Genomic DNA, 65,233 nt, shown 5'->3' with positions numbered 1-65,233 from the left:
TGATTAAGTGAAGACATGGAGGTAGGGCTGTGCTCCTCTACTTGTAGCAAGTAGATTACTTTGATCAGATGAAATAGCCCTGGAGGAGAGAACTAATGGATTGCAAGCTAGGCTAGAGCCAGGTAGTGGAAGCATTTGGATGTCCCCTTAAGAAGTTTGACTTTATTGTGCAGAATACTTACTCTCAAGGTCATGGGGAGACTTTTGCACAGGCAGTTTAAAAAAAAAATTCTAGCGTTTGGAATAAGTATTGCATGTAACCTGCAGTCAGTTTCATTGTTGCCTGTACGTAAATGTTCAGAGTGGTTGTGTGTGTTTAGGGAGGGACCAAGCGAAGAGTTGCAAAATAGCACTGTAAAAAGTGGTGAGTACCATTGTAATTAAAACAGCCTCGTTTTGGTGCTGGAATATAGATCATTGGAACAGAATGGAGACTACAGAAACTGATTCATAAATGTATGGGACTTTATGTGACAGATTCATAAATGTATGGGACTTTATGTGACAGTGGCATTTTAAATCATAGAAAAAATATGGAATATTTAATAATTGACATAATTTCTACCTCACACTAAAAGGGCGAAAACCCAGATTCACAGATTAAATAGCTAAATGTAAAAGCCAAAACTCTGAAAAAGTATTAGTAGAAAATATAGGAGAAAAATTTACAATCTTGAGAGTAGGGAAGACTTTCTAAAGCAAGGTGTAAAATATAGGCTATAAAAAACACCTTATTCTCCATCCTCAACATTTGACTGCATAAAATTTAAAGACATCTATGATAGAAGATATGTTTTTAAATTGAAGCATGCTAGAAAAAAATATTTGCAGTCGGTTTAGCAGTGAATTCATTCACGACCCAGTTTATGAAGAACTTCTGAAAATCAACAGAGACAGCCCAATAGGAAAGTGAACATGCGAACATTAGATAATTCATGGGAAATGAAATAAGGATAGCCAATAAACATAGGAAAAGATGCACAACCCCACTGAGTCATCTAGGAAATGCAGATTGAAATAGCAGATTTACTTTTTTTTGCTCATGACGTGGTCAGAAATTAAAGATGGTTGTTATTTTTTTGGTGAGGTTGTGGAGAAATAGGTACCTTCGTTATGTTGGTGGGAGGTTTTCCCTAACAACCTTATTTAAAATTCTAATCCCCACCCCCTACTCCCTGCACTCAGTTTTCCCCCTTTTTGCTTTATTTTTCTCCACAGTACTTGCCACCAACTAACTTAACTACATCTTCTGCTTGTTTATTTTTGTAGGGTTGTTATTGGACAAAAAATAGAATATAAGGGACATTTAAAAAGTTTTTATTAGTTGGGATCTTGGGTCCTCTTTCCTTTATCCAACAGTCTGGTTTAAAGCAGGCATTTTCATATCCTCTTGGGGAGATGGAAGTTCCAGAACCTCTGAAAAGCATGATAGAAGTAGGTTCTTGAAAGCTGTCTAGACTGACTGACTCATCTTTGATCACATTTACAGTATAGCAGCACTTTTGGGACCTTTGGTCACAGCCCATTGGTTGGCTTACATCGGAATTGTAGACGTGTGGGAGAATAATGCCCCCATTCTTCTCCATCGTGTCTAATTCTAGAAGAAACAGTAATGGAAACCGTACCTTTTCCATAGTAAAATGTAGCTAGTCAGGAATGATGAGGGGCACCATCATATCAGGTAATATTCACTGCAGTTGTATTTTATGAGGTAAAATTAATATTGTTGCTCTGTTATTAGTTTTGACAGCTGCCACCTAAGGTGTTTTAAAATTACATCTTTGGTCTGTATCTCTCCCCTAAATTAAGTCTCCAACTGCCTACTTGACGTTTCAACTTGGATGTGATAATAGCTGTCTCAAATTTAATATGTCCCCAATGAGTTTACCAATTTTTCTTTCATAACCTGCTGCTTTTGAAGGCTTCCAGTCTTAATGGCCATTCCATTCTTGTATTTACTTAGGACAGGGGTCATCCCTCATACCTAGTATTCAGTACATCAGGAAGCCCAGTTGGTTATACCTTCAAAATATATGTATAATTTGCCCACTTCTTACTGTCTTTGCTACCACCCTGGTCCAAAAGCACCATCATCTCACCTGGATTACTGTGGTAGCTTTGCAAATGGTCTTCCTGCTTCTGCCTTTACCCCCTCACAGTGCTGTCTCAATAGGGCAGCCAGTGTGATCTTTCTATTCCTTTCCTCAAAATTCTTCTGTGACTTTTAGTTTCACTCAGAGTAAAAAGTCTTAGGATCTGTAAGGCCCTACATCATTTGTCTCCCACTCCATTATCTCTCTGTCCTCCTCTTTTCCCACTTTCCTGGTAGCCCACTCCTCTCCAACCACACAGGCCTCCTTGCTGATTCTCATAGATATGGGCTTCGTTCCAACTTTGTACCTACTGTTTCTTTGGTCTGAAACACTCTTTACCCAGTTAACTGCACGATGATTCACTCACTCATTCAAGTCTTTGCTCAAATATACCTTCTTAAGGAAGCTTTCGCTCATTATCCTTTTTGAAATTAAGCCTCTCCAACCCAACATTTTCTATTCTCTTTTCCTATGCTTTCTCTGTAGTAGGAAATATACCATCAAATACACTGTGTATTCTACCAGGTAATGTTGTTTATTGGATGACTCCAGTGTGAAAGATGAAGTGCTTAGGAAAATTGAGATGATTTTTTTTTTCCTTTGGCCACGCCGTGTGGCATGTGGGATCTTAGTACCCCAACCAGGGATTGAACCCATGCCCCCTACATGGAAGCATGCAGTCTTAACCACTGAACTGCCAGGGAAGTCCCAGAAAATTGAGATGAATTTAATTCAGACTGTTGCGATAGGAATATCTCAGTGAACCGAGGAGTTTTATAGAGGCAAGTAAACAAGGGACTCAGGATGGGTGGAAGTGAGTCTTACCTGGGATTTTTTGAGGGCAGCTTGATCCTTTGCAGTTAGCTATCAGTCAGAACACAAAACAGGATGGGGAAATTTCTCAACCTTCCTTGCTTTCCTGGAGCACAGGGCTCAGATGAAGTTCAACCTAGTCAATTACTGATAGAATTTAAGCTCCAGGAAGCCAAGACTCTTACTTGTTTTGTACATTGGTATATTTTCAGTATCTTGCATGTGCTAAGAACTCAATAAATATTGAATGAACAGATGGATAAAGGAGTGAGTTAAAAATGGTACTAACTGTAGACCCATCTGCTGGAGAGTGTGATTATACTAGTGTAGTATAATCCTTCTACTTAAGTAACTTCATAAATGAGATATGAACATCCATGTAATAAATTTACATCCTAATATGACTAATATGTGCTATCTTCTATGTGGAAACCGTATGTTTGTAATGCTTAGTGTCAAATTCTCTTCCAGAGAGTTCTATGAATACTTACATGTTGTGAAGAAATGTTCCATAGGATTTCTTATGAAGTGATAATCAATTTAAATGATTTGTCTCTGTTCTAGAGGCTATTATTATAGGATTTTGGAGTTTATCTTGAAGGCACTGGAGACCAATTTTAAGTGATTGATTAAGTGATCAGATTTATGTGTTCAGATAAACAGAGTAGGGACAGCATTGGGAAGGAGTGACTGGAGGGGAATTTGAAACTGCAGGCAGAGATCTCTTAGAGAGCCGTCACTGTAATAGAAGTGGGAAATGATGAAGTTGGGATAGGAAGTGGATAAGGATTTAGACCTGATTGGATTTTTGGGTCAAGGCAAGTTTTAGTTATCCCAAATGTAGTTATCCTAAATCTAGGATTTTTGACCTGATGTTTGGTGGCTTTTGCTTGCTTGCAGCCAGATTATTTTTGGCTAATGCTATTCTCTGAGATGATAGAAACAGGAAGAGCAGCAGGAAGATGATCTTAGTTTTGTAGATGCTTTATTTGAAAGGCCTTAGAAACCTACTAGTGATCATCCAAAAAGCAATGGGGAAATATATGACTGGAGATTGGGGTAAAGAAGCTACCCCGAGGAATAAAATGAAGCCTGAGTCTAGAAAAGGGCTTCAAGTTTATCATCTTCATAAAGTACCCTTAGCTTTATAACTTTGTATGATTTTTTATGCCTTTGTAACTTTCCCATAAACTCTGCTTATTTCCAAGTTATTATTAGTAAAGCCCTCAAAATGGAACAGGTTTTTGCATTTACCTTTGGTCAAAATAATGGGGAGAGGAACCTCATGGATTCCTCCAGAATTTTGAGTTCCTTGAGGAACAGTTTAGACGTGTGTCACTAACTGCATCATCACCCAGAAATGTTTACCTTTTTTCTTTATTGAGTGCTTAATATGTGTTACCAGTCAAGTAAACAAGCAATTACAGCATAGTATTGTATTTTAAGTAGTAGATTAGGGAATATACTAGTCTTTGGGAATGGGGTCAGGGAATGGTTCACAAAGTGATGCATTAGTTGAGATAGAAGAGTGGGCACAGGAGTTTGGGTAGAAGTAAGGAGGTGAGGAACTGAGATCAGAATATGCAAAGCCCCTGCATTAAGAGAAAGCTAAGCTTTTTAGCAGAATTGAAAAGGTGGAGGGGAGAGGGAGGGGATGGAGGGAGAGAGGATGAGATGCTAGAGACAAAACACTTGATGTTTAAGGCCTGTGGGCATTATCCTGAAGACAGTATGAAAATCTTAACATTTTTAAGGAATGACAAAATATTACCATTTTAGGAAGATAACTGGCTATAGTGGGGAAGTTCAAATACAGAGGCAGCTTTCAGAGTCAATGTGTCTAGGATGGGGCTCAGAAATTTACTTTTTAAAATTTTGATTTAATTTCAGTGCACCCAACTTTTTGAAAACACCTGAATTAAGAGAGCTCTTTAGTGGGGCTGTGAATTTTGCTTACCAAACTCTTACTGTGGTGTTATGGCCAGTAGGGGAATCTTTTTTTCCTCATTTGGGCTAGATGTGAAGCCAGGGCAAGTAAACAAAGAATTAAACTGGGATCCGATTAAAGTGGGCTCCTTGATTTGAGAAATTCAAATATGATGAAGTCCCAGTTTAGCAATGTATGTAACTTTGTTTTGAAATCTTGTCTTTGCTTATCTCCAGAGCAATTAGAGTTCTTGCTGTACGCGGGCCTCTCACTGCTGTGGCCTCTCCCGTTGCGGAGCACAGGCTCCGGACGCGCAGGGTCAGCGGCCATGGCTCACGGGCCCAGCCGCTCCGCGGCATGTGGGATCTTTCCGGACTGGGGCACGAACCCGTGTCCCCTGCATCGGGGGAGGGGCAGACTCTCAACCACTGCGCCACCAGGGAAGCCGGCAATTAGAGTTCTTGATCGGAAAACAAAAGCTGGGAACTATCTATTTAAACGAACTGTTTAAATGGAAATTACCTAGGTAAGGGCAGGAGATATATACACATTAAATATCCCTGATCAGGTCTTGTATCCCAGGAGTTTTGGAAGGTTATGTAAGTCTGGGGGTGAGATGGAGCAGCAGTGAGAATGTGGGCTGCTAGAGGAGGTTAGGAACTGGGGGTTTACAAAGGGAAGAGGAGCTTTCACATGGTGAAGAATGATTGCTATTTTTTTAAGGCCAATTTTCCTTTTTAAACAAATACTTATTTTTGACTGCATTGGGTCTTGTTGCTGCGCGCAGGCCTTCTCTGGTTGCAGCGAGTGGGGGCTACTCTTCATTGTGGTGTGTGGGCTTCTCACTGTGGTGGCTTCTCTTGTTGCAGAGCACGGGCTCTAGGCTCGCGGGGCTCAGTAGTTGTGGCTCACGGGCTCTAGAGTGCAGGCTCAGTAGTCGTGGCGCAGGGGCTTAGTTGCTCTGTGGCATGTGGGATCTTCCTGGACCAGGGCTCGAACCCGTGTCCCTTGCGCTGGCAGGCGGGTTCTTAACCACTGTGCCACCAGGGAAGTCCTAGGCCAATTTTCTTAATCGTTAAGCCCTACCTACTTGTTCCATATAGAATGGTTTTTCCAAATACCAAGTCACTTAAACCAAAATATACTACACTTTCTCTTTTCTATTCTTTGTTATTCTTCTTGGTTATTCAGTCCTTTAAAAATCTTTCGTGTCTGTCTTCTCAAATCTCTCCTAATCCCTCCCCATCCTATTTACCCTCTCCCCCTCATCAGTACTGGTTAAATTTAGGTGCTCATCTTTTTCATGGAATATTGCATTGATTCTTTGTATCCCACAGGTCCAGGGCCCTTTAATTGTTTCCCCATTTTAATATGTGCCCTTTGAAAGATTCTGATTTTCAGATGTCTTCTCTTAATACTTCACTCATGCTAAATTAATTGAATTTCTTAGAAGTTTTATATTCTTTAATTTTTTCTGCCTTTATTTTTGTAGTGCTTTTCCCATTATCTCTTGGGAAATCCTTCCAGTGTCGTCATATTTTCTTTTTTGGTAATAAGGAACCAGAACTTAATTTTTTTGTGATAGCTCTCAATTTTAAAATTTTGACAACTAATTCAGTTAAAAAATATGCTGTCCAGCATGTCTAAAAACATTACAACCTCATTTATAAAGCCTGCTTTGACCATTTTCCTTTCTTCCTGCAAAGTTAACTGCTCAGTCTTTGTGCAGTCTAATATGCTAACCCACAACTTTCAAATTGTTATAAAATAATTCAAATACAAATAGTAACATCAAAGTTTTTAACTCATGAAAACTGGTTCAATGAGAAATTGGGCTTTATGTAGTCAGTTTAATAAGGAATGGTGAAATAAAATTGCTAAGATATAAAATTGGTTAATATCCTATAGGGAGGGTATTTAGGCCTAGCCTTTGGGATAGTATTCTCTACTGGACAGAAAAAGTACATTTCACTGTAATAGTTTTTTTTTTTTTTTTTTTTTTTACAAATTTACCTTTAAATTTAGAAACTGCCTGGGCCCTAATTAGTTGTAAATGGGAAATCAAACAATCAAATGACCTCAGGTGAATTTATTGTAAAATGTTCTGTCTCGAGTGACATTAAAAGTCACACAGTTGTCTTTATGTCTTATTTTAGATTTTGAATAATTTGTCTGAAAACATGCTTATTTTGTACTATCAGTGACCAGCCACCTCTCTGTATCTTCTCTTTTTAAAATATTAATTTATGAGAGTTTCCAGAATCACTAATGGACGGTCCACATCTATACTTTTTGCCGTTTTCATTTGTGCACTGGTTACATATTAAATTGTCTGCAATAGAGTTCTGTTAGAACACTAACCATCAACTTGGATATAATGGGTTCTCAGTATATGTGCAGTAATAGAAGCATTTATAAGACATATGTATACAACAAAGTCAGCAAGATACCATTTACTTTAATGAGCGTAATTTTGAAGTTTAAATAGGAGTTTCAGATAGAAAGGGTAGAACAAACCAGGTAGAGTGACCAATGTGTGCTAGTTTAGGACTTGAGTCTATCTAGGTTATTGCCAGTGGCCACAAGTTTCTAACCAACTTCTGGTCTTTTTCTTCCCCTGTTTTAATGGAACTGAAGTGGTTATTTTCCTAAAAACCATTTGATCACATTCCTTCCCTGCTTGAAAATATTAATTGCTTCATGTTGACAACAGTAGATTTCATTTTGCTGGGCCTTGGAACTCTTCTCTTTCCCCCACTTGGTTTCTTCAGCCATGATTTTCACACCATACTGTTCATTGAAAACATAGGCTTTTACTCTGGCTGACTGTTCCCCATTTGTCATTCCCTCAACAGTTGACTTCCTCAGAGTCAGATTGTTCTCATTTACCTTTGTTTCTGCCTGGCCAAATCCTACATTTTCTTTCAGATCCAGCTTGCCTCTTCATTCCACAGTAAGACCGTCTAGACTGTTTTGGCTCAGGAGGATCTCCTTGTCATAAAGTTTGGTTGTATTTGTTCATATAGATAATGCAAGCATATCCTATCTGGTAAATCTATGGGTGGGTTGTCTCAGTTTCACCTAGACGGCAGTAAGCCACTTTTTGTACTTGGGTCATATATAGTACTTCCTATAGAATTAAAAAAAATGTGTCCCACATATCAATATGTTTTTGTATTTGTAGACCTGAAAAATGTCTGAAAATTCCAGTGACAGTGATTCATCTTGTGGTTGGACTGTCATCAATCATGAGGTATGCTACTTAATACTTTTTATAAGGCAGTTTGTAATATTACAGTGTTAACAGTGATGTAAACTGGGTTCTTTGAAGGCCATTAGTTTTTTACCTTTAAGCATAAGGTTCCATTGTCTATAGCTTTTCCCACCTACATTTCACTTCACTGCTGAAAACTCTTCACGAGCCAGCATGTTATTGGACATTGCTTTCCTCAGCTTTGAGACATTTGGCAGATATTTACTGAGGGCTTATTATTGGTCAGGTCCTGTGCTTTACTTATGTTCTCATAATTTTAAACAACCCTCTGTGGTACAGATTGTTTTCATTCTCATTTCATAGTTGAGAAGACCAAAGCTTATGGAGATTCAGTAATTTGGCCAAGATTATGTAACTAGAAAACATCAGAGCCTGCGTTTAAACAGACCAAGGAGCATGGAGAACCTGTGTTCCACCCATGTTATGTTATGTTACATTATATTATCATTTCAGAATTTGATGGAAAAAGGACTATGGCTAGAACTCTTAAAAATGAATTTGACTATAGAAATATGTTACATAACTAGTACATAATAAACAGTAATTTATTTTCTCACACTGGTAATATGTTAATTACAGAAAAATCATAAAATAGTGACGTATAGAAGCAAAAAGATAAAAACTATACCTATTTAAAGTGTTAATGGATTTATCTATAATTTTCCTGTTTATTTTTAGACTCAAGCCTCACTTAGTTTCCTTCATCAATAAAAATTTTAAATGGTATCTTTTACAATTCCTTTGATAATTTAATATTTAGACAATTGGTTAGTCATGACTTCTAGAAAACAACATTAACCAAAGTTTCTGCAAGAAAGTTTTAAAGTTTATTAGCAGCTGTACCAGTTGAAATTAATGTGGTTTCTTTCTTCTTTTTTTTTAATAAGTGACTTTTCTATTTTTAACCTGTTTTCTCCAAAGCTTAGATCAACTCTCATAGTAACAATTTCTCCTTCGAGGATAATTAACAGTATAGAAGTAAGGCAGCTGTGGGAGTCTGTAGTGTGAAGCAAGAGAGCAAACTTTTCTGGCATTTAGCCAAGTGTGTCATTTGGGCGTTCTGTATTAGAGATACCTTGTCACAGAGTTGATCATATTTGTACCTTTATCCTTCTTCCTTCCATATCTTGTTATCAGGTTCTACTATTTTTTGCTAATGTCTCTTACATGTATTTCCTTTTCCTTTACCATTGCTACCATTCTGATTTAGGCCAGATCTGGTCTCCCCAGTGACTCACAATTCAACCCAAACCTTGTGTCTGTTACTACCAGTCTCCTGCCACTTTAGGCAATCCCAAAGTCTTATACTCAGAATTCTCTTTAGGACTCAACTCAAACCCACTGCTTTAATGACGTCTCTTAGTTTTTGCTGTTGTGAGTTACGTATATCAGGAGAACTCAGACCTTTTGATTTCATGGATTACTATATTATAGGAAAATTGAGGGAGGGGCCTGGAGAGAGACAGAGTCATTAGTGGATAACTTATTTTGCTAATTAAGATGAGAAAAAAACCCTGTTAAGATCCACTTTTATTAAAGAAAAGACAGTCTGACATCAAAGTAAGAAGGAAAACCTTGGAAGAATAAAAGAACAGTCTGAAATTTTATAAGGAAAGTTTACTCCATTAATCTAATAGGTTAATTTTAATCCTTGCCCTTAAACCTTTTTAGTCATATGTTGCAATAATAAGTAGCTATTTGCTCATGGCTGTTTCTCTGAATATGTTGCAATAATAAGTAGCTATTTGCTTATGGCTATTTCTCTGAATAGGCTATAAATCTGAATTTTAGATTTCAGTTTTTTATATCCTGTGACACTAGCAAAATGCCTTGCCTAGAGTAGTTCCATAAGTGTTGAGTAGAAGCAAATTAACAGAAATAGCTAAATTTAGAAACTTATCCTCTGGAATTCAGATTTATTGCTTGGGCTTATAGCATAGTTAGAGTGTTTAACTTTTAGACTGACTTATTTTATTGTTTTTAAGATTTTTAAAAATTTTATTTATTTTTTTAAAATTTATTTATTTTTGACTGCGTTGGGTCTTTCGTTGCTGTGAGCGGGGGCTACTCTTCATTGTGGTGTGCGGCTTCTCATTGTGGTGGCTTCTCTTGTTGCAGAGCATGGGCTCTAGGCATGCGGGCTTCAGTAGTTTTGGCATGTGGGCTCAGTAGTTGTGGCGTATGGGCTTAGTTGCTCCACGGTATGTTGGATCTTTCCGGACCAGGGCTCGAACCCGTGTCCCCTGCATTGGCAGGTGGATTCTTAACCACTGTGCCACCAGGGAAGTCCCAGGACTGACTTCTTTTAGAATCTAAACCTATGGCTCCCGTGCTGTAGGTTTTATGGACTAAATTGAACAAAAGGAATAGATACTGGACTTCCCTGGTGGTGCAGTGGTTAAGAATCCGCCTGCCAATGCAGGGGACACGGGTTTGATTCCTGATCCGGGAAGACCCACATGCCATGGAGCAACTAAGCCCGTGCATCACAACTACTGAGCCTGTGTGCCACAACTACTGAAGCCTGTGCCCCTAGAACCCATGCTCTGCAACAAGAGAAGCTGCCGCAATGAGAAGCCCATGCGCTGCAATGAAGAGTAGCCCCAGCTCACCACAACTAGAGAAAGCCCACGTGCAGCAATGAGACCCAACGCGACCAAAAATTTAAAAAAATTTAAATTAAAAAAAAAAAAGGAATAGATACTGTTCCCCTTGGAGTATAGCAGCATCTGGGACTTTTAAAAATGGAAGCATCTACATGTAGTCACATCTAGCTTTGGGCAGCTGATAGACAAATAACTGATTAACACTTTTTATCTAGGGGTCTGATATAGAGATGGTGAATTCTGAATATGCAGCCAATGACAGCTGTGAGCTCACCCCAGAATGTTCATCTTTATCACAAGAGGAGCTACAAGTATTGCAGTTAGAGCAGGGAGGTAAGTTTAAAGAAGTCTGATTTTTCTTTTTTTTTTTTAATAGGATATGTGAGCAACATTATGAATCTTGCCTTCTTTCTAGGTGGGCAGCCTTTCTGGCTAGTCTAAATCATCAAGTCACACTGAAAGACTAGAATTTTCGTGTGAATTAGGTGGGCAGCTCTGAAGAACCCAGTGGCACCAAATTACCCAGGGGGTTTGTTTGTTTGTAGCTATAGTACATAGTGGGGCCTCCATATGACTCTTTGATACTGCTAGTGTAAACAGTGACTAAATATTATTAACCTTGATTAAGACTAGTGATATACAAAATTATTTATTCACACAAAGGATTTACTAAACTCTTCTCCAGTTACCACACTTCAGAGTACCTTTGGTTATAGGTGGTAAACGGCATTTAACTACTGTATTGCATTGATGTTATATATTCTTCTGTGGGATTTGATGCCCATATTAATTATATAGAGGATTAAGAAACCCAAATAATTAATACATCTTCATATTTAAAAATTACTTCTTAAATTTTCTTTTAAAAATTGCATTAAAATGTAAACAGAACATTTCTCCGTCAGGAGAATAAAGTGCATGTGTCAAGGCCAGAAATATAAAAGATGATACCTGTTAATCTTGTTTTCAGCTTATGTGTTGATTGCTGTTCTCATTTGAACAGTGATTCTCATCTTTCATGGGTCAGAGATCTCTTTGAGAATCTGAAAGCTGTGGATGGTCTCTCCCAAGAAATGCATATATTTAGATATGTAAAAAAAAATTTCCATACTTCCTCAGGCGTCCTTGGACCCAGGTCCACCTTCATTGCGGAGTCTTATCTCCAAATTAATATTCTGTTAAGGAGCTATATAACACACATAAGTGATGTTTGGGTTTTTTTCCCTTTGTTATTTTGGAGGGGTTAAATTACATGAGAAATACACATTTATGATAGAAAAACAAATGATGAGCAAAAAAATTCAAAGCCATCTATAATTCTTTTTATCTGGAGGTAATATTATACCAACAATGCATAAAACCTGATGCTTATTGTATACTGTTTTAATATTTTTAGCTTCTATTAACATTTCATAACCTTTTTCATTAAAAATATGATATAAACTCTAATTTGTACATTGTTTTTTGAGAGTTTCTTATAAAATATATCTGCATCTGCTATGGTGACATTATCTTGTTTTTCTGTGTTCTTTTGAGGCCTTGTTTTTTGTAGTCTATTTTTTATTGTAAAGATTTGTAATTTGAAGCCATAGTTTTGATTCTTGTGTTACTAGGCATTGACAGTCATTAGAATAGTGGTACGTTTAAGAATTATGAATAAACTAAGAATTCAGGAAACGTGCTGTCAATTATCTGAGAATCATTTTTCCATATTAACAGGTTTTTACAAACACCTTGGCTTAAGTACTTAGGAATTGTAATGTAGAGATTGTTTATTTAGGGATTATGGTTTTTAGTAGAATTTTTTTTTTTTTTTATGGTACGCGGGCCTCTCACTGTTGTGGCCTCTCCCGTTGCGGAGCACAGGCTCTGGACACACAGGCTCCCGACGCACAGGCTCAGTGGCCATGGCTCACGGGCCCAGCCGCTCCGCGGCATGTGGGATCTTCCCGGACTGGGGCATGAACCCGTGTCCCCTGCATCGGCAGGCGGACTCTCAACCACTGCGCCACCAGGGAAGCCCGGTTTTTAGTAGATTTTTAAATGAGTTCAGTTCAGTACCTAAAATTATCCCCTGACAATTTCAAATAGTTATATTTGAAATACAGAGATCTTTTTAGTAACAATAGAGTGACTGTTGTAATTACATGTGGCATTTCATTAAATCCACTTTAAAAATTAGGAATAGATTTTATCTGCCTATATTATAATATATGCAGACAAAAAAAAAGTCGATGAAGTGTAATTAAATTGATCGTTGCTTTATGTCAGAGAGCAGCCAGAATGACACAGTGTTAACGGGAGGAACTACTTATCCAGCTTTGGAGGAAATGAAGTCAGCACTTGAGGTAACCTTGTGTTTTACTATGTGGATATATGATAAACAGTATTTATTAGAGAATACTAATTAAAGCTTCCATTTCTATTTGTGCGTTCTGTTCCTATTTGAATTATAAATATCTTTTGTTGAAAAATTTGGGATTCTGCAGGTTGGTCAGTTTTAAGATTAAAGTTAGCTTCCATATAACTCCTAATTTAGTGAGCTATCTTTTAATTTAGAAAAGTGATTTCTTGGTAATGTGTTAAAGATCTATTCATTTCACCTCTAATATTTTCTTTGGAAATATGTTGCTTTCTTGAATTATATTGAGAAATTAAGGGTTCATATCTAAAATGAAGGTTAGTTTTAAAATTTGAGAACAAACTTTGTCCTCTGGCATTTTACTTGACTTCCAGATAAAACTAGATAGCTGGATGATCTTTACATTACATAGCTTTTGAAGTTAATAAGGAAAATTTAATCAGTCTTCTATGGGCTCCCTGACCACAGAGTTATGCCCAAATAAACCCGTAGAACTGGTGAGAAACAAATCCTCTCCTTTTTGTGGACATTGGGTTGGAAAGGTGGGTTTGTTTCTCAGCTTCTGCAGCCCACGAATGAATGGTAGACAGCAGTCTGATTTAATTCTGAAAGAATTAGAGTTGCCAACAGGTTTGATGGTATTTTCAGACTGAAAGATAAGCCTACTATTTGTTTTTGTTTTTGTTTTGGGGCTGTGCCACACGGCTTGTGAGATCCTAGTTCCCTGACCAGGGATTGAACCTGAGCCCCTGGCAGTGAAAGTGCAGAGTCCTAACCACTGGACCACCAGGGAATTCCTTAGGATGAACCTACTGTTGTGTAATCCTTTCCTGTTGGGCAGGACTTATTTTAAACCCAATCACCATACTACTTAAGTACCATTATATACTTTGAACTGCCTAGAAAATATAAGGCCCATAAATAATTGTTGAATTTGTCTCTAAAATTATGATTCTTCAGGGAGAGGAAGAAAAGTTACCTGATGACAATCTCTATTTTGGAACTGTCAGTGATGATTCTGATATTGTTACACTTGAGCCACCTAAGTTAGAAGAAACTGGGAATCAAGAAGAAGCAATAATTGTTAAAGAAGCACAGAGTCCAGAAGACTTTAACATGGGCTCTTCCTCTAGCAGCCAATATACATTTTGTCAGCCAGAAACTGGTAAGAACTACATAACGGATACGCTGATAGGAGACTTAGGACTCTTGTGAACACATTTTATATAATGGCTTGTTTTCTGACCCTGAATTTCAAGTTTTGAATATGTTTGGGTAAAACTCACGAAAATTTTTTGTAAAATCTACTGTTATATCTAGTGTTTTCCTAGACCTAGGGCCTAGAGCACAGTAGTCCAATAAATACCATCTTTTATCATTGAAAGAAGGGAAAAAATAGCTTCAAGGAGATTTGTTAATCTCTCAAACACTCCAAAATGCATTTGACAGTTTTTAGGTCTTTAGGAGTGGGAGATTGAGCCATTATACTTAAAAAAGGAGGACAATGTTAATAAGATTTGTAGTTACAGTGGTACAAATTTTATATTACAGAAATAGTGAAAGAAACTTTTTATTGAAGCCTTTCAGATCCATTTAATTATTAGTCAGTCAACAAACATTTATTGTGTGCTACCATGTGCCAAACAGGGTTTAAGGAACTGGCAAAACAGCAGCATCCTGAAGCCCCTGAACTTTGGATCTTTCACTTTAGATTGAGTTATGAAAATGTACCTATTGTAAGTCACATTTTTAATGCAGTGAATGCCTGTTGTTCAGACAGAATCATTTGGAGGTAAAATGTGAGTTACTGAGCTAATTCCCCATACAATTCTTTGGCTCAGTTTTAGGGACATATGTAACATCTTTCAGGGTAATATAAATATTTAGACACAAAGTTACAGAAAATCTAAGAAAGAAATCTATAATTAACCCACGGTATTTAACCCCCAATTATAATTTAGGGTGAATTATGTGAGAGATACCTGGAACATTGCTAGTGATAATAAGAGTTTCCTAATTTGATGCAAAAACAGAAACGTGTAATATTTATTTCAGATCATTTTCTTAGATTTTACCATTCTTTGTTTAATTTGCTAGAATCAGACAGTGGAGTTTTTCTTATTCTAATTTAAGCTAATAAAATTCAAGTAGAGGTTAAACCTGAAGCTGGTTTAATTTAAAAATATTTGTGGGCCAGAATGTGTAGTCAGATTGAAGCCAGGAGCATTGCAGAAGAGTCCAAGCAGACATTTAAGAAATGATGCCACACACTGTTGATTTTTTTTCCAGGAACTTCAGTACTTCAGAGCACATTAATCTAGTTTTTAATTTCCTTTCTGAACTTGGACTTCTTGGGAATTTTACAGATTCAGTTAAGCAGAGTATTTTTTTAGGTGTATTTTTATCCATTGCTGTCCCTCCCAAGGGAATTAATTATTTCAATAAAGAAAATGTTAAAAAATAATCAAAAATGATTTTGGACTATGTTGAAAATATACATCAATTATCAAGAGTTTTTGTTCTCTTCCCTTAGCCCGTATTTTTCTTGGTTGGTTAATTTCCTGCTACCTATTTCTTATATATATTTTTTTCCTTTCCCTTTCTTCTCCATCTTTATAGGATTTCAACTTCATTTTTTTCTTTTTATAAATTAGATTCTATGGCAATAATCTTTTTGTTGATTTAAGAACATTTCCCACTCTCTCCATATGACCCTCTCCTCCCCTAAGGAACCAGAATTGGTAGCTGTAGAAAAGTTTGTATTGTGTGTGTATATATATATATATTTTTTTGTATATATGTTTTTTAAAAAGGCATGATTATTAGATTTTGATGGAGCACAAGTGATAATGTTAAGTGATAATTAAAACAAGTGTTTTTCAATTCTCTTTTTCCCTTTTATTCTTTATAATAAAGCTTTATACATCTTTTTTCCTGTTTATTCACAAAAGAAAGGTGGTGGGAGAAGCTGTGGAAGATTCCTGAATGCATAAGGGGATGGGATGATCAGCTGAAACACCATGTTCCTAGCCAACTCGCTTTCCAAGGTGGTGTGACTAAATCTGATCAGCTTTTCTAGAGCTGAGTGTGCCTAGTCACATTTACAATTTACTTAGTGCTTTGAAGATATCTGTTGTAATCTGTGATACTCTGAACAGGTGTTCAAAATTGATCTTGTAATAAAGCTGGCTAAGCTTATTGCATGCCTTTGCATTGCTTGCATCTTGGACTGTGTGCCAAATTACGCTTTAAAAGAAGTTTAAAAATCAAAATATTTCAGCTATCATACGTATGGGTTAAAAAAGATGGAAGCATGAGATAAGGATGAGAATTTGTTCATGTGGGTTAGGCTGGTTTGTTTACTTAGACTGTATAATGAAGGCAATAAGTTAATGTGGAATTGAAAATTTAAGAAATTTTGACAAATGGTTTGTTTTTATATTTACCCATCTTAATAATGTCAGAAAGTCTGACTTAAGTACTCCAACCATGATCATGAATGCCTTTGTATTATGTAATGCTTTGTTTAAGTCTTCCTTTCTTTCTCTTTTTCCAAGAAATGTAACCTCACAGCTGAGGCGACGACATCTTGGAAAAACTAGTGATCAAGAATAACCAGATAAACATGATGGGCATAAGGGTTATGACCAAAAGATCTCTCAGTGGCATCTATTATCACTAAATATTAGGAATATTCATTCATTCAGTAGTGCCTTCTGTCTTTGTGTTTGTTGTTGTAAGTGTGAAAGTTATGAATTCTCTATGATACATCTTTTAGAAGTATTGTCTAACCTAAGTCACCAGCTTTGCTGTGGCATGGATACCCTGTCTTCTGAAGAACTGTTCTGCTTTTTCGAAGCATGAATGTTTGTTGTTTTGGAGCTCTTTGTACCAAATTCATGTTCACATTTTATCCTTACTTTTAGAGCTTTTTTTTTTTTTCTTCTCTCTGGCCTATGGAAATTATTACTAAGTCATCTAATCTTCTATGTCAGCATATAGTTTATTGATATGTGGAACAATGTTAAGAAATTATACACTTGAAAAAGCTGAAGATGGTTTTTTCCAATGAATATGCTTCTAGTCCTTGAGATTTCTTGTGGAATTTTTTTTCCAATTTGTTGTTCTTTATTATTCTTTTCATAAAGGAGCAGCACAAGACTAGTCCTTAATATCGGAGATAGCTGTTGTGTCACTTCCTCATGCTGACATATTTACTAGAGGGTAAAATTAATAACCTTCTAGTAAGAGTGGCAGTCGAAGGGAAGGGCTCATCTGACTTCTGGAAACCTGTGTTAAACTATAGTGCTTTGAACCTTGATTTTAGGCTCATAGGATGGAAACAAAACTAGGGACTAGTACACTCAAGGAAATTTTTGTAGTTGTCTTTTTTAAGTCTCAGGAACTGCTTATATACTTCCCTCTGTTCCTTAAACAGTTGAGCTTAAATTACCTCTATTTGAAATTAAATGAAGAGATAGAGGGTTTTTTTTTCCCTTCTAGAAATAGCATTTGTCTGTGGCTCTAATAGCAGTGAAATTTAATAGGCTATGAGAATGATTGTTCTAATGGTGTAAACTATAAGGGAAGTTAAAAAAAAAAACCAACCAAAACCAGACCCTCAAAGGCACAGATTATAGTTAACAGTTTCTTATGTATCACAGTTGAAATCTTTGGCTTTATGTTGATAAACTTGAAAACTTGAGTTTTTGTTTCTATTGTGTTGTTTTTGTTCTTGGCTGTTGTATGTAAAAAGGCATGTAGGGATGGCATTCTGAATCATATTTACTGGGAAGGCTTTTCTAAAATATTTAATATTTATCTACATTTTTCTTTTTAAAATAGTATTTTCATCTCAGCCTAGCGATGACGAATCAAGTAGTGATGAAACCAGTCATCAGCCCAGTCCGGCCTTTAGACGACGCCGTGCTAGGAAGAAGACTGTTTCTAGTTCAGAATCTGAAGAAAGATTACTTGCTGAACAAGAAACTGAACCTTCTAAGGAGCCGTGTAAACGTCAGTTCAATAGTGGTCTCAATAAATGTGTTATACTTGCTTTGGTGATTGCAATCAGCATGGGATTTGGACATTTCTACGGTAAGTATTTGAAAATTTGTTATATGTAAACTGGTGGTGAAGAGTGAGGAATTCTGGGATCTGTTTTCAGTGTCTTCCTTAAAATATATGACTTTGGAAAGCTTGTACGTGTTTGAGCCTTGGTTTGCTCATGTGGAAACTAGGGATAGTGTTGCTTCACAAAGCTGTTTGTTTGCACTGAAATGAGGTAGTATTTAAGAAATGTAAGGATTGCTCATATATAATATTTATTTAAAGAAAATATTGGAAGATTAAAAATCTGAAATGCTTACGAGGCAAATCATTTTAATTTAGAATCACAGTTAAACTAGCTTTAACTGTGACTTTATTAGGAGGATTATTTAAATTCCTCTTAAATAGTTACATATGAAATGTCACAATAATAGGTGCTCATTATTTCTACTTTTAGGTTTCATGAAAGCATTATATTTTGTGACCGTTGTTGTTACTTCCATGATTCACATGACTTAAGAATTCATTTGTTTTATACTTTGCTCACTATTATCCTGTTAGTGTTTATTTACATTGATTAATAATTTTCTTAATGCAAAGCCTTTAAAAGTATCCTGGGTGAAAAGGGGAAGGAATTCCATGTGGTGTTATTTTTCTTTTGGGAGCCTAACCATTGAATCTTATTTAAGGTATATATTTGTACAAAGATAAGACTGAGAACTGAACATTCATTATTTTTGCTTTATTAGAGTTTTGAAAAAGACACTTTAAACAAATGTCTTAGATCTTGTCAACTTCACAAATTTCAGTTTGCCTTGTATTAACTACTTTTAGGATTTTTGCCTACATAATCCACAGTTTAGCTTTCTGAGTAAATCTGGTTTTGCTAGTTCCTTCCAACAATGTGTTCTTAAGATTGAAGAATTATATGTTCCCTTTGTTGATTTGTGGAAAAGATATATTATTCAATATAGTGTAATGTTAGAAGAAACTTAGTGAAGACAATCCTTGTTTAAAGCCAGAGTCAGTAAAATGTGTTTCTTCTTATATTTAACTTTATATTAATAAAAATAAGTATTTAGACTCCTGGTGGATGACTGCTTGAATTTAATACTGGGATCTTGTAATTTGTATCCTCCCTTGAAGTTTGTTGTAAGATTTGACTTGAAATATATACTTTACTTGTTTATTTATTATCTAGCTGGAGCAAATATATGAATATGTTTTTTTGAGCATGGTTTTTTCCCCTTGCAGGTAACCGTGGAGGTAACAAAGGAGAAGGTCTTACTTTAATCTTCTTTTCTTACTAAAAAAAAAATTGGACAGTGATTTAATGTTAATCCACATTGCATTAAACCCTACAAATTGCATGACCTTTAAGTATTTTGTAGAAAGATCAATTTAGGAGTGCTTTCAAAGTTGAGAAATTATTGCCGTGTTATTTAAGAATTTTGGTTACTTGTAAAATTTACTTTATTAATTATATTTAATAAATATTTTCCTATAGTATTTCAAATCAGCTTTTCAGAATAGGAACAACCTTCATAATAATAGGTCCATATAATAATATGATTGGCTCAGGGAACATAAAAACTTAACCTGAATGATAGCTTTTCAAGGTCACTTTTAAAGGACATCACATTTTTTTTTCTTAATTGTGGCACTGATCTCAATACTTTAAGAGCCCTTTTGAGTTGATTTTAGAGCCAGCTTGAATTTCCCAGGCACTGTGAAGTCAGTCATTGCACTCCATAATCAGTCATTTGCTTTATAATCATTTAACAAGAACTACTAAGTTAATCACTCAGAACATTCACCAACCTTGGTGATATAAATTTGGAGTGTCAGATCTATCTTGGAAGGAAGAGAGAACTAGGACTGAGGATAGTAAAAGAATGTACTATAGGTATTTGGCACTGCTTCAGGTCCTGAAAGTGCTTAAAAATTTTTTTTTTTAAATCTTGATGAAGCACCTTATTCTTTGTTTTACCTGTAGACTATCCATATTCCAAATCAACAGCAGAGTTCAGTTGATTTGGTTTTCTCATGGAGTTGCTTTAAGTATAGGCTGTCCTGCTTTTCAGCAGACATTTCAGTATAACAATATAACTAGGTGCTAAGTTATGAAGCACAGACAAGAATCATAGCTCAAACTATGACACTGAGTCACCCTAGAGATGGTAGGATTTAAGTTGGGTCTGGACTTAGACTATGTGCAAGGAAAGTAGAACATTCTAGCAGTGGAGAACCTGATAATCTGAAAGTAAACTTGCTAGGTTTGGGAGCACTGAAAAGACTGGTAGGATTATAGCAGAATAGATATTTAGAGATAATGGAAAATAGGTTGGAATATGTGGGATGCTATTATATTGTAAAACATCTTGGAATCCAAATAGGAGAGTTTGATTTATAGAGTGAACTGAGAGCAGTAATTTTAGAGGAAAAGTGCAGGAAGATAAATAGTGTGGGAAAAATTAGAACAGTTAACTAGAAGGTTTTGTAATTCAGGTATTCAGTGATCAGGACCTTGACAGTTCTCGTGATGGTGGGGATGGAGAGAAGGTTGGTGAAATTAGGGACACTGAAGTAACAATGGAAAACAGAACTTTGAGCCTGGATGCTTGAGATATTGGTGGTTTACTTTTTAAATTCCAAGAAATGTGTTAGCTGCTTTACTTTTGGCGTTGGGGGAGTTAGAGGGGAAGAGTTTGCTAGATGAGAGATTTAATAGATGGTGAGCACAGTTCGGTTTGTTTTTACCCAACTTTATTTTAGAATAAATTAGGGCAGGTGCTGAAGTTCAGCTTTTTGTTGTTGTTTTTTTTAAATGAAGACACCCCCAGAATTGTGCCTAGCAGGCAGCTGGATATATTGGCTGCAAGCTCTGGTGAGATTGAGACTCTTTATCTGTAGAAGAGAAGTCTTAGAGCAGTGGTAGCAAAAACTGACAGTGGGTTAATGTGATTAAGGTAGGCCGGTTTGTGGATATAACCAGAAGGCCTTACACCCTGGGTTGTAACACTTCATAGTTAGGCAGCTGAAGATGTAGAGGGGAAAAAAAACCCTAATTGTTTGTGAGATTGATTGATAAAGGGCACATTGATAGTCATCAAACATACGCTATGTAATGGTACTGCAAACTCAGATCTCAACACATTAGTTTTAAGTTATTTTCCAGTGGCCAAAGGAGTTCATTCTGTTAGCAGTTTGAAAAAAAGAAGTTTTCATTTGCCTTGGGAACTATAGATAAATTTATTTTGGTATTTCAAAAAATCTGAGATTCTTTTGAGTAATATTGAAACAAATTTGCCGTGCAAATTTGTGATTTTTTTTTTTTGAGAAATGAATTCTAACAATATCATAGCTGTTAACTGGTAACAGTTGTCTGTAATTTGGCAGAAGTTTTCTCTTTAGTGGTTTTCAAGATGTACTAAAGAAATAAGTTAATTTTTCAGAAATCAATTTACTATTAATTATTATATTCTTTTTCTTTATTCAAACAGAAAGTCATAAAAATTATAATCATCCTCATCAGTTCACTCAGTCCCATATTATATTCTTTCATTACAAAATTCTGTGATGTCTTTTACATAATGGTATGCCACTCAGTAGATGTAATATTATGGTTGTCGAATGCATTTTGCCTTCTTTTTGATTTAGTGTTGTTTTTTTTCTCATGCATGAAGCATGTAGCAGCATGTGAACAGCATGTCTTGGCAAATTAACATTTTGATTTTTAGGGTGAAAGTATAGAGCATCCTGGTTGATTTACGATTTCTTTATTACTGGGATAGGGAAGGTGATACTCCAGTACAGACCTAACTAATTCAGAGTTCTTAAAATATCTGGCTTTGAGAATGGTTGGTAATCATAGTTAGCCAATTATTTTTCTTGCTATTCTTTTTGGGCTTGTGCTATATCATTTAGGCAAAATACAGTGAGAAAAAATAGACACCTTCATTTTTCCTTAGTTACTTATAACCTGTGAATAGACTCCATGGTTTGTTCCTTTCTCTGTTGAAGTGGAGAATGCAACACTTTATGTACCTCAGCCCTTAAAAACAGCAGTAAGACAAACATTACATAAATTTTTTTGTTTGGTCAGGTAATGTGGTCTGGCTTGTTTTAATCAAAAGGATAGTGAACTGCTTAAATATACCTGGTATATGCTAAATAAAGTAAAAAATATATTAACCTACTTGGCCTGATTTATAAATTAACATCCATATACCACCATTTGATGAATGACACTGTAAGATTTTACTTATTCCTTCTTTGTTTATATAATCACAATTTTTATAGAACTGTGAAATGCTGATATTTTGAAGAAAATGATCCTGTCTGGATTAAGCAGTTAAATATATGCAAAGTAAATGTTTTATTGTATGTTTAAAAATATTGGTAATCATGACATTTATGTTATATATCCCTAATAAAAATTTTTATTTTTAGGCACAATTCAGATTCAGAAGCGTCAACAGTTAGTCAGAAAGATACATGAAGATGAATTGAATGATATGAAGGATTATCTTTCCCAGTGTCAACAGGAACAAGGGTCATTTATGGATTATAAGGTATGTACTAGAAATAAAATTTTTAAATTGTGTTAGCCAATAATTATGCTATTCAGATACAACTACAGTGCAGATTAGTAAATCAGTAATAATATTGGTAATTATTGATTGAGTACTTAATGTGTCCTGGGCACTGTTGTACCTCACATACAGTATTTCTCTTATTTCTCACCACATCCCAGTGAATTAAGCAAGTGTTAATTTCATTTTATAGATGGGAAAGAGGCTCAAAAAAGTAACTTTCCCAAGTCTAGCAGCCAGCAGAGCTGAATTTAATTCTGTTTATCTGACTCCAAAGATGTTATTCCTAATCACTATATTATAGTTAACATTATTTTAGTTGATATTATCTATGAAACATTATTATTATTAACGTTATTTTTATAGAGCCAAGCAAAACATTTTCATTCAGTGAGAGAGAGAGAGGAGAGTTTGTAGCTTCTCTAAGGAGCCACCCTTGATCAAGGGAAATAATCAGCCAGTCCTTTTTCTCTGGTTTCATGTCAGTTATGAAGAAAGAGAAAGCATGTTACACTTTCATACCTGAAATTCACCTGGCTCCAACAGGACTGTGCTGTCTATTCTGGGTTTATGAGGATTAGCAAAATACCTGGTCTCCTCTCTAGTTCTTGCCTAAGAAGGGTGTAGGGATTACAGATAAACTCAGGGTAGAAAGGTAAACTGTTCCTTTTTCCTTCCATTTCCCTAAATTTCCTTCACAGTTTATGTATATATTCTTTATAGGGTTATGATTGTATTTCTTTGGAAGACAGAATCCTGCTTAACATCTGAATTATTTCAGGGAGGGACTACTGAAGTTAATTGTAAATAGTGTAGTTTTCCCTGCCTTGAGCAGAGGATGTTATAAAAAAGAGCAGCCATTTTCTTCTTATCATCATGGTTTCTGGTTCCATAGAATGATGTTGGCTCTAAGGAGACTCGCCCTGCATAGATATTTGCTGAGTCAGTTCTTGCAGACCTCTTGTCTCCAGCTGTTAAATGTAGTTTGGATTTTGAAGATCATCCTGGAAGACCTGTCCAGGATCTGCTTAGTCACTTGATTCAAGATTTTAGAGTTTACTAGATACAGAATATTGTACCCTCCAGTCATTCTGTGGTGCTCCCCGTGCTTGTGCATTTAAAGATAATGTTACATCAGTCTGATCTACTCCATAGTTCACTTTAAAAAAAAATTGAAGTATAGTTGATTTACAGTATTATATTAGTATCAGGTGTACAGCATAGTAATTCATGCTAATTCATAGTAATTCATAGATTATACTCCATTAAAAGTTATTACAAGATAATGGCTGTAATTCCCTGTGCTATAGGATATATCCTTGTTGCTTATCTATTTTATACATAGTAGTAGTTTGTATCTTTTAATCCCGTATCCCTCATGTGCCCCTCCCCCTTCCCTCTCTTCACTGGTAACCACTAGTTTGTTTTCTTTTTTTTTTTTTTTATTAGTTTCTGCTTTATAACAAAGTGAATCAGTCATACATATATATCTGTTCCCACATCCCTTCCCTCATGCATCTCCCTCCCTCCCACCCTCCCCATCCCACCCCTCCAGGCGGTCACAAAGCACCGAGCTGATCTCCCTGTGTTCTGCGGCTGCTTCCCACTATCTATCTACCTTACGTTTCATAGTGTATATATGTCCATGCCTCTCTTTCGCTTTGTCACAGCTTACCCTTCCCCCTCCCCATATCCTCAAGTCCATTCTCAAGTAGGTCTGTGTCTTTATTCCCGTTTTACCCCTAGGTTCTTCATGACATTTTTTTTTTTAAATTCCATATATATGTGTTAGCATACGGTATTTGTCTTTCTCTTTCTGACTTACTTCACTCTGTATGACAGACTCTAGGTCTATCCACCTCATTACAAATAGCTCAGTTTCGTTTCTTTTTATGGCTGAGTAATATTCCATTGTATATATGTGCCACATCTTCTTTATCCATTCATCTGATGATGGACACTTAGGTTGTTTCCAGCTCCGGGCTATTGTGAATAGAGCTGCAATGAACATTTTGGTACATGTCTCTTTTTGAATTATGGTTTTCTCAGGGTATATGCCTAGTAGTGGGATTGCTGGATCGTATGGTAGTTCTATTTTTAGTTTTTTAAGGAACCTCCATACTGTTCTCCATAGTGGCTGTACCAATTCACATTCCCACCAGCAGTGCAAGAGTGTTCCCTTTTCTCCACACCCTCTCCAGCATTTATTGTTTCTAGATTTCTTGATGATGGCCATTCTGACTGGTGTGAGATGATATCTCATTGTAGTTTTGATTTGCATTTCTCTAATGATTAATGATGTTGAGCATTCTTTCATGTGTTTGTTGGCAGTCTGTATATCTTCTTTGGAGAAATGCCTATTTAAGTCTTCTGCCCATTTTTGGATTGGGTTGTTTGTTTTTTTGCTATTGAGCTGCATGAGCTGTTTATAAATTTTGGAGATTAATCCTTTGTCAGTTGCTTCATTTGCAAATATTTTCTCCCATTCTGAGGGTTGTCTTTTGGTCTTGTTTATGGTTTCCTTTGCTGTGCAAAAGCTTTGAAGTTTCATTAGGTCCCATTTGTTTATCTTTGTTTTTAGTTCCATTTCTCTAGGAGGTGGGTCCAAAAGGATCTTGCTGTGATTTATGTCATAGAGTGTTCTACCTATGTTTTCCTCTAAGAGTTTGATAGTTTCTGGCCTTACCACTAGTTTGTTTTCTATATCTGTTTCTGTCTTGCTACATATATTTGTTTGTATTATTTTTTAGATTCCACAATAAGTGATATCATACTGTATTTGTTTTTCTCTGACTTACTTCAGTAAGCATAATATTCTCCAAAGTCCATTTCTGTTGGGTAGATGAAACTTGTTTTCTCTCACTCAGGGAGAGCAGATGAAATGACTGTAAGGAAATTTAAAATTTTAATTCGTTCTTTGAAGATTAATGAGCCAGAAAGTGAAACATCCATTTCAGATATTTATTTTTCAAGTGGAAAATATCATCATTCAAAGGAATTTTTTTTTTTTGTCTCTGTAAATCAGATATTTTTCTGGTCTGATTCAAAGGGAATAGTCATAATATTTGTAGTAAATTAAGCAAAGTTGTATCATTTTGCTGATTTGTGAAGATATTTTAACTGACTGGATAGTGCTATAACCATTAACTGGATAGTGCTATAACCATTAACCTGTTTAAGCATATTGTTTAATTTCTTGCTGTTTTGATGAAAGTTTGTTATTAATACATGTGTTGAAAGAAAGATCATTCAAGGCTACCTAGCACTGCAGCAGAATTCTCTAAACCTGACTGGACATAATTTCTCAGCAAGAATGTTGACTTCAGAGTTGCATTGCTAATCTGGTTACAGTCTCTTCAGAAAATTATTTGAAATTGGAGAAATTAGTTGTAAATGTTACCAAGATTCAATGTGTTCTCTAAAGTATGGGAGAGGGCTTCCCTGGTGGCGCAGTGGTTGAGAATCTGCCTGCCAATGCAGGGGGCACGGGTTCGTGCCCCGGTCCGGGAAGATCCCACATGCCGCGGAGCAGCTAGCCCCGTGAGCCACAGTTACTGAGCCTGCGCATCTGGAGCCTGTGCTCCGCAGTGAGAGGCCGCGATAGTGAGAGGCCCGTGCACCGCGATGAGGAGTGGCCCCCACTTGCCGCAACTAGAGAAAGCCCTCACACAAAAATGAAGAGCCAACACAGCCATAAATAAATAAATAAAAAATTTAAAAAAAGGCAAAATTAAAAAAAAATTGTTTGAAGTATGGGAGAACTTGCATAACTTATCTGAACTTAGAGATGTTAATTTGCATACGACCAAGATCTTTCAAATAGGACTAAGATTATTGAAATTTTTTTCCTTCAAAGAGTGCAGTGAGTATAAACAGAACTTTCTGAAGCCTGAAGTCATCTGTAGCTGTAATTTTACTTTTTATAAAAGATAATCGCCCTCACCCAAGGATCAGAGAACGATTAGTCCTTCCTACATTCTCTCTAGGAGCTTTCTCAGGAGAGATTAGAGTCCTGTAGTCAAAAGATAGAAGGCTGTCTTCCTTCAGTGTGCTGTTTTTATTTTGTTGAAGCTCTTTGCTGTGCATTTTCCTTCATATGAACCTTGTATTTTCCAGTTTTCATATATTGAAAAAACTACATAAAGGATAGTCTCTGCAGAAATAGACACTAAACATTTATGGAGTATTTGTTGTATCTTAAAGATTTAAATTCAGCCTTTAAAGCTCTTGACATTTTTCTTTCTTATTTTTCAAAAAAATTTAGTCATTGAAGGAAAACCTTGCAAGGTGTTGGACCCATACTGAAGCCGAGAAAATGTCCTTTGAAACTCAGAAAAAGAACCTTGATACAGAAAATCAGTATCTAAGAATATCTCTGGAGAAGGAAGAAAAAGCCTTATCTTCATTACAGGAAGAGTTAAGGAAACTAAGAGAACAGATTAGGATATTGGAAGATAAAGGGACAAGTGCTGAATTAGTTACAGAAAATCAGAAACTTAAGCAGCATTTGGAAGAAGAAAAGCTGAAAACACAAAGCTTCCTTAATCAAAAGGAGACTCTGTTGGCAGAAGCAAAGATGCTAAGGAGGGAACTGGAAAGAGAACAACTAATAACCATGGCTTTAAGGGTGGAACTCCAGCAGCTAAGCTCTAGTCAGTCATATAGCGACCCAGACTCTCCCAGTGTAGTGACTGAAAAAAAGGAGATAGAAGTGTTACGGAAAAGACTCACTGAGCTGGAGCGCAAGCTAAACTTTGAACAGCAGCGTTCTGACTTGTGGGAAAGACTGTATGTTGAAGCAAAAGATCAAAATGGAAAACAAGAAACTGATGGAAAAAAGAAAGGGAACAGAGGAAACCACAGAGCTAAAAATAAGTCAAAGGAAACATTTTTGGGTTCTGTTAAGGAAACATTTGATGCCATGAAGAATTCTACCAAGGAGTTTGTGAGGCATCATAAAGAAAAAATTAAACAGGCTAAAGAAGCTGTAAAAGAAAATCTGAAAAAATTCTCAGATTCAGTTAAATCCACTTTCAGACATTTCAAAGATACCACCAAGAATATCTTTGATGAAAAAGGCAATAAAAGATTTGGTGCTACAAAAGAAGCAGCAGCTAAAAAACCAACAACAGTTTTTAGTGAATATTTATATCCACAGTATAAGGCACATACACAAAACCAGAATAGTAGAGGCCCTACTACGCAAAGAGAGAGAAGGAAAGAAAAGCCTCATTTTGAAGAATTTGGAAAAAATACAAATTCACAGAAATGCAGTGCTGAGCATGACTGTGGTGAAAATTATAATTCTTTCAGAAAGGCTTGTTCTGGTGTATTTGAATGTGCTCAACAGGAATCCGTTAATCTTTTTAATGTTAAAATGTTGAATCCTGTAAGGATAGATGAATTTAGACAGTTAATTGAAAGGTATTTATTAGAAAAACTGGATAGTTTTCATCATTGGAAAGAACTTGATCACTTCATCAATAAGTTTTTCCTAAATGGTGTCTTTATACATGATCAGAAGCTCTTCACTGACTTTGTTAATGATGTTAAAGATTATCTTAAAGACTTGAAGGAATATCAAGTAGATAATGATGGAGTATTTGCGAAGTTGGATGGATATATATATAGACACTTCTTTGGTCACACCTTTCCCCCTCCATATGGACCCAGGTCGGTTTACATAGCACCATGTTATTATTATAATAGTTTTTAACATTTATATTGGATAGCATTTGTATCATTTGATAAATTTCTTAGAATGTTACTACAGTTGACCTGTAAACAACGTGGGGGTTAATCTGCATATGACCTGTAGTTGGACCCTCTGTATCTGCAATTCCTCTGCATCTGTGGATACAACCAACCACAGACCATGTAGTACTGAAGTATTTACTATTGAAAGATATCCATGTGTAAGTAGGCCCACGTAGTTCAAACCCACGTTGTTCAAGGGTCAGCTGTATCTGTAAAAGTACTTCTTGTAAACAAAAGTACTATTTGTAAAAGTACTTTATTGCCTGAGAATTTAGGATAAATTAAATTGAAAGATAAAATTTTAAGTTAAAATCTATTACAAACTGAAAGTTTCATATAATCAATTTGACTTGAGCAAATGGTTTAATTTCTATCTTAAAAAATCAGTTAAGGATATATAATCCTATTTTAGCCTATTTTGTTTCTTTTCATTATACTTTATGAAAAGATAATCACTTTAAGTGAAATTATTTTCCTTTAATTTTTTATTTATTTACTCACTTTGGGAAGCTAGGAGGAAAAATACAGATTTCACTTTGAAATCAGAATAACAATTCAGGTGTCCCACTTACTTTCATTTGTCTATTCCATTTACCAACTAAATTATGATATCTAATACATTTATTACAGAATTATTGTTGGTAAAGGTAGAGGCATGATCAAAGTGGCAAACTTAGCAAGCCAAAAGTTCTAATGTGTGTGCTTTATATATAACCTCTAAAAGTAATATTGTATCCATTGCATATCAGCTTTCTATTCTGTAACAGGAAACTCACCTAATCTTCAAGTGTTAGCTTTATTTTTTTACCTTTCAGTAAGGTAACTAACTTTGAGACAGTTTTATATATATATCTTTTTGAGTAAATGTAATGTGTCTATAAAATAATGAGACTGATTTTGGTGTCTTTTGTTATTAAATATATATCTAATGCAAAGTACTGTGAGGCCGCCCTGAGGAAACAAATGAAAAATTCTTGCTGTCAAAGAGCTCACAGCTTTTGGAGAATTAGGTCAGTACAAGGAATGCGTGGATATACGGAGGCATATGTATATGGTGGCCTCAGTCCGGAGATTTTAGGGAAGGCTTCATAAGTGAAATGGCCTTTGAGCTGAACTTTTTAACAAACTTTTGAAGGAGAAGTGAGAACTTGCCAAGCAGATAGGGTGGGACATTCCACTCAAAGGGAACTTCATTTGCACAGATTTGGAGATATGAAGACATGCTACTTTAAAGAGGCAAGGTAATGCTGGGGTGTGAACAGAAGAAAACATTCAGAGCATGAAGAACCTTCACTTTATGCTGAAGGACTTGCTTTATTGCATTTTGGGTCACGGGCAGTAGCCTGAAGGGTTTGTTGGAAAGGGTGAAGCTAGATGCTAGAAAGTGGTCTTTGAAACAGTATAGACATGAGCTGATGGGTATCTGAACTAGGGCAGCAGCAGGAGTAGAAAGGAGGAGGCAGATTTGAACAATATATAGTAAGTAAAATTGGTGGTATTTCTTGGGAAAGGGAAGTAGAAAGTAACAATGACTTCCAGATTTCTGGGTTGGGTCACTAGTTAGATAGTGACATCAGCTACGCTAAGGAATACGAGAAGGTTTTGCATAAGGGGAATTGGAAATGAGAATGTGTTTGGAGGGTACATGTTGACATACAAGTAGAGAATTAGTTGGCTATTGGTTGTATGACTGTCTCTAGCCCAGACTCCATGCGTGTGTAGACAGTCTAGGCTGGACGTATTTATCAGACTCCTGGGGAACACCAACATCCAAGGGGTTGTAGAGAAAGAAGGCTGAGAACGAATGGCCAGAGAGTGGCATCATGAAAATCCAAAGATCTTCTCAAGTAAAAGGAATATTTCAGTGTTAAATGCTTAAACAAAACAAAACAAAAAAACGGAAAAGACTGGATTTCTTGGCTGGGAATTGGATGGCCATGGATGGCATTGTGGAGTGTTTCAGTGAAGTAGTGACAGAAGCCTGATTATAGAGATGAAGAACTGTTCATGTAGACATTGTTTATAAGCCTTAGCTTAGAGAGAGAGACTCTCTAAGAGATGTATACATATTCATGAATGAAGCCACTGGGGGGGGGGATTCATTTTTATAGGAAAGGAGGAAAAATAATGGAAACACATCTCATTATTTTATTGTCACATTTCTACTTATCTATTGTTTCCCCTCTTTGCCAGCACAATTTGTCTATTTTTTCTTTCTATAGGATAAAAGTATAAACTCACTGAATCTTTTTCGTATGGTTATAGTAGGATTATACTTCAGATTAATTTAACATCCTTTTTCAGTGTTCAGATAATAGATTAATGGAGAAAAACATTAAATTTGTTTCTTGTTTAAATAAATTTAACTCTAACATGGATGAAAAATGTGTTTACTGCTTTCAGTCGACCAGATAAAAAGCAACGTATGGTAAATATTGAAAGCTCCAGGCATCGAAAACAAGAGCAGAAGCACCCTCAGCCACAACCTTATAAAAGGGAAGGTAAATGGCATAAATATGGTCGCACTAATGGAAGACACATGGCAAACCTTGAAATAGAATTGGGGCAATTACCTTTTGATCCTAAATATTGACCATCACGATTAAGTTAAATTAGAAAACTGTAACAGAAACTTGGATGCTTTCTATACTGTTTGGTGTTGAAACTAAGATGAAATTATCAAGATAACAATGTCTTTTTATCATTTCTAAGTATCGTTTGATGATTTTATATTATTACTCAGAAGCATCAAGCAAAAGCTTACTAACTTGCATTTTCCTGTAGTTTAGCTTTGCTGAATTTTTTTTGGCACTAGAAATGTTCAACTGTAGATTTATTAAGGAAGCCAGGCATGCAACAGATTTTGTGCATGAAATGAGACTTCCTTTCAGTGTATGAGCTTAAAGCAAGCTCAAATCATACATGACGAAGTGTAATTAACACTGATCTTTGTGTTAAATTTCCAGTAGAGCTTGAAAAAAGTACATTGTGATGGAATTTCATCTCTAACATTTTATAATCTTACACTTCTTGTCTTTTTTGTGGGTTCAAGAGCCCATTGACTTGTGAAGAATTTGCTGCCTTATGAGCTTGCTGACTTGTTCTCTTGTGAAATTTCTTGCACATCTGAATATTGTGGAAGAAACAATAAAAGTACACCATGAGGAAAACTAAAGGTCTTTATTTAAAATCTGGCATTGCATTATTAATATATGATTTTATATTTTGTGATATTTTTCATATATTTCCTCAGTAGTGATATTTGGTAAAGCAGTTCATAGTGGTTTTCTGCTAGTTCCACGAATTTTATCCAGTATTTACTAGCATATTTAAGCAGCATCTGGATATTTCTGCTCAGCAATGTCTCTTTCTCTGAGAAAGATCTAAACAAAGTCAGAATTTCATGTTCATGTTTGGTTGAGTTTCCCTTTTAACTTCCGTTCATAGACGTATATGTGACTTCCAGTTCGACGCTCCGGAAAGTGAGTGTGGAAGAAAACAGCAGTTCTCTCATACTTGTTTGAAATTAGGAAAGGATTTATTTCCTAGAAGTAAATAAATGTTTACGTAAATAAAGGCTACATTTTGCTGAGTACTGTTTCAAGAATTTAAGAATGACCTATTTGTTCTTCTGAAACCCTTTTCTTAATAAAACAATGCAATTTCTTAATAAAATAATTAACTCATGGTAAATAACATATTCCTTGGTAGTTATAGAACTAGGGCTGATTTGGACTAGGGAAAAGACCAGTTATAAAATACGGGTTGAAAGGGACCATAAAAAATGTGATGTTGTCTATTTACCTGAGTGTTTGCTAAACCTGAGGTGAAATAAAAATACTGAGTTATACCTTTTTTTTACGTCCCCTTACCTCCTCCAAGATGCTGAAGATGATCAAGTGAGTAGGCAGTGTTGAATCATTTTGAAACTCTCTGTACAACCACTTCAAGGGATTTAGATAAAATATATCTGCTTCAACAAGATAATCACCTTTTCCAGTCAGGTCTGGGGGACATTGGAGAAATCTCATTGGAAGTGGGTGATGGACATGGCTATAAAAAGAAAGTTACCATTATAGTTACAAGAAGTAAAAAAAAAATTTTTTTCGTGAAAGTTTTCAAATTACTCTTAAGATACGCTCACATAACAAAATGTGAAATCTGAATCTAAACTAGGTTCCAGTTAAGGTGAGGAGGCACACCTTTAATGCAGTTTTCTCAAAAATGGAGAATATGATTCTCACACTGTGTACCTGTGCAGTAACTTCAAGTCCAAACTAAAGAGCAAAACTCCATTTCAGGGCGGGAAGTAGGTCAGCAGCTTGTGGGACTCAATAGTCTATAACATTAGTATGCTGTTCCAGGGATGGATGGGGCCTTTGGGACTGGGTATGTTGCTTGTTAATAAGAGAGTAATATCTGGCAAAGTAGAAAACTGGTCATGAACCAGAAAGGATTCTTTTCCTCTTTCTGCTCTGAATCCTTGCATGTTAAGTCTTTCCTATTTTTTTTGTTTTTCTTAAATATATAAGATTTAGTAATAGAGAGCAACATGGGTTCACTGATCAAAATTCAAATAAGTAATGGTTTTACTGTGGCATAGAAAGACTAGAGTGTATGTAAAAAAGATGGACTGATGAATCATAACAACTTACGCCAGTTACTTGGGCCATGCAAAAAGCCATGCTTACAACTTTGCCTCAGGAAAATTAATATAGGGACTTCCCTGGTGGTGCAGTGGTTAAGAATCCACCTGCCAATGCAGGGGACACGGGTTCGATCCCTAGTCCACAAAGATCCCACACACCGCGGAGCAACTAAGCCCGTGCGCCACAACTACTGAGCCTGCGCTCTAGAGCCCACGAGCCACAACTACTGAGCCTGCGTGCCACGACTACTGAAACCCGCATGCCTAGAGCCTGTGCTCCACGACAAAAGAAGCCACCACAATGAGAAGCCCGCGCACCGCAACGAAGAGTAGCCCCTGCTCTCCACAACTAGAGAAAGCCTGCACGTGGCAACGAAGACCCAACACAGCCAAAAATAAATAAATTTATAAAAAAAGAAAATATAAATAAATTTACACATGACCTTAATACTTCATGACTGGGACTTCCCTGGTGGCTCAGTGGTTAAGAATCCACCTGCCAATGCAGGGGACATGGGTTTGATCCATGGTCCAGGAAGATCCCCCATGCCATGGAGCAACTAAGCCCGTGCTCCACAATTACTGGGCCTGCGCTCTAGAGCCCATGCGCCACAACTACTGAGCCTGCATGCTGCCATTGCTGAAGCCCATGTGCCTAGAGCCTGTACTCCGCAACAAGAGAAGCCACCGCAATGAGAAGCCAGCTTGTCACAACTAGAGAAAGCCCGCAGGCAGCAACAAAGACCCAACAAAGCCTAAGGAAAGAAAGAAAGAAAGAAAAGAAAGTTATTTCAAATACTTCATGACTTTTACAATTTTGAAGATGAAGGTCTTGCTTCAAGGGGAAAGCAGAAACAGAGAAAAAGCTGCCAGCCTTATATTCCAAAGTAGGTATCAGACTTTTTTTTTCTTTTTTTTTTGTGCTCCATTGTGCAAGTTGAAAAAATGTAAGACAAGAACTAGGTGAAGTATACAAAGGCTAAGATATCAACCACTACAACCATGTATGGGAGAGCATCTTGGTACCTCTAGAATTCCTGTTCTCTTCAGTGTTAACACTACTGAGAGCATGGATGGAGAGTGAATGTCGCTCTCTCAGCTCTAGTCTTTTTTATATAGTATAGGATCCTCAAGTTAAAGGGATACTTGGGGTCTTAACATCCATCTAACCTGTGGTTTTTGGTAGACATTTCCAAATTGCACATTAATGATTGGCATTAATGATTCAGTTAAGTACAGTATTCCAAAAGTGTTAAATTACCTTAAAATGATACCAAGTTTGATATTAAGTTGACTGAATGTGCACATGGAAAATTAACTTCAGATTGTTTAAAAAGCCAGATAGGTAAAGAATTTTCTAAAGGAAAGCTGTTTGCTTTGTCCTTTTACCCTTATTGGGCAATTGGTGAAATAATACAGCTTCCTGAAATACAAGCATAGGGTCAATGATATCTTTTTAAACGTCCTGCATAATTCAGGCAGTTTCAGTGTTATTTCCCAGACACACTTAATCCAAGCATTAGGATGTCATCTAATTGAATTCCCTAATTTTTACAAGCAAGACAGCTGATATCCAAAGAGATTAAAAACACTGGTTTAAGACCAGGGCAACAGTCAAACAGTAAATCTGGACTTGAATCCAGTGTTTTGAGATTATTTCAAAATTATGTAAATAATAAGATGTATCACAAAGATTTGTACAGATCAATGATAAGTGAATTTCTTTATTAAGAGTACCATCAAATAAGCCTATATGATATTTTATACTGCCTTTAAATAGTATAAAATATTGTATAGGCTTTTGATCAGATTATTTAAATGTAAGTTTTGAAAAAAGAATATTAAAGTTTATTTAAAAGTTGTGTATGATTTTCATTGACATAAATAGCAGTTTCAAATTTCTTACAGTCATTTGATCAGTTAATTTAAATCCAGGAATCCAAAAGGAATTTTAAAGTAGTTTTCATAATAATAGCATATAGTGAACAAATTTTATTACCTATAATAAGGAGTAGAGTGACAAGGCATCATCATAAGTACTGAAGCTGAAGATGTATTTGTATTGTTGTAACAGAGTTCTTGAATATTAGTCATGACATCAAGAGTACCTCGTTGATGAACTAAACCAGTATAGAGGGCAAAGAACATATTTGATAAAAACAGGAAACTTAGAGCTGGTTTCTTCCACAATTTCAGGTTGTTTAGGGAGTATCCTATATAAAGATAGACACGTTGAATCGTAACACTGGTAATGTTTTGTTTTCTTATAGCTAAGCAAATATTAATTGCAAATATATTTGTAATCTTTCTTGGAAGTGTAGTACAAGCTGTAATACTGTCATGGACAAACAAGAAATCAGCAATACGTCATCTTTGTAATTTCTCTGACCATTCACTGTCATTATCCATTATCATCCATGTCTTGACCTTTTTCTAGAAAGAGGAATTGAGGTATAGCGGAAAGATTATGGCTAGGGAGTCTAACAAACAGATTTGAATTCTAGCTCTGGAATTAGTTTCCTGTCTTCCCTAACAGTACCTTTTTCAAGTATTAGAAAAAAATGTATGTCCATTGCCTGTCCTGGTACATAGTTGCTAAATAAATAGGACTTGTATTTATTCCATTTACCTATCACTTTAATCTCCCAAGCACTAGCAATGGATTGTGTACATACAAGTCTCAGTAATTCTGGAGGAAGTATAACAGAATATCCTCTTAGAAAAATATATCACTAAGCTCCTGGGAGATTTTCAGTGGTCAGTTTATGAGTGGTGGCATGGATCTCTTTCTGGAAGAAAAAGATTTATGTTTTATTATTATTTTTTTCTATCACTATAGTGTTGGACAATTTGGAGATGCTAAACAATTTTCTTTTTTAATTTGTAAAAGTAATTCTTGTATGTGGCAAAACAAAAAAACCCACTTTGCTAAGGAAATCTATATTTTCATTTTCCATAGTGAGAAGTCAGTAGATAATGCCAAAAACAGTAACCTTTAAGAGCATTATTAGCATTTTATTTAGAGAGGGAGACAAATAACAAAATAACCACCTAAAAGAGTGTAAGTGATTGCCTCTGAGTATGGTAATGGGAGGGAGGGCAGGGGAACCACTGTTCTTTAAAAATCCTTATCTGACTTTTGAAACAGTGCATGTGCAGTTTTTTTTTTTTTTTTTTTTTTGCGGTACGCGGGCCTCTCACTGTTGTGGTCTCTCCCGTTGCGGAGCACAGGCTCCGGACGTGCAGGCTCAGCGGCCATGGCTCACGGGCCCAGCAGCTCCGCGGCACGTGGGATCTTCCCGGACCGGGGCACGAACCCGTGTCCCCTGCATCGGCAGGCGGACTCGCTACCACTGCGCCACCAGGGAAGCCCTGCATGTGCAGTTTTGCTAAAAAGATTAGCACATGGAAAAACAAAGTGGCCTAATCAGAGACCAGCAAGTCTGCACTGGCCACTGTAGCAAAAACAGATTAAGCAGAAACCCAACCCAAGATCCTGCCACTTAAAGACTTACTCTTTTGGAATGGGAATGAGAATTCAGACAACTCAGTCTCTTTAAAACACTCTGTAAAGACACAGAGCAGAGAAGTGGAATGCTGGAAAAACCAGATTTTAAAAATGGAATGAAACCAAGTTCCTAAATTAACCAAACCAAACATGTGCACAGAAATATTTGTCCTCTAGTAGTCTGGCAATGCTCAGCTGGGTGAAAAGCAAACAATATAACTCTAACTCAAGTTATTGTAAAAAAAAAAAAAAGTTTAAATCTGAATAGTGATTTGTGAACAGATTTGCTCTGCTAAATGGTCCCACTATTCTTAAAACTTGCCAAGTATCTCTTAGATGCTTATATTTTTATTTGTGCCTGCATTCGTATATGAAGTAAGACTATAAATAGGACACTAACTTTGGTTTCAGGACTTTATATGTTTCAAATACATAGATGTGTATGTTTGTGTCTAAATTGAAGAGATTACATCTGAGATCTGTAGGAGGTCACTTATACTTGGTCAGAGAAGGCTGCTTAACTCAATGGGTTGTTTGGAGGTTTTTTTTTTTTTTTAAGTAAAAAGTTTGGTACCATTAACTTCTTAGTTTTTCTGAGCCTTCAGGCCCAGTAGATTGCTCATTTCTTCCCTCCTTAGTCCAGTGATTTTTTTTTAGTGATTAATATTTGAAGGAAGCCAGCAGTCATTCTGAATTAAACTTGAAGTTAATAAAGTTTCAATTCATAAATTTTCCAAACCAACCAATGAAAAAATTCATATTTTCCAGAGCCGAGTAATATAAGACTTTTTAGAAGCCATATGTAAAAAACTTACTGAAAAAGACCTAGTGGAAAAATGGAGAAAAGATTAAAAATTAAGTCAGAGGTGTGAATCACTTTAAAAATTGCATACGCATTAGAGTGAGTCTTGAAGGGATAGATGTGTGTAAAGCATTAAAAATTAGTTTCAATATACATTTTTCATTTGTGGAATGTAGAACTTTGTAGTTTAACTATAAACTTAAATTAGCTATTCTAAAATAGACATGTTGTATTACTTTTTAGCGAAAGATTTCTGACAGCCAGAAACACCACCACCAAAAGGTGTCACGGATACTGGATCCTTATGTTTTTATCTCACTTTACAGGACACAGGAAAAAGGATATTTAGGCTGCAAAAAGAGAATGCTGCAGTAATATACTCAATTTGCAATTAAGGAGCAATTCTTATTTAGCCTAGTAGAAAATAAATAATATTTTAGAGTTTAATAAGCATTGATTGTCTTTTAACTGTTTCTTTATTATTGATTTTTTTCTCTATTATACAAAAATACTTACCACAGAACACCATACAAAATGGTAAAACTGGATAGATAAACCTGAATTCTTTGTGGCTCAACATGCTATAGTAAAAAAAGATATTCAAAGAAAATATTAGTTTCTTATATTAAATGATGGTTTGAGAAGTTAATGTATTTAAAAGGAATATAATTAACATGATCTGTTTTTGTAATTACTGAGACTGAATTTCATGCTTTAGGAATCAGTCTCATTCTTCTTCAGTTATAAGGTGATGATGATGTAAAAGTAATCCTAACATTTGATGTCAATGTGATATTCTAAAGTACAATTGCATTCTAAAAAAAGGATTTCTATTACCAATCCAAGTAAGTTATTTTACTCAAATTTCAAATAAAGGTGCATACATTTTCAAAATATTTCTCTGGTCCTTCAATACTTAAAGTTTTGGCAGTTTCTGTTCTTTAAAAGCAAATACAATTTGTTCAACCTCTTTAAAAATTGAATGTATCCATATTAGGCAGACTGTATCAGAAGTATTCAGTCTGAGTACCAGCATAATTATTACATTTTCCATTTGCTAAATAATCCCCACTAACAAATCATAGGAATTAATGCAACTCCAAGATAAAACAGTTTACCTTTTAAATAATTTAGTTAACTTCTTGGTAACATTTAAAAAGTGAACTATTTGAATAAATAAAATCTTACCTATAAACTAGCAGTGTCCACAGCACAGTCACCAAAAATATCCTATACCTCTTTGGGGCTAGAAGGCAGCCATGAATAAAGAAGGGTAAGTGAGTACCCAGGACAGCTGGAAATCCTTGACTGAAGTACCAGTGCCATGGATGAGAACCATAAAATGATCCCACATTCTGCATCACGTTAAATTTCAAAAAATTATATTGAACCAGAGTCCACTGGCATCATTGAAGGAAAAAGAAATAGAAATGTGTTAGTGCCAAGTATGAATCTTTGGCATTAGGGAATTTGGCTGAATCATGAAATTAAATCAGAATGAAGTCTAAACAACAGACCGTAGTTTACATTAATAATTTTGAATATGAACTCATTCTTTTTTTAAAAAATGTATTTATTATTTTTGGCTGCGTTGGGTCTTCATTGCTACTCGACGTTGCACTGCATGGGCTTCTCACTGCAGTGCCTTCTCGTTGCGGAGCATGGGCTCTAGGCACATGGGCTTCAGTAGTTGTGGCATGCTGGCTCAGTAGTTGTGGAGCCCAGGCTTAGTTGCTTCATGGCATGTGGGATCTTCCTGGCCCACGGCTCGAACCCGTGTCCCCTGCATTGGCAGGCGGATTCTTAACCACTGCGCCACCAGGGAAGCCCGAACTCATTCTTCTTTATATATTTTCCATTATGATTTATCATAGGATACTGAATATAGTTCCCTGTGCTATACAATAGAACCTTGTTGTTTATCTATTATCTGTATAATAGTTTGCATCTGCTAATCCCAAACTCCCAATCCTTCCCTCCCTATTGGCAACTACAAGTCTGTTCTATATGTCTGTGAGTCTGTTTCTGTTTTGTAGATAAGCTCATTTGTGCCATACTTTAGATTCTACATATAAGTAATATCATATGGTATTTGTCTTTCTCTTCCTGACTTACTTCATTTAGTATGATAATCTCTAGTTCCATCCATGTTGCTGCAAATGGCATTATTTCGTTCCTTTTTATGGCTGAGTAGTATTCCATTTGTGTGTGTGTGTGTGTGTGTGTGTGTGTGTGTGTGTGTACACACACATATATACATACCACGTCTTCTTTATCCATTTATCTGTAGTGGACATTTAGGTTGTTTCCATGTCTTGGCTATTGTGAATAGTACTGCTGTGAACATAAGGGTGCCTGTATCTTTTTGGATTAGAGTTTTGTCTGGATATATGCCCAGGAGTGGGACTGCTGGATCATATGGTAATTCTATTTTCAGTTTTCTGAGGAAACTCCATACTGTTTTTCACAGTGGCTGTACCAACTTACATTCCCACCAACAGCATAGGAGGGTTCCCTTTTCTCCACACCCTCTCCAGAATGTATTGTTTGTAGACTTTCTGATGATGGCCATTCTGACTGGTGTGAGGTGATACCTCACTGAAGTTTTGATTTGCATTTCTCTAATAATTAGCGATGTTGAGCATCCTTTCATGTGCCTGTTGGCCATGGCTTCTTTAGAGAAATGTCTATTTAGGTCTTCTGCCCATATTTCAATTGGGTTGTGTGTTTTTTTGTTGTTGAGTTGTATGAGCTGTTTGTATATTTTGGAAATTAAGCCCTTGTCAGTCTCATTGTTTGTAAATATTTTTCCCATTCTGTAGGTTGTCTTCATTTTGTTTATGGTTTCTTTGCTGTGCAGAAGCTTTTAAGTTTGATTAGGTCCCATTTGTTTATTTTTGCTTTTATTTCTGTTGCCTTGGGAGGCTGACCTAAGAAAACATTGGTATGATTTATGTCAGAGAATGCTTTGCCTATGTTCTTTTCTAGGATTTTTATGGTGTCATGTCTTATATTTAAGTCTTTAAGCCATTTTGAGCTTATTTTTGTGCATAATGTGAGGGTATGTTCTAAATTCATTGATTTGCTGAAGAGCCTGTCTTTTTCCCATTGTATATTCTTGCCTCCTTTGTCAAAGATTAATTGACTGTAGGTGTGTGGGTTTATTTTTGGGCTCTCTGTTCTGGTCCATTGATCCATATATCTGTATTTGTGCCAATACCACACTGTTTTGATTACTGTAGCTTTGTAGTATTGTCCGAAGTCTGGGAGGGTTATGTCTCCTGCTTTGTTCTTTTTCTTAAGGATTGCTTTGGCAATTTGGGGTCTTTTATGGTTCCATATAAATTTTAGGGTTATTTGTTCTAGTTCTGTGAAAAATGTGGGTAATTTGATAGGGATCACATTAAATCTGTAGACTGCTTTGGGTAGTATGGCCATTTTAACAATATTAATTCTTCCAATCCAAGAGCATAGCGTATCTTTCCGTTTCTTTGAATCGTCTTCGGTTTCCTTCATTAATGTTTTATAGTTCTCAGTGTATAATTCTTTCACCTCCTTGGTCAGGTTTATTCCTAAGTGTTTTATTTTGGGGGGGTGCAATTTTGAAAGTTTTTTTTTTTTAATTTATTTTGGCTGTTTTGGGTCTTCGTTGCTGCATGCGGGCTTTCTCTATTTGCAGTGAGCAGTGGCTACTCTTCATTGTGGTGCTTCTCATTGTGATGGCTTCTCTTGTTGCGGAGCACAGGCTCTAGGCACGCGGGCTCAGTAGTTGTGGCTCGTGGGCTTTAGAGCGCAGGCTCAGTAGTTGTGGTGCATGGGCTTAGTTGCTCCACGGAATGTGGAATCTTCCCAGAGCAGGGCTTGAACCCATCTCCCCTGCATAGGCAGGCAGATTCTTAACCACTGCGCCACCAGGGAAGTCCCAGATAACTGTTTTTTGACATTCCCTTTCTGATATTTCATTGTTAGTATAAAGAAATGCAACTGATTTCTGTATGTTAATCTTGTATCCTGCTACCTGCTGAATTCATTTATCAGTTCTAGTAGTTTTTGTGTGGAGCTTTTAGGGTTTTCCATATAGAGTATCATGTCATCTGCATATAATGACAATTATACCTCTTCCCTTCCAATTTGGATACCTTTTATTTCTTTTTCTTGTCTGATTGCTCTGGGTAGGACGTCCAGTACTGTGTTAAATAGAAGAGGTGAGAGTGGGCATCCTTGTCTTGTTCCAGATTTTAGCGGGAAGGCTTTTAGCTTTTCACCATTGAGTATTATATTGGCTGTGGGTTTGTCATAAATAGCTTTTATTATGTTGAGATATGTTCCCTCTATACCACTTCGGTAAGAGTTTTTTATCATCAGTGGATGTTGAATTTTGTCAAATGCTTTTTCTGCATCTATTGGGATGATCACGTGGTTTCTGTCTTTTGTTTATGTGGTGTATCACATTGATTTGCATATGTTGAACCATCCTTGTGAACTTGGGATGAATCCCACTTGGTTGTGGTATGATCTTTTTTATGTGTTGTTGGATTTGGTTTGCTAATATTTTGTTGAGAATTTTTACATCTATATTCATCAAAAATATTGCCCTGTAATTTTCTTTTTTTGGTGGTATCTTTGTCTGGTTTGGTATCAGGGTGATGATGTCTTCATAGACTATCTTTGGGAGTGTTCCCTCTTCTTCAATTTTTTGGAAGAGTTTGAGAAGGATCAGTATAAGCTCTTCTTTGTACGTTTGGTAGAATTTGCCTGTGAAGCCATCTGGTCCTGGACTTTTGTTTGTAGAAAGTTTTAAAATTACAGATTGTTTCACCTCTAGTGATTGGTCTGTCCAGATTATCTATTTCTTTTTTTTAAAATTTTTATTGGAGTATAGTTGCTTTACAACGTTGTGTTAGTTTCTACTGTACAGCAAAGTGAATCAGCTATACATATACATATATCCTCTTTTTTGGATTTCCTTCCCATTTAGATCACCACAGAGCGAGCACTGAGTAGAGTTCCCTGTGCTATACAGTAGGTCTGTTTCTTCTTGATTCAATTTTGGTGGGCTGAATGTTTCTAGAAATTTGTTCATTTCTTCTAGGTTGTCGAATTTTGTTGGCATATAATTGTTCATAGTATTCCCTTATAGTTTTTTGTATTTCTGTGGTATCGGTTGTTGTGTCTCCCCTTTGATTTCTTATTCTGTTTATTTGGGTTCTCTCTCTTTTCTTCTTGGTGTGAAGCCTGGCCAGAGGTTTGTCAATCTTGTTTACCCTTTCAAAGAACCAGCTCTTGGTTTTATTGATTTTTTTCTATTTTTTTTAATCTCTATTTTATTTATTTTCTCTCTATATTATTTCCTTCCTTCTGCTGACTTTAGGTTTTGTTTGTTCTTCTTTTTCTGATTCCTTTAAGTGGTAAGGTTAAGTTGTTTATTTGAGATTTTTCTTGTTTTTTGAGGAAGGGCTGTATCACGGTGAACTTCCATCTAAGAACTGCTTCTGCTGCATCCCATAGATTTTGTATAGTTGTGTTTTCATTGTCATTTGTAATAACAATGAAATCATTCTTTATTAATTTTTTATGCTCTAAGTATTAATGTGTTTTTTGTTAATTTGTGAAACACTAGGTTCTTGAGATTTAAAGTATGAATAAATGTTATGACAGTGTTAAGTTTTACATACAACTGGACATAAAGAGAATCCTTAAAAATAATTTTTATGAGTATATGTGTTTGGTACCCATATTAAAATTTTTACTGTTCTACCTTATGGCATAAGACATTACCTATTAAGATAAAGCTTTGAAAACACTGCAGTTTGAATTATAGCATAAAGTAGGTAATAACAGCAGCAGCTAACATTAAGGGCTCACTGTGCCATGCAGTGTTTTAAGCATTTTACATGTATTATTTCATTTAATCTTCCAACTGTAAGAGACACGTATCACAATTATTTCCAGATAAGGAAACTGGCAAGAAAGATACACAACTTGTCCAAGGTCTTACAGCTAATAATGAGGGCACTAGGCCTCAGACAGTGGCATCTGATTCCAGAACCCATAAGTGACTTAAAAACAGGGAACTTAAAAACAACCAAAGGCATTACCAATAGTCATAAAGATTAAAATGCCAAATCAGATGCTTAAAGAATATTCTGGTTAATTTAAATTCTGAATAATTGAGGTCAATTAAAATCATTCAAAAATTAACCTTTATTGTTACAAACCTGACAAAAATGTTCAAACCTGACAAAAATGCCTGAAAATGGATTCTTGAACTTCAATTAGGAATATACAATTCTGTTATACAGAAAGCACAGCAAAGTGAACCAAAGGCATATGCTAGTAGTTTTTTTCTAATATATCCCATATCATTAAAAAAATGATTTGCTTATGCTCCCAAATATTCATGGATTAAAAAGGTTGAGTTTTTAGTGTAATGAATGATTACATTAAAATATTTTTTTAAATAAAAAAAAGCATATTTTTACTTACTTGACCAAAAAAAATACGATCAATTATCAGAGAGAAACTCAAAGTGACAAATCTGAAAAACAAAATAAAAAGGTGATTAACATTCTGAACTTGCTGAAAATCCAACAGTGGCATATGGCTTTGCAAAGTGCCCTGCATCAAAAGCCAGTTTAAAAATGCTTTAAAAGTTTTACCAACTGAATATCGTTTTGAAAGATCTTTCATTGAGAGAAGCTGTATTTAAATAAACTTTTTAAAAGTAACAAACTCTGTATTATCTATTGCTGCATGACAAATTACCCCAAAATGTGGTAACCAAAAATTATGAACATTTATTATCTCAGTTTCTGTGGGTCAAGAATCCAGGCGCAGCTTAACTGGGTGTCTCTGACTCAGGGTCTCATAACTTGTCAGGATATTGACTGGGGCTGTAATTTCATCTGTAGGCTCTCATGATTTTTCCCTATAGCACTTATTGTCATTTGAGAAACATGTTAATCATATGTTTCTAGCTGTCCTCCCCCCCACTAGAATGTATACTTCATGAAGAAACGGACTTTATTTTGTTAAATTGCTGTATCTCCAGCATCTGGAACGACACCTAGCACATACTAGGATTAAATAAATATTTGCTGACTGAATGCATTACTTCCAAAACAATGCTAATAAATCTGAGAAGTGACAACACTGGCAACTTAGCCACCGGATGATTTTGTCCTTTTTTAATAGCTACCAAAAATAACCTGTACAGAGTGAATACTAGTATATTAAGAAGATCACTGTTTTAAGAGTCAAAATGCATTCATCCCTTCAATAAATAATTATTTTGGATATTCCACTAGATACCTGGGATAATTCTGATCCTAGGAGCTCAAAATGTAGTTAAGAGGACCTGGGTTTCAATCCCATTTCTATCAGAGCAATCAACCCAGTGACACTGGCTAATTCATTTTTAATTTCACCAAGCCCTCCATTTTCTGTATCACAAAGTAAAAATACCTACATTGCCTAGATCCAAGAATTGTGAAAATCAGGTAATATGTGAACACATATATTATAAAGCCCCATACAAGTGTGAAGGAATCAAGTATCTCTAAAATGTATTTGAAAAATATTTAAGAAATAAAGCATAGGAAAGTTCTAATTTAGAAAAATTGCCAAGATCCGCATTTAAGCAAATTAAAATACTTTAGAATCACAAATAAAAATATAACATGTAAAATTGGAAATACTATGTTTCCTTGGTCTGACAATTCTCATTGATGTTAGAAGATGTAACTGACTAAAAGATGTAAAATCTTGTTCATAATTTATAATTTATAGGTTATTAAAATTAATAGATGGATTGTAGCCATACTTACCCTACAGGTAAAAACTGATGTAGAATAAGATCAAGCTTTCTCTGTTCTTGCCAGAAATGTCTGAACAGCAAAGGTATCCACAGAATAACAGCTGTGGGACGAATTATAAAGGCAAGTGCCACCAGGGATGAGTACTTGACACTATAAGCAAGGAAAAGGTATTGTCAAGACAACTAGGAAATGAGTTCAGAAGTTATCTATTTATGCTGTGGTATAACATTTTTTTTAAAACAATGAGAGCATTTTCCTTTTGGTATAAATAGCTATGTGAACTTGGGGAAATTACTTAAACTTCTGGCTCTTAATTTTTCTCATCCATAAAGAGAGGTAATATGTAAGGTCTTTTCCAGCTTTAATATTCTAGTATTTTCAAGTAAGAAGTTATTCTGTGTCCTAGTGTTTATCTTGTTTACTGAAAGGTATACCAACTTTTAACCATACAACTCTGCCAGTTGCTTTCCTGGTGGAAAAATGATCAAGTCTCTCCTAAAGACATAAGAGATAAAAGACAGTCCCCATTTTATATGGGAAAAAAAAAAAAGCTCCTTTAAAGAAACATTGGGTTTATTTAGGCAATGATGGGCTTCTGGGCACATGTGGTTTTGTTTTGAATGTAAGCTGGTAATTTTGTCCAACTGAAAGATGTGTATATACACCTGATTTTTTTTTAAAAAGCTTACTTATAAAAACCTATATGATCATGGATAGAAATGTGGGTTTTTACTGTTAGGACTTCTCTCAATAAAGGGTTGAAGGCGAGCACCTGATAATTTAATCATGAGGACTACAGACAGTGGCAAAATAAAACAACTTTATGGTACCATTACATACCTATTAACTAATAAGTAACTATAAAGAAATTTCCAATGTTGGTGAAGATGTAAGAGCAGGGATTTCAAGTTCAAATGCTTACAGAGACCAGATAAGTAATAAAAAATGTGTGATATTGGCTGCATGGGGGCTCTGATATCATCATGAAGGAATCCTGGCCCAAAATGTTAACAGGCCTTACATTTTTTTTCAAGAGAAACTAGAAATCCATATTTTAGGTAAGATCTCCCAATTTAAAAAGTTTGCCAAGTAGTTAAAAAACAAAAAACAAACACTGTGTAGGTGAAATAAAACATTTGTGGCTTGGTCTGACTTGCAGACAGCCTAATTGCAAATTCTGCCACAGTGGAACTACCTAGGGGATGCCCAGATACATCTAGGCCTACCTAACCTCACTCCAAATTTTCAGACTTGGATTTCTTACTCCTTTCTGAATATGTCTACATAAATTTCTTACTGGCATTCAAAATCAAACTGTATGAAATAAGCTCCACACCTTTCTCTCAAACCTGTTTATTGTCTAATGTTTAAGTTAATAGTATCACTCAGTTTCTCAGTCTTAAAATTTGGAGTCACCTTAAATAGAAATTTTTCATCCCACACATCCACTGTGTTTCCTCCCCATTCTCACCATTCTCATTGCCATCATTTTACATCAAGTCCTCTCACTATTCTAGGATCTTTTCACAGTTGTGTGACTTATTTGGAATCTTTTCATAGTCTTTTTTTAATTTCCCAGAAATATTACTTAATATCATTGTCAATCATCAGTACTTACTGAACACTTACTTTGTAATAGGCCATGTGCTATACACTATATACTGTCCATAGAGTCTCATTTAATTCTTGAGAGCTGTTGTATTATTCTCATTTGATAGAAATCAATGTTTAGATATCCTCATCTATAGGTAACTTAAGTGAATACCTATTCTTGCAGTCGAGAGTCTAATGCAGAAGTGATCTTATTTGATTTGATCCTCCCCAAAACCTTACATATAAGGGAGAATGGATACTAGATTCCCAAATTTTCTTAACTAGATTCCCAAATTTTCTGACTTACTCCCTTTTGGTATATCCTAAATACTGCTACTACGAGAGAATTATTTCTAAATCATATTATGTCATGCTTCTCGAAAGCCACCAGTGGTAACCTGCTACCTATGAAGTCCAAATTCTGGAGAAAGGCAAAGTTCCATTCTAGCCTCATCCCTCATTCTTCTCTTCTCCCACACATCCTACCACACATTAGCTCCTCTGGACAACCTGCCCAGAATACAATGAAGCCCTTTTATAGCTCTGTGCCTTTTCTCATGTTCCCTTTGCTTGGTATTTTATACCAATTTATATAAACCCAAACCAGGTCCATATGTTTTCTATTTGCCCATCCAGATCTGCTCTCTACTCTTCACCTGCTCAATGTGCAGGGAGGCTGACCTTTATGGACTATATCAATGGGCTGTCTTGCTTTTTGGCTTCTCATTAGTATTGGTTAACAGCAGGGCAGAAGAGTCAGGGTATTTTATTCACCCTGCTCTTTCCTTGCTATGGTTAAAGGCTGGCTGTGCCCCTCTCCTGTTGGGGTCCTCTCAAAGTTACAGCTCTATGGATTTCAGTGACTTTCCTCTCCTTGCTCCTTGGGGCCAAAGGGTAATTGAAAATTCCTGTTGTGACTAGCCCTTGGGTACTATGGTATCCCCTTACTAGCTTTTCCAAACATTATTTACACCTTTGTAAACAGTCCTTTTATTAAACTCTCCTTAATTATCTGGTTTGAGTATATCTCTTTCCTGCTATAATAAATACATCAACTGTGAATTTGTGGTTCTAATAGCCTTTATGAGCATTAGGGGGTCCACTGGACATTGCAATATATTGATAATTTAAGATTTTTCAAAAGCATACTTTAGAGTTTTGTACATAATTATAACAGTACTGTTACTCACCTGTTCATAAACTTTGAACCTTCCAAAGGATAGTGGAAAAGAGCAATTATAGTGAGAACAGTTTCCATTGTGTTTGTAAGAGTTCTGGTACAGCAATACCACGTGAACCAAGAGCATAACTGGCAAAAAAACTAAGAACAATTATAAGCAAACATATATGGAGTGGGAAATGGAAAAGCTTAGTATTCTAAGGAAAATAGCAAGCAAGTCTAAATAATGTTAAAAGTGGGCATGTCCAAACATCGTTTTTAAGAAGTTACATCAAGCACATCTATGATACCAGGTCTGTATTTGTTAAAGTTAAGAAGTTTATACTTTGAGGTACATTTTTGTGGCATTGCATTTGATTTAAATCTCACTTCACACTAATAAAAGACATAGAACACAGATTCTTTGATGGTAGAGTTCAGAGAAGATTGAAATTCATAACTAGAGTCTCACAATCAGTATTCCTCAAATTGTCTTATATTACTGACAAGTATTTTGACTGATTTTTATTGACCTTGGTTGGAATGTTGTCCTGTTTCTTGGTGGAAAATTTAAGACAAGGTAAGAGAAAAAATCATGACTATCAGGAAACATCATTAAATTTTAATTTGGAAATTGACTAAATTAATAAACCACTTTTTGGTAGAACATGCAAACAGAAGCATCATTCAGTCTACAAAACAAATGCCTTAAAAGAAATTTATTAGTTGGTGCAAGGGTATTAAATGTCGTACCAGCTTCCTATCTCTTCAAATACAGACTTTAAAATATGTTCCCAATTTTTGTGAAGTTAAAGGCTCTTCCTGAGCTAGAAGATCCTAGTGCTGCTACTTTGGAGGAAGTATTATGCCTTTGCCATTTTAGGTTCAGCCTTCGACAGTGTGTATAAGCACAAATTAAAGAGATTGACTTAATCCTTGAATCACTTATCAAGGACTCAATCGCTAAAGCAATCTGTCTTTTTAATGCAAATCAACACACTACCTGCAGAAATATGTCCTATCAATAATTAATAAATTGTTAATATCAATAAATTAGCAATATTCAGAAATGTGTTGGTACATCGGTTACTTGAAATTTGGAACATATTTGCTAACAGAAATATAAAAAAGGTAGTAAGATTTCTAAGTTGGCTCATATAAGCTTACTTATGGTTTAAATGGGAAAATCCATTCAAGATTTGAATGGGAGTTTGAGAATCTATCTCCCCACTGTGAAATGAGCCAAATGACAAAAGACAGTCTTCTATACCACATTCTCTTACAAAGTCCAGCTATTTTTACCATTCTAGCCAGAAGAGAAAGAGTGCATCAGTGAAAAGATATGTCTCAGGTAGCTGGAGGAAGAGTGAGCAAGGGTTGTAAACAGCTGAGGTGATCTGTGAGGTAGGCAGTGGTTTAGAACTATTCCTACTGAATATTATGGAGAGTGAGGCAAGGACTCAGTTCTGAGTCATGCTTCTTCCCAAGGCTGGGTCCTAGGGTTTAGCCTCTCATAGTGTTGGAGGGCATCAGTGGCTTCTGCCACCTAGGGCTCATTCAGAAGGAGAGAGAGAGCATGTCCACTTGCATTTTACTGTTCTTAATTTTGGAAGTACCTCTATAAAGTTGTACAAATTATCTTCTGAAACTGTTTTGGGAATCAATCGTATTGACTGACCTGTTCATGTGCTTCATGCTTGTAGGAATGAAGTAACTGACATACAGTTTCTAAAGTGTTTAGGACTTACCACCCATCTTGCCACTTGCTGATTTTCTAGTTGCTTCATTAATGAGTAAAGCTTCAAGTCTGCTATAGCGGACAGAAGTGCTTGGGCAAGTCTAGGAATCCAAATCTTCATTAGTTTAAAAAAAAAAAAAGATATTAAAAACATCTGTTAGTTCATACTTTAAAATCATAAGAAATCAACAAGCTGACCCAACTATCAATCGAAAGCCATTCTTAGTTTAAAAAAAAAAGATGTATTATTCTATTCTTGTGCAAAAATAATTTATACCTTAAAAATTGCATTAATTTTCATGGAAATACCAAAAGGTAGTTTTCTCATTCTCATTCTCTCTGTAATATACATACATATTACAACACTACTAATTTTAAATAGCCAGCAGACCATTTCATTGTGTGAAGGTTCTATTTTAGAAGCACATGTAGTTCTTTTCAGTAGCATAACAGTAGGTAATTTTTTATGAAACATTTACCCTACTGTATGCTAAGTATCATACTAAGTACTTTATGTATATCAGCTGATTCAGTGCTTCTAACAGGTACTGTTTTATAAATGAGAAAACTGAGGCATAGAGAGGTTAAATAATTTCCCCAAGGCTGCAGAGCTAGTGTGGAGGTCAAGATTCAAACCCAAGTCTGCCTGACTCCAAAGCTCTTAGCTACTAAGTTACATTGCTCCCCTATCCTACAATATAGATAATAAAATAATGTTACTTTTTTTTAAGCTTTAAGTAATCTATAATTATAGAAACATGGTGTCCAGTCAGATGACACTAAAGAATAAATTTAAGAGTAAAAAGAGTAAATATATTATAACTTAATTACAGTTAATGATTCTAATGTTTACATTAGCATCTTTGAGTTTTAAAATGTGTCACAGTTATTATTAAGAAAGTAACACTTGCTGGTAGATCACAACTTAATTTTACTTTGTTCAAAAGATGTGTTTCTAAAAATTTATATGTAAATCTGTATTTTTGTTGGATCAAACTTCACTAATTTTACATTATAATTAGAGCTGCTTTACTTTCAGTTATCAGTGGCTTCTAACACTTTAGCTTTACGTCCTTTATCAATAATCTGTAAATAAATGTTTAAATCTTAGAGTTAAAGGTACATTGTACTTCATAATTCCACTTAAACTGTGCACTGTAAAATACAGTTAAAGGCACCTCTGTACTCACCTTCTGTTTGCCCTGCATAATAATCTATAAGCTTCCTCCTCACCTCCCAGGTATGAAAGTACTTCATGTAAAAAGTTAATTTTGCTACAGACTTAATAGGAGCTGAGTGTTGAGGTAGCCCCTAAAAGACTAAAAGGATTCTTGTGCACTGAGAGAAGTATAGTATTTATGAAGTTAATGGTCTCACTATATTCTGAGCTAGTTACCCTAGCTTTCAATATTGTGTTCAGTTTCGAGACCCACATTTTAAGATGGACATTAATAAATTACAAGATGTTTAGAGGACATTATCTGATTATGAGGTTTAGAACTGGAGATATTTACCCTGGATAAATAAAACTTTTTTGAAGGGTTGTCATGTAGAAATCTTGAATTTAAGAGAAGGTAGATTTTAGCTCAACACAAAAATAAGTGGAGTTGTAAATTCCCAGTTATTAGCAGTCTCTCCAGACTTTTAAGATATCATCATTTTCCAGGTTATAAGGACCTGACAAGAATTAAACAGTTACACATGGCTTCTGGAAAATAACAACTAGGGCGGTGGGGTAAAGAGGAGAAGGAGGGCTTCCCTGGTGGCGCAGTGGTTAAGAGTCCGCCTGCGGATGCAGGGGACACGGGTTCGTGCCCCGGTCTGGGAAGATCCCACATGCCGCGGAGCGGCTGGGCCCGTGAGCCATGGCCGCTGAGCCTGTGCGTCCGGAGCCTGTGCTCCGCAACCGCAGAGGCCACAACAGTGAGAGGCCTGCGTACCGCAAAAAAAAAAAAAAAAAAAAAAAAGGAGGAGAAGGAACATGCCAGGGGTAAACCCTGAAGGTGAGGCCTGTGTTGGCGGCTTACCTTTCTACGCTCCTGCTCTTTTAAGATCTTCCTCCCTTAAGCTCTAGGAGCCACATGCCCTTGTGCCATCTCCTGACCGTTCAAAGCCCCCACTGTGGTACTCCCACAGGTTTCCCTTCTTATCCCTCTTTCTTCTCACATATTCTAAGCCAGTGCTGTCCAGTAGAAATGCAATGTGAGCCACATACCGAATTTTAAATTTTATAGTAGTCAAAAAGTAAAAAAAATCTAACAGGTAAAATTAATCTTAGTGCTTTTGTTTAACTCATTATATCTAAAATATCACTTCAACATTTAATCTATATAAAAGTTACAGAAATAGTTCACATTTTGTACTAGTTCTTTGACGTCTGGTACGTATTTTACACTAATAGCACTTCTCAATTTGGACTAGCTGCATTTCAAGTCTTCAGTAGCCACAGGTGGCTAGTGGTTACCATATTGGACAGCAGAGCTTTAAGCCATCCCTAGTTCTTTTCACCTTATGCAGTTTAGAGAGAAGCTATCTGGAAAGAACACTAGGCTGTAAATAAGTAGACCTAGGATCTAGTTTTAGCTTTTAACATGCTGTGACTTTGGTCTATTTTCTTTATCACTTCTCTGACCCCTTCTAGTTTCAAAATTGTATAATCTATATTTAAAAATAATCAATATGAGAGTATGAATGACTGACTGATAGCATCATAATGGTTCTCTATCTGCTCAAGTTCCAGGTAGGATAGAGGTTTTTTGGAGGGTGGAGGGGTATTGGAGGGGGGTAGGATGGGGACGAGAGGAGGTTTCCTTTAAATCACAGAATGGCCAGGTGGGTCAGCTACAGGTTGAGGGCAGTGGATAGATCGTGGAGGAATAGGAAGTTTTTCTATCTTGAAGACTCCTTCATTCATAATATAACCTACTTTCTGGGATATTATATATATTTGCCCTGTTTAGAGTCTTTATGAATATCCTTCTTGATCTAGAAGCTAGTGGGTAGCTCTGAGAGAGGGAAAGAGAATTCATAGTTCCTAACTTCTACATGTGTTAATGGGAGAAACCCTGCTACTGCTCTCAATTTTCCTTCCCTGTGATATTCCCAAATGAAGCATCAATTTTACCGATATGGTCCTGTTTCTCAAAAATGGGTAATCAAATATTGTTGCAAAGGGGAGGGTACAATACAGCCTAAGAAAACAAAAACAAAACAAAAACAAAAACTCCAGAACCTCAGTGTCTTTCCAGGCTTCAAAAAACCCTTCAGGATTTAGACGGCCTTTGGAATTCTGGGCCACTTCCCTAACAGAAAATGGGGAAGGCCCAAACTTCTGAGTCCAACTTGATGATAGCTTAAAGATATTGAGAATGGGATTAGAAAAACTTTTGCACCATTAGTTCTTCTTTTGTATCCTCTCCTGGTGACTGACCCCAGAAATTCATGATCTAGGGAGTACAACCCTGCTCACTATTGATGGCCAATTACTACATAGCACAATGATTGTATATATCACTATATTTTTTTGTCAAATTAATTTTCCTCATTTTTAATTTCAACACTAAATCCTGGGTGGGTTTACATGTATTTAGTCTTCATAGGCTCATATAACATGATCCTCTGCTCACAAGTTAAAAAAAGCAAGATACAACACTGCTCTTAAGTGATCCTTTTATGAAGGAAATTTACTTCTAAAGTATGAATAATATATAATGTAGTCATTCTGAGAATCTGTATATCTTAACAGGATTGCTCACAGCAGAACACTTTCATGCTCAGTCTTATGTTTTAGCACATATTGAACAGTTACACATCACAGTATGTCTTTGAACCCTGGGCTTCCCAGATGCGGTCTGAGTTTAACAACAGTAGTCTTTTAAAAACAAACTTCATGATACCAATATTATCATTTAGTTAATATACATTAACCTTAAAAAAGGGGTGGAATAAATCTGTTAATGACTATTTTGATTACTTTTATTTAAACTTACCAGCAACTGAACACTGTCTTTCCCCAAAAGGTGCAGAATCTTGTATATGCTTGCAAAGATTAAGGGGTAAGTGTAACCCCTCAATCTTTCTGTCCATTCCCAAGTCAAATAACCATAATTAGTAATATTAAGGACTAATGTTAAATAGCACTGAAACAAAACCTCTTTTCAGTTCTATATATAAAACACTTATTTTTTGGCAAAGAAGCTTAAAAAATAGTATTTTACACTGGATATCTGAAGTAAAAATGCAGTTGGCCAACTAAACTGTTAACTTCTTCAAAGCAGGAATGTATTTTTTACTTCATCTATATCCTCCACATTACTGAACCCTTTGGGAATATATGCTAAAGGCTGAGTCAGGTACACTAACATCAAAGAAAGATATAGAAGAAATATTAGCGTAAAATAATGGCATACTTTTATAAGTTAAAATTATTTGGAGAAAATACGGAAAATCTATTGAAAATATGTCATGGAGCTGACACAATTCCTAAGATGAATACACATTTCTAGTCCAGAAAAGAAACTACAAAGGATATTTGAAAACCATGTGATGTGCAACTTCAAGAGACTGCCAATATTCATCTGGAACAAAACTTGTCTGGACTAAAAAGCAGTTACATATTCGTAATGCTATGGTAAACAAGACCAGATAAATGTTTTCACCAAGAAGATCTGAAAAAACAAAAAAAAAACAACAAAAAATGAACAAACAGGTAATTGTAGCACAAAAGTCAGGCAAATTCCACTTGGGGAACTAAAATCTGCTGCTCTGGTTGGCCCCTTGCTCAGGTTCTGTTAAAGCAGTGGTGAACTCTGGCCCCTCCACACTACTCTCAAAGCAGACCTGGGCGGAAAGTTAGACAAAGGCCAGAGCCTCACCAATCTTTCTGGCAACTTATTAATATAAAGAGAATATTAAGGTACATTTTGAAAAAGATTGGGTTAACTAAGGCCTTAGGCTAATTAGGTTATCCTATATGTATATCTAATGAAAGAAACCAGCTAACAAATTACTAACATAGGAAGCGACACTTTGTATAATGTGCATATACTAGCATATAAAATGGTCCTCTATGCATTTTATGCTAGGCACTGAGTTCGTTCCTTTACATGCACTATCTCATTTAGTCCTCAATGCTATGGGGAAAATATCATTAGCCCTATTTTATATATGAGGAAACTGAGGCTCAGAAGTTAAACTGCCTTCTCCCAAGTCAAACGGTTGTAAATAACTAAACAGGATTCAAAACCGGGTCTGTATGTTGACTCCAAAGCCCTGCTCTTAATCACAAATGGACTGCCTGTAGACAATATTTTTTTAAAGTGAATTTGGTTGCCAACATTTAAAAATCAGGTTTTATATTAACATCTGTATTGCAGCATATCAAAACTCTTTAAGATCTGGCAACACAGAGCTCAACTGGGAACTGGCTGGTACTGAAATATAGGGTGCTTTGACTTCTTATGTATACATTTAGCCTTGCCTGTCCGGCCTCCTGAGGACTTGAGTTTGCAACCTGCCTCTGATCCACTGTGAGTCTTTGCTATCATTCCGGGTTCCTGCCACTCTCCTTCCTTCTTCTCCAGGAACACATTTTAAATGTTTCTCAGACAACTGGTACGTTCAAGACCACATACATGCCCCTTCTGAACTTTCATCTTTCAGAAACAAACCTCCCGACTGCACTGTATCTGCTGTCAGAAAACCTTGTTCTTTCCTTTCCTCCTCTTTAGTCCGTGGACTCAGGCAGAAGAAACCGTACTCAGAACTGGCCCTTGAAAAACCGCGCTTGGCCCATAAAAGGCGCAAAATAAATACTTACTTACTGAATGAGGAGCCCATCTTTATAGTAAATACCCCCTCCGACAGATCAAAATCCCACTTGCTGGGATGATTTTTCTCCTGTCAACATTACATCAGGACCAAAGAAAAGGCGGAGATGGCAGTGAAGAAAAAGCAGTGCGGCGGGGGTCAGACCTGGTCGCACTCCAGGAATCAGCCCCTCCGTAGCTACGAAACCTCGGGAACACTGGGCCAGGGTGGCGACCCCCTCTCTGAAAAGGGGATGGCCACATCATGCTTACTCATTTCACACGGCTGTGGGGAGGACGGCACAAAATAATGCAGAATACACTGCCGCGCAAGCGACAGGGATCGAGGATCCCTTCTCGAGAGCAAAGCGATTTCTTGCCCCCTGCCCCCCCACCCCCCAGCAGATGGAGCCCTCGCTCAGTGTCGGCGATTTCCCGCCACCGCCACTCCGCTCGTCTTCCACACCCACTCACTCACCTCCGCCGCGCCCAGTGCTCTTCTGCTGGCTGAGGTACAAGGTGGACTTTCTCGTTCTCAGCTTCATCTTCTCGTGGGAGCGGTTCTGGAGACCACGGAAAAAGAGGCTGCCGCCGTCTCGCTCCATCCTGCATCTGCTTCGAGGTCTGCTGGGGACAGCCAGCCGCCACCTTCCCCAGCCCTGGGTAGCTGAAGCAGCGCGCTCTTCCGCCCACTAAGTTTGGCCTTTGCGAGCGGCCGTCTCTGGCAGGCGCGGAGGTAGCCGGGAAAGGCTAACTTGGTTACGCCCACGCCCGCGGCTGGTCCCTGCTGCGCGTCCCCGTGGCGCAGTGCTGCATGTTCAGGCCACGCTTCTGCGCTTCGCTGCGGGCTCGTCCCTGCTTTCCAGTCTACGTTTCTTTCTCGAGGATTGTTGCCCTCCTTTGGCTTCGTCGTCTCTGCGGCTGGCGGTCCGGAAACTGCTGAAAGGAGCCGGATCTCGCCTCTGCGGGGGCAGGCGGGAGGCGGCGCGGAGCCAGAGCAGAATTGTCAGAGATCTCCGAATGGTAATGATAATAGTAATGATCATTACAAACGGAAGTGTTGGTGTAACATTGCACTCTTTGGGTGATCTCACAATAAATATTTGTTGAACGACGTAGGCAGGGTAGGGGTAATTTACCCTGTGGGAAATGAGGCCCCCAAACGTTAAAGGACTTGGTCAGGGTTACTCAGCGAGCTAGTGGCAGAAGGGGAACCTTCCCGTGTTTGTGTGGTTTAATTGTCTGTTTTCCAAGGAGCTGACTTGCAAATGTTTTCTTTTCTTATACCTAGCGGTCATTGAACCAAACCAAGCTTGGTGAAGTTGTCATTTATCCAGTTAGCTGTAGAGTCCAAGAGAAAACAGTCCCCCCCCACCCACCGCCCCCGATTAGTTTAAATGACAATTTTAGCAATATATTAAGAGCAAGCTACTAATTATTAAACTCCTATTGATTTTTGTGACCTTGGGAGCTGGTTTAGGAGGCTGTGAAATATTGTTGTAATAAAGAAAACGTGTAAATTCTTCGCTCTGCTTTCCTCGTTCATAAACATCTGCTTAGGGTCTCCTGCAACTGTAGGACTTCTCACAGACTATAGACTATAGCAAGGAGTATAATTTTCTGAGAAGTTCTAGAGCCTTAACTCCTCAATTGTTCAAAGTAAAACCAGCCAAATCCCCGTTATATTTTTGTCAAAAATTGACGGCAAATGACTTAGAGGTGATGTCAATATGTACCTACTACAGCATCAAAAGGAACTAGAAAATCTTTTAGCTTGTTTTTAAAAATTGTTTTTAATCATACATATTGCTAAAAAAACATAAAATAGTAAAGAAAGGCTAATAATGAAAAGAAAGAAATCTCTCCTACTTCCAGATGGGATTGGCAATCACTTTCAACTTTTGGGGGGGGCTGTTTCTTTCAGTAGTTTTGGTATGCTTTTAAAGGCATAAAGAGTATGCTTCTCCCCTCACTCACACTATTGCCATTTAAAAAATCATCCATTAAAACCACTGAAGACTCCCGACAGGCCCCGCGGTACCGCACCACCACTCCCGACGGGCCCAGCTGCGCTGGACTACCACTGCCAATGGACCGCGCCGCGCAGGACTAGAAAGACGCTGGTGGCGGCGGCCGCAGAACAGAACAAGGAACCCATCCTGCACGTGCTGCGGCTGTGTGCGGTGGCTGCGTGCTCGAGCTGGCCTCGGGCTCTGGCCAGCACATGGCCCCCTTAGGGCGGGCCTTCCCCCACGCCGAGTGGCAGCTGAACCACGTGGATCAGAGCTGCCTGGACAGCATCCTGGCCACCACTCAGGCCCAGGGACTATCCAACGTGAGAGCCCTGCTGTACCTGGGCGTGAAGTGAGATTGGAAGCAGTGGGGTGGGATCCTGCCGCAATCTCTGGATCTGCTACTCAGCATCAACATGAGCCACATCAGCCCCCTGAGCTGCACCGAGGGGCTCTTCAGAGCAGCAGGACACCTGCTGAAACGCAAGGCGCTCCTCATCACCTATCATCACCTATCAACGGGAAGATTTCTCCCCAGAGTAACGTGGACTTTGACCTGATCCTCAGATGCAGGAACCCAGAGTGGGGGCTGCGGAATACAGCCCTTCTGGAGGACCTGGGCCAGGCCAGTGGGCTGCTCCTGGAGAGGATGGTGGACATACCAGCCAACGACAAGTGCCTAATTTTCCGGAAAGAGTAACCCCTTCTCCGCCATGCCTGTGTCCCTGGGACAAACCCAGACCACCAGCCCCTGCCACTCTGGGCCAGACTATGGGAACTGGCCCTCCCCACACTGGGGATTCTTAGCCAGTGGCCACAGGGCTGCTGAGAGCCTGGGAATAAAGTGTTTCCTGCTGTCTAAAAACAAACAAACCAAAAAAAAAAACCCAAAACCACTGAAAACATTCTATAATAGGATTTAGCTTTATCTTACCCCATCCCCTAACCGACATTTCTCATATTCCCTATGTATCTGGATTCCTATTTTAGTTAGATCAATAAGCATATTTACATATTATGACAAAAATACTGTTCATGCAGGAACAAAGTTGTGACATGAAGTCTTTATAAAGGATATTGTGCTAAGTTACTGCTTTGCTTCCCATTTTCTTTGTATACAGATCTGAAGAGATATCCTGGAAACCACCCTTGCACTGTGCGGTGTTTGTTGAAAAAATGTTTGGAAGATTGACTTTTCCACAACTGCTTTTTGCTAGCATCCTTGGAATTGCTGGAGGAATATATATTTATCAACCAATATTTGAACAGTATTCCAGAGATCAGAAGGAATTAAAAGAAAAGTTGAAATTGGTACAAGAATCAGAAGAGAAGAAAAGTTAATACTACATGGAGTCGAACTGTAATTGCTTAAAGTTCCATTGAAATTATACATTGACTATAAATAATCTAGTAAAAAGTTATCAAATATATATTAATTGTAAATAAATCATAGGTTATGATTTTAAATTAGTTTTAAAACTAGCACTGTCAATTTTAATGTTTCCTGTATTTTTATTTGCCATTTTATGTCTTTTCACCAGGACAGATTAGTACTTTCCTTTTAAGCAAAAATTAATGTCTTAAGGAATATTTTATTTCTTAGTTGAAGCTTCTTTTTTCTGGGAATGTGGCCTATACATTGGCAGTCTAGACTGTATAAACTAGCTGGGAATGTTGTTTACAGTTGTGTTTGTAGATGAAATTAACCAAGTTAACTTCAGGCAGGATGCCCCTCAGTTAGCCTACAATTAGCCTGCTTTAATATACTTTAGAAGTCTTTCAATCCCAGCCCTTTCTCATCCCAGGCAGAATGGAGGAGTGAATTGAGAATTGGGGTGGCTCAGATCAAATGGAGGTTTTTGAGAAGGTAGGTGGTGGCAAACAAGCCACAGCTCTGTTTACTTAACCCACCAAGCAAATTTGCTTTATAATGATGGTCAGGGAGGAGTTAATTTATTATGAAGCTATTCACATAGTTAAAGGGTTTTTTGGAAATCGCTAAGAACTGATATTACTTTAACAATGAAAGCTTAAATGTAATCACATATGTACAAAATGCTTTAAATCAACTCATTTCTTTTTTTTTTTTTTTTTTTTGCGGTACGCGGGCCTCTCACTGTTGTGGCCTCTCCTGTTGCGGAGCACAGGCTCCGGACGCGCAGGCTCAGTGGCCATGGCTCACGGGCCTAGCCGCTCCGCGGCATGTGGGATCTTCCCGGACCGGGGCACGAACCTGTGTCTCCTGCATCGGCAGGCGGACTCTCAACCACTGCGCCACCAGGGAAGCCCTCAACTCATTTCTTATTGATTTTTTTGAAAAGTAAATTCATTGTAACTTAATCTAAACTATGTTGAGACCAGCATAGGTAATTAAAAAAAAAAAGTGAATAAAAAATTACAGAGTAGTACATGTTCACCTCATTAAAAAAAAACCCAAACAATACAGAATGAACAAAGTGAAAATGACTGATTTTCAGTATACATTGATTTAATTAGCACCTTTAATAGTTTGAGCTTTTGAGACTGTTTTTCTTCTATGCACACTGAAAAATATATGTAAATTTAAAACACATACCAAATATCTACTGTGTGACAGGCTTGGCTTGTCTGTCGGTAGACTGGGGTTCTGTTCTGTGTGTCTTCTCATTGTGGGCCCCAGGCTCAAGGGGTAGCCCCTGTCTGGTATATGACAGAGTTTAGGATTAAGAGAGAGAGAGAGACTGAAAGGAAACATGAATTGTAAATGTCTGTTCAGCTTTGGCAAATGTCTCCTCAGAGTCTGCTGGTTTAGAGCATGTCACAAGGTCCTGCCCAAAGGTGAGGCCAGGGAAAAAGACTCTTCCCACAGGATACACAGTCAAGTGTATTCCTGCCTGTGACTGTAGGCAAGAATATATAATCCTGTTATCCAAGGAATGATAATCCTATTTAACATCATGTGAAATTGTACTGCTTTTGATCCTCCTTTTGAGAAGGATGGGTTTGTCAGTTTGGTAGTCACATACCAAGTGCCAGAGAATGAGTTGTTTTTTGTTTTTTGTTTTTTCCAGTAAAGGTACTGCAGCCATTCAAATCAAAGCCACAGTGAGATGCCGCTTCACATACACTAGGATGACTACAGTCAAAAAGGGGAAATAATGAATGTTGACAAGGATGTGGAGAAGTTGAAACCCTCGTATATTGCTGGTGAGGCTATAAAACAGTGCAGCTGCTGTGAAACAGTTTGGAAGTTCCTCAAAAAGATAAACATAGTGATACCATATATGACCCAGCAATTCTGCTTTTAGACATATGTCCCAGAGTAGTGAAAACATATGTCTACACAAAAATTTGTAAATGAATGCTCATAGAATCATTATTATAATAGCCAAAAAGTGAAAATAACCCAAATGTCTCAGCCAGTGAATGGATAAACATGTGGTATATTCACACAATGGAATATTACTCAGTTATAACAAGGAATGAAATACTGATATGTGCTACAACATGAATAAACTTTGAAAACATGAAAGAAGCTGAGCACAAGAGGCCATATATTGTATGATTCTATATGACGTGTCCAGAATAGGCAAATGTGTAGAAACAAAGTGTATTAGTAGTTCCCAGGGACTAAGGGGAAGGAGGGATAGGGAGTGACTGCTAATGGATATAGGGTTACTTTTTAGGATGATGAAAATATTTTGGAACTAGATAGTGGTGATCAATGACAGCTTTGTGAATAAATTAAAAACCACTGAATTGTACACTTTAAAGCTTTATTGTGTGGGATTATATCTCAACAAAACTGTCAGGAAAAAAAAAACCAACACTGCATCCAGAATAGCAGCTGCAGTTGAGGTAGTCCATTGTTTCCTGCCATAATCCATCTAGTATGTGTGTGTGGTGTAGAATATACATAACATAAAATTTATTGTTTTTACCATTTTTAAGTGTACATTTCAGTGGCATGAAATATATTCACATTGTTGTGTGACCACCATCACCATCTGTCCTGAGAACTTTTTCTGTTTAGTTTTTGCAGGGCACAGAGAGGTGAATTGAATGGTGTTATAGAGAGAACCCCCCCACCCCATATACTTCATATCTTTGAAGGTGGCATTAACGTCTGCATTTTTTTTGCATGAATTGCTTCTAATTTACTATTGGAGCCAGGGGAAGCAGATTTAGGGGCTTTCAGTTGGTCCTTTCTACAGTAACGATGTGGTATGGACTAAATGCTTTTCCCCATTCATATGTTGAAGCCCTGATCCCCAATGTGAGGGTATTTGGAGGTAGGGCCTTTGGATGGTAACTAGGTCATGAGGGTGGAGCCCTTATCAATGGGATTAGTTCCCTTATAAGAAAATATACAAGAGAGATGCTCTTTCTCTTGCCCATGTGAGGATACAGCAAGAAGGTGGCTGTCTGCACATCAGGAAGAAGGCCTCATCATACACTGAATCTGCCAGCACCTTGATCTTGGACACCATAGCCTTCAGAACTGTGAGAAAAAAAATATCTGTTTTTTAAACTACTCATTTAATGGTGTTTTTTTTTATTAGCAGTCTGAGCAGACTAAGGCAGGGGCTCTTCCTTTAAGGTCAGTGTGAGGTTTCTGCCAGCTACTGAGTATATGTATGTATCCTATGGAATGTGTCCTATGGAATGACAGAGTGGGTCCTGTAAAACAAATTTGGACCAAACCTGCATTTATCTTATCACCCCCACAAGCCCCCACTCTAAACTGAGGGACTGTGGTAGTATTTAGAGCCTCCTTGTAACAGTTTCAGCTCAGATCTTGCAGTCATCAAAGTCTGAATTCCTCTTTCCCCAATGCACATTTATCCTGGTTGAAGGCCTTGGTCTCTTGGTAGGAGCAGAGGAAAGTTTATGATATAATTCTTGTGGCATTGGTATAATACTTGTGGTATTCACCTTCCTCAGGTGAATACAGCTTCTTCAGTCATTGGCTCTAAGTCTGTGAAATGACTTAAATCAGGAAACTGGTGAAAGACCATGATTGCCATTGTGGAGACTGACAGCCTTCTGCTCACTAGTTCTTGATTTTCTTTAAAAAATATTTGAGTCAAGAAACACCCCTTCTCTCCTCAGAACAAAAACACCCCATCTGTCTTTTCCTTCAGAACATCATGACCTATAAGCCACCATCACAGATCTCTGTGGGTCAAGACATCCTGGTTGCACCCCAGCCTGGCTTCCCATTATAGTACTTATGGCCTGCCATCTGTTCTTTGCCATTTGGGCATTCTTTTGTTTCTAATTGATACTCAGGAGTCCTGCTGCAGCAGCATCTTCTGTCAGTCTCAGCTCATAAAGGACATCCACCATTGTGCTTTTCAGAGATGTCAGTGGCCTCCTCACCAGTGCCTCAGTGAAAGGAGTATCATCAGGGCCTTCCCAGGTAACATAATCAGGTGGTGGTTCTGCAGTCTCATCACAAATCCATTCTAACTCCAAGGTCAGGAGGGCAAGATAGGGAGAATAAGAGAGTTAAAGGGGGAAAGCCTAGACAATGGTAGATTTTCAAGGGGGCCACTAAACTTGATCCTATGGGATTTCCTGAAGAGAATTCTAAAAGTTTTTTAGATATTATTTTGAAATAATTTCAGACTTAAAGAAAAAGTACAAAAATAGTACAAAGAATTTTCATATACCCGTTATTCAGATTCCACAAATGTTAACATTTAACCACAGTTGCTTTAATCTCTATATATGTGTGTGTATGTATATGCACACACACACATTATTGTTTTTCTAAACCCTTTGAGAACAATAAGTTGCCCATGTGATTCCCTTTTACCCCTATTTCAGTGTGCAATTCCTAAAAACAAGGATATTCTCATTTATAATTATAGTATAATAATCAAAATCAGGAAGTTAAGGTTGATAGGATATTATTATCTCATCTCAGATTTCATCCAAATTCTACCAAGTTCCATTAGTGTCCTTTAGAGCAAGACAAAATTTTTTTTCTGGTCTGGGAACTAATTCACGATTGCATATGAGTTTAGTTGTCATGATTCTTTGGTTTCATTTATTCTCATTCCTTAGTCATTGCCTTTCATGATCTTGAAATTTTTAAAGAATACTGGTCTGTTTTGTAAAATTTCCCTTAATTTGGGTTTGTTTAATGCTTCCCCATGATTAGACAGATTCAGGTTATACCTTTTTGGTAGGACTACTGCAGAAATGATCTGTCAGTATGATTCACGGATTCCTATTTTGTTCAATGAGTTACAGTCTATTACTGTCACCAGTGCTAGCCACATGATTTGTGGGGCTTAGTGCAGAATGAAGATGCACAGCCCTGGGTGAGGATGAGAAAGTCAATCTCCTCTTCTCATGGACCCACCACTCCAACCCATGGTGAATGTGCACCCCCCAGGGATTGTAGCCTCCATGCTGGGGTGCTCTTGATTCCTGGGTGTTGGTGGCAGGAGCCCCCTGCTGAGTGGCACATAGAATGTACTGTGGTGCTACCAGACTACGGTAGTGATACCTGCCTTCTTGCCCGCCCCATGGTGCCATGGGGCATGGGCTCAACCCTGATCCCTTCTGCTCTCACACACAGGCTCCTGGCCAGGTGGAAGGTGATGGCGGAATGTGGGCCTCCCCCAGCCAAGGTGACTTAGTCACTGCCCTGGAGTAAGGTAGTGAATGCAAGGCTGGGTAGGGCCCAGGGGACCAGGGGGTGAGGAGTGGGCAGTGGCAGGAGTCAGAGCCATGTGTCTGCAGAGGCTTCAAGCCTCCAGCATCCTCCATTGTGCCATCAGATTTCACTTATAAAACACAAATTCAAGGGTAAAATTATTAAGAATTTTAAGACAGTGACTGCAGAGCATTAAAATTCTGAGTGCAGGTCCCTGTGTGATGTTCTAGTTCCATGCTCATGAAGACAATCCTGACAATCACTACATGTTCAAATTGTCCCAGATTTGGCTGGTTGGAGTCCTTTCAAGCTGGCTCCTGTATTCTTTTTTTTTTTTTTAGATCTTTATTGGAGTATAATTGCTTTACAATGGTGTGTTAGTTTCTGCTTTATAACAAAGTGAATCAGTTATACATATACATATGTTCCCATATCTCTTCCCTCTTGCGTCTCCCTCCCTCCCACTCTCCCTATCCCACCCCTCTAGGTGGTCACAAAGCACGGAGCTGATCTCCCTGTGCTATGCGGCTGCTTCCCACTAGCTATCTATTTTACGTTTGGTAGCGTATATATGTCCATGCCACTCTCTCACTCTGTCACAGCTTACCCTTCCCCCTCCCCATATCCTCAAGTCCATTCTCTAGTAGGTCTGTGTCTTTATTTTTTTTTAATAAATGTTTATTTCAAATATGAAATGTAATGTTTAAGCATTTTCTGAAAATAATTTTGTAGTTTAACAAGTGTAAAATAAGACTTCTTAAAAAAATTTACAACTAGGTATAAAATACTCAAGAATATACTTTGACATTCACAGTGGACATTTTTGAAAGGTAAGTTTTGTTAATGTAGCTTATAAACAAAAATATATTGACAGTCCCAGTTAAAATAAGCAAGTTCTTAGCTGAGGAATAATCCTCCCCCAGATGGGTCTGTGTCCTTTTGATATGTCCTTGTCATTCTCTGAGCACTTCTTTACTTTCTGGCTCATCCTTTTCTTAGATGAAGCTTTGACTCTAGGAGTCTG

At 37.0% G+C, this 65,233-nt stretch overlaps 3 protein-coding genes and 1 pseudogene across 6 annotated transcripts; 3 read left to right on the top strand and 1 right to left on the bottom strand.

The window, feature by feature from the left end:
• Window positions 1–8,026: 8,026 nt before the first annotated feature.
• CCPG1 (cell cycle progression 1) lies at window positions 8,027–31,069 on the top strand (the record flags this gene model as incomplete). 3 transcript variants are annotated; one of them, XM_079700179.1, is made up of 9 exons in its annotated part: window positions 8,027–8,086; window positions 10,929–11,046; window positions 12,985–13,061; window positions 14,036–14,240; window positions 17,921–18,172; window positions 22,577–22,698; window positions 26,984–27,088; window positions 28,241–28,392; window positions 30,880–31,069. In XM_079700179.1, the coding sequence occupies 9 exons, from the start codon at window positions 8,027–8,029 to the stop codon at window positions 31,067–31,069; spliced, it is 1,281 nt and encodes a 426-aa protein (XP_079556305.1). The 3 variants fall into 3 exon arrangements, with proteins under 3 accessions (XP_079556305.1, XP_079556303.1, XP_079556304.1); XM_079700177.1 differs by adding an exon at window positions 16,027–16,122 and having other exon boundaries at window positions 26,984–28,392; XM_079700178.1 differs by having other exon boundaries at window positions 26,984–28,392.
• Window positions 31,070–31,641: 572 nt separating this feature from the next.
• PIGB (phosphatidylinositol glycan anchor biosynthesis class B) lies at window positions 31,642–56,160 on the bottom strand (the record flags this gene model as incomplete). Its single annotated transcript, XM_079700180.1, is given in 14 exon segments — window positions 31,642–32,021; window positions 32,349–32,529; window positions 35,124–35,337; window positions 37,951–38,015; window positions 38,623–38,834; window positions 43,921–43,972; window positions 45,261–45,401; window positions 48,035–48,165; window positions 49,752–49,856; window positions 53,731–53,880; window positions 54,281–54,408; window positions 55,595–55,601; window positions 55,603–55,639; window positions 56,027–56,160. Coding segments are annotated over 14 exon segments (1,695 nt in total). The 3' UTR covers window positions 31,642–31,883.
• A 286-nt stretch (window positions 56,161–56,446) lies between these two features.
• On the top strand, window positions 56,447–59,415 carry PIGBOS1 (PIGB opposite strand 1). Its single transcript, XM_079699996.1, has 3 exons — window positions 56,447–56,571; window positions 58,682–58,920; window positions 59,366–59,415. Exon 2 carries the CDS (start codon window positions 58,737–58,739, stop codon window positions 58,899–58,901), a length of 165 nt encoding a protein of 54 aa, XP_079556122.1. The 5' UTR covers window positions 56,447–56,571; window positions 58,682–58,736; the 3' UTR covers window positions 58,902–58,920; window positions 59,366–59,415.
• On the top strand, window positions 56,698–58,260 carry LOC307049509 (methyltransferase-like 26; annotated as a pseudogene). The gene is made up of 2 exons: window positions 56,698–56,712; window positions 57,567–58,260. The product of its transcript is annotated as a methyltransferase-like 26 (transcript).
• Window positions 59,416–65,233: the final 5,818 nt, after the last annotated feature.

Source organism: Hyperoodon ampullatus, assembly GCF_949752795.1.
Source record: "Hyperoodon ampullatus genome assembly, chromosome: 3".
Taxonomy (NCBI): domain Eukaryota; kingdom Metazoa; phylum Chordata; class Mammalia; order Artiodactyla; family Ziphiidae; genus Hyperoodon; species Hyperoodon ampullatus.
The sequence above is the reverse complement of the archived record's forward strand: the minus strand, read 5'-3'. Positions and strand labels throughout refer to the sequence as shown.

Excerpts from the sequence above, each read along its gene's own strand:
- PIGBOS1 (XM_079699996.1), top strand. The coding sequence starts at position 58,737 with ATGTTTGGAAGATTGACTTTTCCACAACTGCTTTTTGCTAGCATCCTT.